At 34.8% G+C, this 72,089-nt stretch overlaps 4 protein-coding genes across 4 annotated transcripts; 2 read left to right on the top strand and 2 right to left on the bottom strand.

Annotated features, from left to right (window-relative positions):
* Nucleotides 1-4,206: 4,206 nt before the first annotated feature.
* Nucleotides 4,207-4,770, bottom strand: LOC124930530 (zinc finger MYM-type protein 5-like). Its single transcript, XM_047470865.1, has one exon. The coding sequence runs from the start codon at nucleotides 4,768-4,770 to the stop codon at nucleotides 4,207-4,209; it is 564 nt and encodes a 187-aa protein (XP_047326821.1).
* A 19,271-nt stretch (nucleotides 4,771-24,041) lies between these two features.
* Nucleotides 24,042-30,405, top strand: LOC124928777. The gene is made up of 6 exons (XM_047469025.1): nucleotides 24,042-24,682; nucleotides 27,029-27,403; nucleotides 28,816-29,190; nucleotides 29,281-29,955; nucleotides 30,062-30,141; nucleotides 30,229-30,405. The coding sequence occupies exons 1-5, from the start codon at nucleotides 24,083-24,085 to the stop codon at nucleotides 30,122-30,124; spliced, it is 2,088 nt and encodes a 695-aa protein (XP_047324981.1). The 5' UTR covers nucleotides 24,042-24,082; the 3' UTR covers nucleotides 30,125-30,141; nucleotides 30,229-30,405.
* Nucleotides 30,406-36,409: 6,004 nt separating this feature from the next.
* LOC124930529 (phosphoribulokinase, chloroplastic-like) lies at nucleotides 36,410-60,605 on the bottom strand. Its single transcript, XM_047470864.1, has 6 exons — nucleotides 60,555-60,605; nucleotides 60,371-60,445; nucleotides 60,213-60,297; nucleotides 59,954-60,134; nucleotides 36,919-36,982; nucleotides 36,410-36,849 (listed from the first exon to the last, which is right to left on the bottom strand). Exons 1-6 carry the CDS (start codon nucleotides 60,603-60,605, stop codon nucleotides 36,601-36,603), a joined length of 705 nt encoding a protein of 234 aa, XP_047326820.1. The 3' UTR covers nucleotides 36,410-36,600.
* Nucleotides 60,606-61,541: 936 nt separating this feature from the next.
* LOC124930528 (F-box/kelch-repeat protein At3g23880-like) lies at nucleotides 61,542-62,714 on the top strand. The gene has a single exon (XM_047470863.1). It carries the CDS (start codon nucleotides 61,557-61,559, stop codon nucleotides 62,712-62,714), a length of 1,158 nt encoding a protein of 385 aa, XP_047326819.1. The 5' UTR covers nucleotides 61,542-61,556.
* The last annotated feature ends 9,375 nt before the right edge of the window (nucleotides 62,715-72,089 follow it).

Genomic DNA, 72,089 nt, shown 5'->3' with positions numbered 1-72,089 from the left:
TAGCTACATCTCATGTAAACAAAAGTTTGATTCTAATAGTGTGTTTTATTTGTATCTCCTTTTCTTTTGATCTCGTGGATAGAGTAGAGAATTTTGTTGTTGAATAGTCTTTGTTCGATGTTGTGGAATGGTTAAGGAATAAAAATGAAGATGTGAATCATTGAAGTTGACATTTGCCTTAAGTCTTTCAATTCATACAAAATGTGTTTGGTTAAATATGTTTTTGATTATATAATAATGCTTATTATAAAGTTATCAATCAACTCACTAACAAAAAAAATCGCAAAATGAATTAGTGTCTAGTTAAGAAAACATCTAATTTAAACACACGATAAAATAAGATATAAAAATAAAAGGGTAAAGAATAATAAAGAACACAAGATATAACGAGGTTCGACCAACATAATCCTCGGGAAGTACATCAAAAGTCAAAAATACTAAACTACTAAAGACTTATTGTCCATTACAGTATATAGACTCTAATAAAATATGAGTCAAACTCAATAATCTCCACCTTGGGCGAATACCGTGCTTACAGAGATGAGATGAATAAATTACAATTTTAACAATCCCCACCTTGACGAATTTTATGTGCCTTAGAAAATACACAAGTCTTACCCTTCAATTTCCACTTTGACAAAAGTCAATCCATAAAGAAATAAGTGAGTTCAACACTTCAATCTTCACATTTGCTCGATCCATTAATGAGATAACTTTTCGTACATCCACTTCCACTCAAGAGCCCTTAGAAAAATAACAATCTCCACCATCACATATATCGTGCCATCAAAAGGTTATGAGTCACACATTAATCTTCACTCCTCGAGTCATTTACGAGATAAATCATTATACCTCCACTTCCGTTCAAAAGCCTTTAGAAGATAAAATCATAAAGTTTATAACACCGGTAAGTAAATTTGGGTAACCATGTTATTTTAATGACGAAAGACATTCAACAACTCTTCCCAATCTTTGTTCATACTCGTTGATATATGCGGAACTAGAATTAACAATTCTTTATTATGTCAAAATAATCTTTACATTTGTTTGCCACAAACTGAGTGTCTTATTTTTCAAGTCCAACAATCGACAGAAACCAAAATACTGATTAGACCCACGATGAACTTGTATCATCTACTTTTTCAAAATCAAATATTTATCAAAAACTATTTACACCTAAAACGAACTTTCATCGTCTACTTTCTCAAAATAAGATATCGATCGAAAGCGATAAGACCTAACACAAACTTTTATCATCTACTTCATAACAAATCAATTAGGTTATCTCAACATCTTTTTTCTCAAGCTCAAGATCTGACAAAGCATATGTCACTCATCTTGTCTTAAACGTTGCATACTCAACCAACTTGAATCTCATACTTCTCCTTGAACAAATTAACTAGCAAACTGCTAGTTTTTTAATCCAAAAACGATTAGCAATTCAAGAATATCCTTTCAAGATTCACTATCTTTCTTCAATTGTCTTCACCAATGTTTCAAATAATAATCTATAGTTTCTCCAAAAGAAATCACGTATATCCTTCCATTTGAATTGATCGAACTTCCCATCTAGACATTTTTCATGATTAAGAATCTCATTCAATGTCTCAATATTCTCATCAATAAGATGACAAATTAATTATCTCATTCATCTAAACTATGATCCACAATGCATAAACAATTAAGATAGAAAAAAGAGTAACAAAATCATCACCTTCGAATTAACCGAGTCTCCCATCTAGCTTCCTTTTTATGACTATGATCACTCAAGGTTTTTTTTATCTTCTCACATTAGAAGATAATGCAATGATTTCTTCTTGACTCTCTCAAGATATCTCCACCTCAACTTATAAGTGTTTTTCATTAGTCTTATTCTTCCTGGTATTTTATTCATATTGTGTGTTAACATGAATTGTGTCAATCCTTAATCATCCGTCAACTCAATGCAATGTTGCAATTTGACCCGAAGTATTGCCCTATCAACATGTCGATAATATTGTTATCGGCAAACACTATTTTGATAACTTTTCATACTCGATCATGTTTTTGTCAAGTGTAAAACACATAATCTCACCACCGTCTTCATCTTCATTAGCTCTACAAATATATTCTTCAAAAAGATAAAAGGTCATAACCAAAAAGATACAAACTTTTTGTTCCCAAACAAGTCAAATAAAATACAAACTAGGCAGAAACTTTAAACCCCATAAAATCAAATTTTGAGACATCAAAATCTTAATCCGACCATTGAATATATAGAGAAATGAGTTACCAACCTCTCGACAAAATCTCAGCTCAATCGGACTCCATTTGAATCTCCGATAATCTGTTTGATGAGCCCTGCGCAACTATAGACGAAAATCTTCTCTTAGATTTTGTCTCTCTTCCTCTCTTTTAATTTTGACTTTTTCAATAACTTTTCCAAAAAAATCTCTCCAAACTCATTTTAGCCGAGAATTTCTTCAATTCAAAGCCCTCGACATAGTGCAATTTATTTTTTTGCTACTTTTTTGACTATCTCTAAGCAGTGTCGGACCTGTGATTTCGAGGCCTGAGGCGATCACAAAACTTGGTGCCCTTAAAGCTTAATATACATATATATTTTTTATCGATTTAAATATAATAGTATTTGTAACATGAATTCTAGAAATAAAATATCATCAAAACAATATGTCATAAGTAAATACTAAAAAAACAAAGAAGATCCAAACAAAATATAAAATTCATGTTCCGAACTAGTACATAGTCACTTGAATATTACTCGTCTCGCATTTTTTGAAACTAAAGTATTGATCAAGTTTGCATAATCAACTTTCAATAATTTTTTTCACGATAGATAACATAGCTAACCCATTTAGTCTTTCTTGCGACATAGCTGATCGAAGATAAGTTTTAATTAACTTCAATTTAGAAAAACTCATTTCCACGGATGCAACAGTAACTAGTATAGTTAGCAAAACTCGATATGCGATATAGGAATTTGGATAACAACCATCCATTGTTTTCAAATAATTCAACACATCAATCGCTCTTTTTACTTCTTTGGGTAATGAATGTCTTAACAACTTTAGTTCTAGAAATAAATCGGATCCATCAACATCGGAGTGTCCATCATGTGTTAAAGAATTTTGAAGATTGACACATGAGCTCAAGAGACCATCATCATCAATAGACTTCAACTTCTCCAAATTAAATAAAAATCCAAAGGTTTCTTCGTACTTTTGAAATTGCTCAAACTGAGTTTGAAGTGAAGAAAGAGCTTGATCAATTATAAATAAGAAGTAATTAACTCGAAAAGATTCTTTAGGAGATTGAGTTACCTCTTCACTGTTGATATCACCAAATTGTCTCTTTCTCCGAATGATGCGTTTTTCTTGGAAAATAGGTTCAATTCCCATTTCACTTGGAATATGTTTGGCTTTAACCAAGGCTTGATCAAATCCAAATTCTCTAAACTCTTGGAGAAAAGAAATAAGCCTCTTTAACTGTCCGATAGCAACATCAATATCTATTTTTTCTGAATGGAGAAACTTACTGACAATGTTAATCTCATATAATAACTTGTACCAAATAATTATTCCGGTTGGGAATTCAAAATTCTCAAGTTCAAATGATGTCAAGCCCTCAGCTTCACTCTTCATTTTTGAGTCATAAGAAGTGTTTGCCAAATCAATTAAAGCATCTCGTATTTTTGAAGTCTGGTCTTTTATGGACTTCACACTTTCAACATGGCTTTCCCATCGTGTTTGTGATAATGGCTTGACCGTAAGACCTTGTACATGATCTTTGAAGATTTTTCATCGCTTGGTAGAAGAAGAGAATAATGAATATATGCGTTGTATAACACCAAAAAAGGACATCGCTTTAGGACAACAATTTACCATAACACATAGTGTGAGATTAAGACTGTGGCATCCACATGGAGTGTAGAAAGCTTTGTTCCTCGCGACTTACATCTGGAGTGCAATCAAGTATCATAGTGAAATACTTTACATGCTTAATTTTTGCAACAATTAAACTTCTTACTCCAGCTGCCAACATTTGTATCAATTCATTTTGGATTTTGGTCCCAAGATAAGTGTAATGAATCTATCGTTCTTGAATACGTCGAAGATGTTCCACCATTATTGGATAAAATTCGGCAATCATTTCAATTAACTGCAAAAAGATTCCATTATTCTCAACATAAAGCTTTTCACAATCTCCTCAAAGTGCCAAGTTATTTTTCGCAATCCTTTGCACAACTGCAATTATTCTCTTCAATACTTGTTTCCAATCTTCTCTCTCTTTGTTAATTGCTACTTGCACACTTTCATCAATTGTCTTTTTCTTTTGAAGTCTTCTTTCTAATTCAATCCAACTAGTCATACAATCAATATGATCTTTACTAGTTTCATGAAGATTGAGGCATCGGCTGATATTCTTCCAATCTTTGTATCTTTCGTCAGCTAGATAACCAAGTTTCTCCATGGTTCTTTGGGTTTTGCATAAATTGCAACAAAAACAGAAAATCTTGTCCATAGAAATAGAGTACATTAACCATCTTCTATCACTTTTCTCACCATTTGTCAATTGTCTCTTATAATGTGATGGATTGAAATGTCTTCCAATGTTATCAAGAGGAAACAAAATATCATCATATCTTTTAGGATCTCTTTCAACCAAAAAGTCCCTAATATTTTGCAATTTATCCCAATTTCCTAGATCATCAACATTTAAAGGAAACAAAATCTTTTGATTTATAACTCCATCAGTGTCACTTTTAGGCATACTTACATCGTTCTCATTTTCAGACTGTTTTGGGTCTTCATTGCGAAGTTCATTCAATTCACCATGTTATCGATCATTCAACTTATCATCGATGTCATTATGAATGTTTGGGTTTGGGGGAAGTGTTTCCTTTTTTCTTTTTCCAGAATACTTGTTCTTTTTTTTCCTTGATTTTGTTGATAAATGGGAATCGTGCCATGCTTTTCTCCAAGTAAGATAGTGTTTTTTATTTTTATTTTTTTGGATACAAATTAAGTTAGGCTTATCATTGATAGGTTATCAATTATTATTTATAGGCTTTTTAAAAATAAGTCCATGAACATATCATTATAAGATTTTTTTGAAGATTTTGGTGTCCCAAAAATATTTGGGCCTGAGACAATTGCCTCACTTATTACACAGCAGGTTCGGGCCTGTCTCTAAGAGTATGTCAATAAGAGAGCTTCAAATAAAGTCACTCATGTATGTTAAGACAACAATTAGTTATAATAAAACCTCAAACTAATTTTCAACAAGCATGAAAATGTTACGTTTATTCTTCACATTCTTCTAGTCAAATCCTACATATAAAAAATTTAACAAACCATTTATATGATTAGTGCACCCTCAACTCATACCTTAGAAATTATCATTCTTAGTAGAAACCTTGAGTCATCAACACCCACTTGACAACTTAGCAGCAGCACTTACAAAACATACTCATAAGGTTTGATGCAAATCCAAATTCGGCCTTTATACACACATATCAAAACCACACTCTTACAAACAAACTAGGCTTTACTAATGAAAATTGGAATCAAATAGTCCTTAAAAATATTTTGTGAAATCAAACGAGACTTAAAGAAAAAATGTCTTAGTTGAAAAAGTCTTAATTGTTGACCGCTTCATAGATTATTGGTTCCTTCTCTCTATATATATTATATTTTATCATAATATAATATATATATATATATATAATTATATATTTGTTCCGTTTTTATATTTTAATAAAACATACTCATAAGGTTTGATGCAAATTCAAATTCGGCCTTTATACACACATATCAAAACCACACTCTTACAAACAAACTTTAGGCTTTACTGATGAAAATTGGAATCAAACTAGACTTTACTGATGAAAATTGGAATCAAATAGTCCTTAAAAATATTTTGTGAAATTAAACGAGACTTAAAGAAAATGTCTTAGTTGAAAAAGTCTTAATTGTTGACCGCTTCATAGATTATTGGTTCCTTCTCTCTATATATATTATATTGTATCATAATATAATATATATATATATAAATATATATTTGTTCCGTTTTTATATTTTAATAAACCATATGTCCGAAATTAAAATAAGTCAAAAGTATATATACCCCCATCTTCTTCATTCTGGTGTCGCTGTCTACATGACGACTTTTCGTCACCTGCACCCATTGGCGCCTTCGAGAAGAACAAAAGACCCATTGTCTTCTTTTCTCTTCTTCTCAAGACATCGTTACCCAAAATTAAGAAATATTTTAATGATCGTTAACATCTTCTTAACAACTGAAGATTTTGACTCAAATATTCACAACGGTTAATTATTCTGCAACCAATATCGTATTCTTTAACATACAACAATATTCAATAAAAAACATAAATATGCAACAACTTCTTTAATGGTGGTTAGAGTTTCCATCATATCTTCATAAATAGATTAGGTTAAATATTCTAAAAAATGATTTAATACCATTTGTTGAGAAAAAATTAATTTAAACACACGATAAAAAAATCTATAAAAATAAAGAGAAAAATAATAAAGAACAAACGAGGTTCGGCAAAAAATGCCTAAATACTCGGGGAGTCGTCAATTCTATTAATTTTCCATGGAATAATGGTCCAAATAACCTTATGGTACAATATATCTATTTATAGGAGTACATCAAAAGCGAAAAAAACTAAACTATTACTCTTAATCCCAATAAAGACTTAAAACTCATTACAATATTTAAACTCTAATAAAATATGAGCTCAAAACTCAACCTTTATGTTGGGTGCGATGACTAGTAACTTAATAATTTATATATATATATATATATATATATAGACTTTTAGAATTAATAATTAGGCTAAAGACCATGTAGTTAGGGGTGAGCATAATATGGGTTTACCCAAACCCAACCCTAACCCAAACCCATATTATTAATTTGGGTTGGTTAATATGGGTTGGGTTGAGTATGGGTTGGGTTGAGTATGTGTTGAGTTTAATTTGGGTTAGGTTAGGGTTACCCAAATTACCCAAATTATATAAATTTAGTTTAATTCTATATTATTAATCCAATATAAACTAATAATCTTCCAACTTTAAGTCGAACACGTTTTTGACATGTTTAACATATTTTTCATACGTTTAACACGTTTTCCACACATCTAACACGTTTTTAATATTTTTAACACGTTTCACTTATAACATGTTTTTCACATGTTTAACATGTTTTTCACACGTTTAACACGTTTTTCATACGTTTAACACGTTTTCACATTTTTGACACGTTTTCACGTTTTTGACACGTTTTTGACGTTTTTGTCACGTTGAACACGTTTTTGACATGTTTAATACGTTTAACGCGTTTTTGACAAGTTTAACACGTTTTTAACATATCTAACACGTTAACACGTTTTTGGCATGTTTAATACATTTTAAACATATTTAACACGTTTTTGATAAGTTTAACACGATTTTCACGTTTTTGGCACGTTTAACACGTTTTTGACACGTTTAACACGTTTTTGACATTTTAACACGTTTTTAATATGTTTAACACGTTTTTACGTTTTTGGCACGTTTAACAAGTTTTGACATGTTTAACACGTTTTCATACTAATAACACGTTTTTGTCACGTTTAACACGTTTTTGACATGTTTAATACGTTTAACGTGTTTTTGACAAACTAAACACGTTTTTTTTTACGTTTTTAGCACGTTTAACACGTTTTTAACATAACTAACACGTTAACATGTTTCTGATAAGTTTAATACGATTTTCACATTTTTGGCACATTTAACACGTTTTTAACATTTTAACATGTTTTTGATATGTTTAACACGTTTTCACACGTTTAACACGTGTTTCACACATTTAATATGATTTTCACGTTTTTGGCATATTTAACATGTTATTGACATATTTGACACGTTTTTCACACATTAACACGTTTTTCACATTTTGGTACGTTTAATACGTTTTTGATATGTTGAACATGTTTTTCACGTTTTTCACATTCTTATCACGTTTAACATGTTTATAACATGTTTAATACGTTTGTAAGATTTTTAACACGTTTTTCACGTTTTTGGCACGTTTAACACGTTTTTGACATTTTAACACGTTTTACACATTTAACATATTTTTGACATGTTTAACATATTTTTTTGCACGTTAACACGTTTTAATAAGTTTTAACATGTTTTTGGCGTTTTTGACACGTTTAATATATTTCTGACACGTTTGACATTAAACATGTGAAAATGTATTAAACGTGTCAAAAATGTGGAAAACATGTTAAACGTGTCAAAAACGTGTTAAACGTATCAAAAACGTGAAAAACGTGTTAAACGTGCCAAAAACGTGCAATATGTGTCAAAATGTGTTAAACGTGCCAAAAATATGAAAAACGTGTGAAAACATATTAAACATGTTACAAACGTATTAAACGTGTTAATAATGTGAAAAACGTGAAAAACATGTTAAACATGTCAAAACGTGTTAAACGTGCCAAAAACGTGAAAAATGTGTCCAAATGTGTTAAATGCGTCGTAGTCGTGAAAAATGTGTCAAACGTGTTAAAAACGTGTTAAACATGTCAAAACATGAAAATAGTGTCCAACGTGTCAATTGTGTTAAACGTGTCGAAGGTGTGAAAAACGTATTAAACGTTTCGAAAACGAATTAAACGTGTTGAAAACGTGAAAAACGTATCAAAAACGTGTTAAACGTCTCAAAACGTGGAAAACGTGTTAAACGTGTCAAAACGTGTTAAATGTGCCAAAAATGTGAAAAATGTGTGAAACGTGTCAATAATGTGAAAAACGTATTAAACGTGTCGAAAACGTGAAAAACGTATCAAAAACGTGTTAAACGTCTCAAAACGTGGAAAACGTGTTAAACGTGTTAAATGTGCCAAAAATGTGAAAAACGTGTGAAACGTGTCAATAATGTGAAAAACGTATTAAACGTGTCGAAAACGTGTTAAACGTGTCAAAACGTGTTAAACGTGTCAAAACGTGCCAAAAACGTGAAAAACGTGTGAAACATGTCAAAAATGTGAAAAACATGTTAAACGTGTCAAAACGTGTTAAAATGTGTTAAACGTGCCAAAAATATGTCAAAATGTGTCAAAATGTGTTAAACGTGTCAAAAACGTGTCAAAACGTGAAAAAACGTGTCAAACGTGTCAAAAACGTGTTAAAAACGTGTTAAACATGCCAAAAATATGAAAAACGTGTTAAACGTATCAAAAACGTGTGAAAAACGTATTAAAAATGTTAAAAACGTGAAAAAACGTGAAAAACGTGTTGAACGAATAATAATGTGTTAAATGAGTCAAATACATGTTAAATAAAAAAATAAAAATAAAATAATTTGGGTTACCCAACCCATACTCAACCCAACCCATACCCAACCCATATTAGTAAATAATATGGGTTGAATTATGGGTTGGGTAAATTTAATTTGGGTTGAATATGGGTTGAATAATACGGGTTGGGTTTACCCGTTTGCTCACCCCTACATGTAGTATTTTTTGACATCTCCACCATGATATGATCTCGTGACGATTTAGTTGACATTTCCATAATAATATGTTTTTTTTGATATTTTCACCATTATTTGATTTCATTTATTTTTTAATCCAAAAAATAATCGCACATATCTTCCTTCCTTTTTTTTTGTATCTAACATTGAGGCACGTCAAATTAGGCCTCAAAACCCTAGGCTGAATTTCACAAAAAAATGATATAATATATATATTCAATTATATATATATATATTAAATTTAAATATTACAAATTCATATAATACTTAATATAAATAATTCAAATATCAAATTATAGCTCATTATTTAAGGCTAATTGTAATTTGAGACCTTTTTTTTTATTAATTTTACAATACAGAACTTCTTATTAAGAGTCAATTGCAATTTAAGAGCTCCTCTTTTGAATCTCACAATTTAGGATTCCTTATTGGAAGTCGAACTTCACAATTTGTGGTTTCGCATTGTCAGGTTGGTACAAAATGAGGTTTTGACCTAACTGACATGGACGTCCGTTAAAAAAATGTATTACGTGGTCTTTATAATTAAAAATTTAATAGTGATACGTATTTTTAAGTTAGTGAAATTAATCTTTAATTTATTTGTTTATAAATGACACGTATATAATAAATTAACAGGATTTGAAACCGTTAAGATAAAACCTTATTTTATATAACTTTAACCCTAAAAAGTTATAGAAAATTCAATTTGTCCCGAAGACTCAATTACACCATACACCTTATTTAATTTAATAATTAAATTTTTTTACTTGCAACATATCAAAATATATTATAATTGAGACAAACTAATATTTTTATTTTGTTGAGTATAATTTGTTACATACAATCTAGCCTAATAAAAGGGGAAATTTGACGAAATGACCATAAAGAATGACTTATTTGTATTCGTAGTCACCTGATAATTTTTATTTCTCTGGTGACCACTTTTTTTTTGGACGAAAATACCCTTATCGCGTAACGCGAAGTGAAAATTTTCTTTATATAAATACTCAATTTGTTTCATTTCCTTAATTTCCTTTCTCTCTCTACTCCTTGTTCTCTCTTAGACGGCGACAATGACGGCGACGACGACGGAACACATCATAAAGATCGATACCAAAACCCCCGTTCTAATATCATGTGTTCATCAGATAGATTTATGTTATTATTTCAATTATCTTCATTTCAAAACCCTAAATCGATTTATGTTATTATTTCCATTATCTTCATTTAAACCCTAAATCGATTTATGTTCTTATTTCCATTATCTTCATTTCAAACCCTAAATCGGTTTCTGTTCTTATTTCCATTATCTTCATTTCAAACCCTGAATCGATTTATGTCTTATTTCCATTATATTCATTTCAAAACCCTAAATCAATTTACGTTCTTATTTCCATTATCTTCATTTCAAACTCTAAATCGATTTATGTTCTTATTGTTCATATTGGTTCATATTTGGTTCATATTGGTTTTCATATTCTTTTTTCATATTGTCGATGATGATATTCGCAGATAATCTTGTCAATAATCATATGGGTTTCGTTTCAGGGAAGATTCACTTTTCGCTAAGGACTTCGCGTTTCGCTAAGGGTCAAGATTTTTTTATTATATATAGTTAATCATGACTTCATCTGACAAGGTATCTACATCACTCATGGTTTTGAAGAGAATCTGTCTTAGAAAAATAAACCTTAATAATACCTACATGGAAACATTTAGATTATTTAGAAAATGTCTTTGAAGAAGCGATCATTGAACTCCAGGTAAGAGAAGATGGTTTGAAATCGATTTCGTAAGTCCATCTTAATCAACTTACGAAATCGATTTCAAACCATCTTCTCTTACCTGGAACTCAATAATCGCTTCTTCAAAGGCCTTTTCTGAAGAATTTAAATGTTTCGATGTAAGAATATTAAGATTTATTTTGCTAACACGTAAAGTTTCTCTTCAAGACCATGAATTTGTTGTTGATACATTGTCAAACGAGAGATATTACCTATAAATAAATAAATAAATAAATAAATAAATAAAAATTGTATTTAATGTCTAATTAAGGACTTTGCGTTTCTCTAAGGACTTCACGTCTCGCTAAGGACTTCGCGTCATGCTAAGGAAGTTGAAGAGGCGCGCATTTCTACACGCGCTATACCTTATTTATAATTCTTTTTGGCGCACGCGAAGAACATTTCATTTCTTCTCTCCCTCGTGAAGGCCTCGTCTCTCTTTATCCTATGTTATCTTAACTGTTCCCTTCCTTGACGATTATTCCTGCTCGTCTTCTTGTCCGTCATTAATTAGGTTTGTTTAGTTTTTGGTTTAAACTGTCTTATGTTAAGGTTTTGGTTTTTGCTCATCTTATGTTAATTTTTTATGTTCATGGTTTCTCAATGGGCATTCCCTCGCTATGGGTTTAGGGTTTTGCTAAGGACTTCGCGTTTATCTTAGGGTTTCGCTTAAGGTTTCTCGATGGTATTTATATTTGTTCTTACATTTTTGTTGCTGTTCCTTTTGTAGATGGAAGAAACCACATTTACTAAGTTTCCTGGTAGGATTTCTTGGAAAAGCACCCTCTACCTCAAGAAGATTGCTAGCAAGTTCGATACAATGGCTCTTTTGAAGAGGGTTTATAATACCCAATTCAGATATTTATTCACAGTCTCAGTCTTGCAGTTCTTAGGAACTATTGTACATCATATGTTGCTTAGGAGGGAGATAACATTCATGGTCAATGGGCAATAACTTGTTTTGGTATGAAGGAGTATGCTTTGGTGACAAGCCTAAACTTCGACAGATTTCCTATGGTGAATGAAGATGAATGTCGAGGTTGTCCACCTCTCTCAGTGAAATATTTTAAAGGGAAAACGAGTGTACGAATGAACGAGTTGGAGACTACTTTTATGAAATGCAATGATAAGGAAAATGCATGTAAGATGGGGCTGGTATGCGTGATTTACCAGCACCTATTTGCATTTGACACAAGGATGGTTGTGTTTGGAAAAATCCTCCACATGGTGGAAGACAAGGAAACTTTCCTCCGATTTCCATGGAGGAATGTCACCTTTAGAGCCACCCTCAAGGGTTTGAACAAGAACATGAAACGTCTCAGTTCCTTATATTTTAACAAGAAGAAAATGATTAATGATCCTTATGCTCCTTTTGCTTATAACTTTTATGAGTTCGTATTGGCATTTTAAGTGTGGACATATGAGGTCATCAAAAGCTTTATCCCTAAATTCGCCAAAATGAATGAGCTTAATGAGCCTCTACGCCCAAGGTTGTTAGTCTATCATTCCAATAGGAAGAACACCTTGAACGAGACAAAATTTTCCCTTGAGACCACGAATCTGATTGAGATGGAAGAGTCCTCCATGGAGAAGAGGTTATATAGTGGTGTGGACTTTGAACAAATAGACGAGTTAGCTGATGAATTTTTTGAGGGATTTACAAATGGGAAGATATGCAAAGATGAAGTCGAAGATGAAGATGAAGTCGAGATGAAGATGAAGAACCTACTCCCAAACCTGCCACCAGGAAGAGAAAAACTAAAGTTACTCTCAAAGAAGTAGCCAACCTGAAGAGAAAGCTTGTTTATGATGTAAGTCCCCCGACATTATTCCAAACCTGCCAATGCCATTCATAGTCCCCCCCATCGTGACGTCAAGTCCTGCATCACCTCCAACACCTTCTATAGGATGTAAATGTGATTGTTGAGTTATGGAGCATACACTAATAATAAACTCTACATTGTTAATTAGAGTTTATTGAGTTTGTATTTAGTTTTGGGCTTAGGCCTGACCAAGAGTTACTTCTTCATAGTGAAATATGGTGGCGGTAGAATTGGACGTAGCTCAATTTGAGTGAACCACTATAAATATGTGTCTTGTTGTGTTCTTCTTTCTTGCGTTTTTACAGAAAGTTTCAAGCAGGTCGGATTTGGGAAATACAAATCCTAAGAACTGGTATCAGAGCAGCTAGGCTAGATTTTGAGCATCAGAAATGATGGCAAGCGAGAACAGTATAGGACATGGGATTGGAAGATTCGATGGGACAGAGTATGTCTTCTGGAAAATGCAGATTGAAGATTATCTCTATGGAAAGAAGCTTCATGTTTCTTTGATTGAGAAACTAGAGAAGATGGATGAAGCTGAATGGAAACTCCTTAATAGACAAGCTTTGGAAGTTTTCGATTGACGCTAGCCAAGACGGTTGCTCACAATGTCACAAAGGAGAAGACCACCATGGGTCTGATGAAAGCTCTTTCTGATATATAAGAGAAACCATCTGCTAACAATAAAGTACATCTAATGAAAAGACTCTTTTACTTAAGAATGGTTGATGATACTTATGTCACTACTCATTTAAACGAATTCAATACAATATTGAATCAACTATTATATGTTGAGATTGATTTTGGGGACGAAGTTAGTGCCCTGATTTTGTTAGCATCTCTACCAAATAGCTGGGAACCTGTGAGGGAAGCAATTATTAATTCAGTTGAAAATGCTAAACTGAAATTTGTTGAAGTTAGAGATCGTATTCTTGTTGAAGAGGTTCGTAAAATTGATTCTGGTGAAACGTTTAAAGGTTCTGCTCTGAATGTAGAAAACAGTGGCAAAGGTAATAATAGAAATTTCAACCGAGGTAAGAGAAGATCTAGGTTGAGGGGCAAGAGGAGTCAGTCAATGTTTGGGCGGACATTTGAGTGTTGGAATTGTGGTAAACATGGTCATTTAAAAAGGAACTACAAATCACCGAAGAGAAACAATGATGATAAAAATGATTCAGCCAACGTTGTTACAGAAACTGTCACTAATGCGTTACTTATGTTTGTTGATAGCACGATAGATTCATGAGTTTTGGACTCGGGAATGTCTTTCCACACCACTGCCCACAAAGAATTAATGGAGAATTATGTGGCTGGAAACTGTGGGAAAGTTTAACTCGCAGATGTTGAGCCACTAGATATTGTTGGCATGGGGGACATCAAATTGAAGATGGCAAATGTTTTTGTTTAGAAGATTAATAAGGTGAGACACATTCCAAGTTTAATGCGCAATCTGATTTCTGTTACACAACTTGATGAAGAAGGTCATAATTTCAGTTGTGGAAATGGTGCATGGAAGGTGACTAAAGGAGCAATAGTTGTTGCTCGAGGTCACAAAATTGGAACGTTATACACGACTTAAACTTGCAGAGAAATAGTTACGGTTGTAGTTGATGACTCGAAAAACAGTGAGTTGTGGCATTGCGGGTTGGGCCATATGAGCGATAAAGGGATGAAATTTTTTTTGAAGAATGGACAGATTTCAGAATTGAAGTCTGTTAAACATCAGTTATGTGAAAACTGTATTCTTGGAAAACAGAAACGGGTGAGTTTCTTAAAGATTGGGAAGGAGCTCAAGAAAGAAAGGGTAGAGTTGGTACACACTGATTTGTGGGGACCTGCACCTATTTCTTCTATTGGCGGATCACAATACTACGTGACGTTTATAGATGATTCGACAAGAAAGACATGGGTATATTTTATGAAGCACAAGTCTGAAATATTTTCTATTTTCAAGAAACGGAAGGCTTTGGTTGAAAATGAAACAAATCAGAAAGTTAAGTACTGGAGATCCGACAACGGAGGTAAATATATCAATTCAGATTTCAAATAGTTTTGTGATGTGAATGAGATCGGTATGGTGAAGACTGTTCCCCGAATGTCTCAAGAGAATTGAGTAGCTGAATGAATGAATCGAACATTGAACGAGCGTGCTAGAAGTATGAGATTGCATGCAGGGTTGCCTAAAACCTTCTAGACAGAAGCTATCATATTATTGCCTATTTGATAAATAGGGGACCCTCTGTTCCTCTTGAATTTAGAATTCTTGAAGAAACCTGGAGCAATAAAAAGGTAAACATTTCTTATTTGAAAGTGTTTGGTTGTTTATCATATGTTCATATTAATGAATGTGATAGGAGAAAATTTGATCCAAAGTCTAATAAATGTTTTTTCATTGGTTATGGTGATAGCGAGTTTGGTTATCGTTTTTGGGATAATCAAAATAGGAAGATCATTCATAGCAGAAATGTTATCTTCAATGAATATGTTCTCTACAAAGATTATGTTGGAAAGACATCACATGGTGATTCCAAGTTGGAAGAAACTGATACAGTCGATTTGAGAGAATTTTAAGCTAAATATATACCAACTGTCGAAGAAGAACAATGTGTTGTTAAAGATTAAATCATTGAGAATGTGAACCTAGAGGTAAATCAGCAAACACTAGTTATACAGTTGAGAAGATCGTCAAAGAATCGAAAACTAGTTGAGAGGTGGTCTCCATCTTTAAACTATATCTTGTTGACAGATAGAGGTGAACCTGAATGCTATAAGGAAGTTATACAATCTGATGAATCGGTTAAGTGGGAGTCTGCGATGAAAGATGAGATGGACTTTTTAACGTTGAATCATACTTAGGAGCTCACTGAGCTACCAAAGGGAAATAAAGCACTTCACAACAAATGGATCTTCAGAATTAAAGAAGAACATGATAAAACCATGAGGTACAAGGAAAGGTTGGTTGTGAAAGGATTTCAACAGAAATAATGTATTATTGACTACAATGAGATCTTCTCTACAGTAGTTAAATTGATGACAATCAGAACTATTTTGAGTTTGATTGTAAAAGAAGACCTTCATCTTTAACAAATAGATGTCAAAACTTATTTTCTTCATGGTGATTTAGATGAAGAGATTTATATACGACAACCAGAAGGATTTGAAATCAAAGGAAAATTAGTTGAAAACGGGAAAATGTTATTCATCTCCATCCTATATGTTAAATGACCACAGGCTTCATTTTCTGTTAGCAGCCCACACATTTAAACTATTCATGCTTGTAACTCACCAACTGCAGCCTTCTTACAACATTGTTCTCCCAATCGTCGATGGCGTTGAGCTCGTAAAGTAGAAGGCTCAAGAAATTGCTAATCGCATTTACAGCAACATCGACCAGAAGCATCCCAGGGTTTAGAATGGCGGCGATTTTGATGTTTACGGTGAAGCAGAAATTGTATGGTAACTTGATTAAGTTACAAAGATTTTCTTGTTTGTGTATGTGGTAGTAGGTAAAATGTATGTATAAAAGACTTTCTTGTTAAAGAAATAAAATTATAAAAAAAATAATTAATTGAGATGCGGAATGGGAGGGATCGGAAAGACCACTCTCGCTAAGCAAGCTCTCCAAAAGGTACAAGACTTCCATAAGCCTTTATTTACTATTCAAGTTATTACTACTGTCTCTCGTAGTCCCAATTTCAATAATATCCAACAAGAAGTCGCAGAGATGTTAGGGTTTTCCCTTAAGGACGTTGATAGTGAGATTGTAAGAGCAGAATGATTAGAAATTAGATATCATGAAAGATTTCAACTCTGTTAGATGGGAACCCATTCGGGATTTTCTGGTTGTATCTTCTTTTCTATGATTTTTATTGATTGGATTATGTAATCGTTTCTTCATCATGTTTTGTTGTTAGCGTCAATGGAGTCCACTAAGGCTACTTCAAGGGTGAAAACGGGGTAAGGCAAAGGAACCCCCTCTCTTCTTACCTTTTCGTAACTATCATGGAAATCTTTGAGAGCATCTTTGCGATGTTCCGAAAGAATCGTCTATACATCTTTCACCCTTTCTGTGAGGTAGAGGAGGTAACCCATTTATGCTTTGCTGATGAATTGTTCATTCTAGCGCATGCAGACGTCGATTCCATTAAAACTATTAGGGCTACACTAACATTTTTCTCTGAGGTTACAGGTCTTACAATTAATAAAAGCAAAAGTGTGGCATTTTATGGAGGAGTGAAGGACGAAAAAAAGTATGACATATTCAACATCATGGGCATTACGGAATGCAGCTTTCCCGTAAGGTACTTGGGGATTCCGTTAACTGCGAAACAGATCGAGATCTCACACTATAAGACACTAATTGAAAAGGTAAAAAGCACAATATCTGGTTGGGCAGCGAAGAAACTTTCTTATGTAGGAAGCATCGAGCTTATCAAAACCGTAGTCATGGGCATAATTGGATACCGAGCGCAGTAGATGGTCATTTCGAAGAAGGTAATGAAGGAGTTAAACACGCTAATGAGGAACTTCATCTGGGGCAGTAGCGGGAGAGGAAAGAAAATCAAATGGACTGATCTTTGTAAGCTGAAAGAGGAGGGAGATATTAGCCTGAAGAAATGTGTCGAGTGGAACAAGACTTTAACCTTCAAGCATTTGTGGGCATTGGAACGCAACCAAGAATCATTATAGATCAAATGGGTACACACGTGATTTATGAAGCAGGAAACCAGTATCTAGACGTGTAAAATCAATGAAGGTATGAACTGGTCACTAAAGAAAATTCTTAAATTGAGAAGTGATATTGCAGACCTTTATGACATTTGGCTAGGGAACGGGAAATGCACTCTATTCTGGCACGATCTCTGGATCGAAAACCAACCAATCATTCACAAAGAGGAGTTCAAAATTACACGTATCAGAAGGTACTACATAGTGGCGAAAATCAGAGACGTAAAAGACGGGGACTGAGAATCTCTTTTGAGAAGAAATCCAGAAGGACAGGGGATACTAGATCACATCAGTAACATACAACTCCGAGACAGACTCGACATTCATAAATGGAATGCAGAAGACAATGGGAACTTGGTCTCAAAGAGAATATGGAAGGTAATCCGAGAAAAAAAGCAGAAAGTAGAATGGGCTCCTCTCGTAAGGTCAACCAAGATCATCCTTCAACACCAGTTCATCCTATGGCTTGCCTTCTGGGAAAGACTCAGCACTCGTGACCGTATCAACAAGTATATGAGCATCCCAGACGTGAGATGTCTTCTATGCAACGGAAGTGAAGAAACCATTGATCACTTGTTTGGGAGTTGCAATATAGCATTGGAAATTTGGGACATATTTTCTAAAAGTCGGGAGCTTATCAGTTTCCCGAAGGAATGAAAAGAAATCAAAGAAGAAGCAATACTCAAGGCCAAAGGAAATAGATTCACAACAAACGTATTCAAGTGCGGCTGTGGAGCGGTAGTTTACAACATTTTGCGGGAACGTGGAGAAAAGTTCCAAGTACGGAGCAGAATTGGAATATCAGTAGGAATTGGATTTACCGTTTACTAAAATCATTATAAACGAAAACATTGTAATCAGATAGTTCATTTATTTTTTTGTTTTTATTTAAAATGATACGACTTCAAAATTATTCTAGGTCTTTTTAGAATAATCTCTTAAACTCGCGGTTTTTTTTCGCTTTGGGGAATTTTTAATGAAATGACGGTAAGTTGTTTTTAAAAAAAAAAACATTCAGTCGATCAGTTTCTCTTTTGGAATTTTTCAGAATATTCAGATTCCAATTTGAGAGATTTTTAACGTTTGCAATCCAGCCATTGAGATGATTTATTTTCTGCCAGGAATTTTTGACAACTGGTCTGCACTCATCTTCATTCATCCAAAACATCTCAAAAAGAAAAGTTCCTTTTCATTTTAAAATGGCTTAACTTGTATCCAAATAATTCCGGATGTGATATGATCTTATCGGGGCCAAAGATTGAGAATAACATTTGAGACCAAATCCTTCTAACTGTTATTAAAAAGAATTTTTTGACTTGTGGGTAAATTGATAAACTATAGTAATTATTTTTGGATGGGTTGACCCCTGTGGTTGGTCTTCCCTAGCCCATGCCCTTACCCTAGGGTCAGCTGTATTCATTAAAGGTCGAAATTTTGGCAATTCAAATGTTTCCAAATGAGGGTTCATTCGATCTTGCGTGTATAGGTACAGCTGCGCCACCCGTAGAAAATGCTTCCCTTTGTATACAGGTGGTGTTGTCGGAGTGGCTTCAGGCCGTGACTGTAAAGGTAGATCAAACTAACCCTATCCCAGTGTTGCATGTTCTATAAGGAAGATTATTTGAGTTAAGAAATGATCGTTAGAAGTTCATCGAATACCAAAGTGACAATGAGAAGGACACATGCTTCTGGTTAGACCACTAGAAACTGGACCCATTTTCAATATTACTAATTAGCTTAAGGAATTAAACTTATAGACTTTGAATTTAAAAAGTTACAATTGAGGATATTTGGCCAGTGTTGTGGAATGATGAGTTAAAAAAGACTACATAAGGACAAATCATTCTTAAAAAGCCTTAAACTTGAATTTGAGATTAAAAAAAAAATCAAGAGGATAAACAACAATGGGAAAAACATTACAAATACTTGAATTTGAAAGTGAATGAAATATGATAATTATTTAAGCATATACAACCGAAACAAAACGTGATTAATTTTTTGAGAGCAATAATTAAAACATAAGTCAGAAAAATTAACCAACAAAATAACACGACATAAAATATAACGTTAACGAGCTCGTAGATCCTCAAGAAATAAATAATTTCACCAACCACTGCAACCATTTTTTCAGAAAAAAATATCTCTTATATCGTCATAATAACAGCATTGTAGAGTAAACGCATCGGTTGACCGGGATCACTGAATATCCTATTGTTTATTTCGAAACAAATAATTCACAAGAAAGTAATCGGGTTAGGAGTCCATCGACTCAATTGAACCGAGCTCGCGATTTCTATCCAAAAAACTTTGTATCATGTATTCTCTATTTGTTCATTTCTAACAGAAACTGGAATAATTTTCTTACTAGATTGAGCGATGATCTTTGGAAAGGTGCCAACAGATTGACACAAAATCAAAGACTAAGTTGTAAGGAAGCTCAAAAAGTCAATTTTAGAGCTGCTGTTTTCATGTGTGCTTTTTAGCATATTTTATGGAATTTGAAAAGAAAGAAACTAGATCATTTGGATGAGGGAAAAGATGTTTGTAAGACAGTAAGAAGCCTTGAAGGAAACTAACACAGAGATCATTCAAGATGGCTGCCTAAGAACTTGCAGTGGCAAAGACAATTCATCTTCTACCATTCAATAATTTAGACAAATGGTATAAGAAAAAGTGATAATTAACTTTTGAGTTGTTTATTATTATTCAATGGGAATGCCAATGCTAAACCACACAATATCTTATCTCTTCTTTAGTACAGTACTGTTCCATATATATTGGGAACATATTCTTATGTTTGTAGGGTATTATGTATATACTTAAATATCATGTATGTTTTGATGTACCGATATTAATGACTTAAATAGATTAATGCATTTCATATTAAAACATGTTCCAAAGATAGTTTACGACTTCATGCTAATACTATATATGGACCTTACATTGAAAATCATTAATAAACACACAATATATGCTGTACATGTTCACATAAAAAATGCACTAAGTTTTTTAATGTTTTTTTAGGGTAAAACTCATTTTAATTATTCATTTCATTTTTAAGGCCAAAATCATATAGTGAAGTTTTGTGGGATGTTCCTTCTAAGATCTCATTTTCTCATTGTAGTGGTATCCATTGTAGTAGCATCCCGACAACAGATGTATGAGTAAGGGGTTCGTTTTGGATAGTATGTATTGTAAGAAGGTACGTAGAGTCTGGTCGCGACCTTTTGCTCAATTTCCAGACATAAATTGTATTTGGATCTTCCATTGGAAATTGGTCATCATTATTAGTTGGATATTTATGCCCGGAACCATTGTGGCCTACTAGTTATGAGGCATGGATCTCCGTGAAATTGTGTGGCATCGTGAAATATTGGTTCATTTTCATATTATTTTTTGGTGTATTATATGGCTTTTAAGGAATTCAATAAAGTAGCTCAAAGTGTCTAGACTCGTTCTTAAGAGAACAAAAATCATGAGTTTGATTTCCACTTCAAACGTTTTAAGTTAAAATGAAGATCATGGCAATAGGAATCAAGCTAGATTCCTATATTAAAAAAAATCAATGGTATCACCGACCTAATAATTTTATCAATAGCGCCATATACCAATGAACTTTGAGGCTTGATTGAGAGTGTGGGTGCATCGTTAATTGAGGCTTGATTGAGAGTGTGAGTGCATCTGTTAGCGATCTCATCGCATTACATAAAACTTAAGTATTCGGTAATTCTTGTATTTTCTTTTTTTTAGTTCATATTTTACTTCTGCACCCATATTTTTTTAGTTTGAATTGTCAAATTGGGAATTATCAATTGAGATTTCGGACATTTTCTTTTAATTCTTACAATTTGGACTCATTATTGTTAAATTTATATGATGATGTTTTGTTTTAACAATTTAAAATGTTGTTAATTTATTATGTACGTGAAATTTATAAATAAATAAATAAAATATTCATTTCACTAATTTAATTATCGAATTTGAAAACGTGTTTGACTACCGATTCTCTAAAATTTGGTATTCAAAATCCTTAATTCGTAAAAAATTCGATAGTTAAATTAATTGTAATAAAATTTATTTATAAATGTCATGTAATTTAGATTAAAGACGTTTAAAATCGCTAAAATAAAACATCTGTTTGTATAACTTTAACATTAAAATGCCCCCAGAGGTTTAAAAAAAATCAAAATCCAATTGACCCCAATAAAAACCTCCAATTTGTTGGGAGAGAAAAAGAAATATAGACATTTTCAACCCGAAATTTCCGGGTTAAATTTTTGGATGAATATTCCGGTTGGATCTTGGCCGATTAGAAAGTTAGACGTATTGAAGTCAAAATCCGAAGAGGTTATTCACCTGATACGATCCGACCAGTATTTTACGACCTTGGCTAATTGTCGTGGTTACATGTAGACTCATTTATAATGCAAAAGAAAAGAATGCTATGACATTTGTCTATACATAAAATAAAATAAAAAAAGTTCACTTAGACGTATATACTTGTACAATTAGCTCATTTAGACGTATGTACTAATAAAATGTCATTTAAACATATTTATTATCAAAAAATTGTTCATTTAACCTCTTTTAATAAACATGATTAATTTTTATTTTTAAATTTATATATTTATTAATTAAATATTAATATATTTTCTCTCTCCTTCTTTTTCATTAATTAAACTAGGTAATTTATTTTATTTTTAAATTTTTTATTATTTTAATATTAATTTCTCTTTTATATTTCATCTTCTTTTTTTATTAGTTTTTATTTCTCATATTTCTTAAATTCTCATTTTATAAAAAAAATTTAAAAACTTATTTATGAATTTTATGTTTTACTGTAATATTTTTTTTAAGGGTTTTTTCTTATTTAATTTAATATAATAAAAATGAAAAAGGATTTTTTTTATTTAGTTTAATATAAATAAAAATAAAAATAATAATTTTTTATTTTATTTTTATTCACAACTTATATTAGTAGTGAAGGAATTGTTTTGTCTAATATTTGATTATTACTCTTTTGGTGTTTGATGAATGAGTTTTTATTATTATCTAATTCTTAATTATTAATTAATTTATTTTTGTGTTGATAAATTTTTATTGTTGAAAGAATTTTCATTGTTATATTTAATTATTGGGATCAAAACAATTTTAAAATAATTAATAATTAATGTGAATATAAAAAAATATATATATAAAAAAGAAGAAATATAGAGTTAAAATAATTAATGATAAATGCTCATATATATATATATATATATAATAAAATTAAAATAATCAATCATAAATACTCCTATAGAAATAATAAAAAATTATAAAAAAGATAAAAATAGAGAGTTTATTTATTTGTATTAAATAAAATAATAAATAGAAATAATAAAAAATTATAAAAAAGATAAAAATAGAGAGTTTATTTATTTGTATTAAATGAAATAATAAATAAAAAAGAAAGAGAAAGAAAATATATTAATATTTAATTAATAAATATATAAATTTAAAAATAAAAGTTAACCATGGTTCTTAAAAGAGGCTAAATGGGCCGATTTTTTGATAGTAAGTACGTTTAAATGACCTTTTATTAGTACATACGTTTAAGTGAGTTAATTGTATAAGTACATACATCTAAGTAAGTTTTTTTCCTAAAAAAAATCCTTTCTTTTTTTCAACAATAATTCTTATTAATTCCCCATAAATAAATTTATAAAATATTTTTCCTTTTTTTCGATAGTAATATTTAAGGCCCCACAAATATATTCATAAAATATTTTTCTCTACTTTTTCCAATAATTCCTATTCGATGTCCCCGCAAATATATTCATAAAATCTTTTTCTCTCTTTTTTTTATCAAATAATTCATATTCCAAGGCCTCGACATATAAAGATAAGGTGATGATGAAATTTATGATGAATAATTGAATACCCATATTTTCTTTAGGGATTAGGAATTGGGACAAGAATGATCTGAATAAATTCAATTATTAGAATTTCATATTTTGAAAAGAAAAAGCTAAAGCAAACGAATCATATTACTTTAATGACAATCGAATCATTCATCTTTAATTGATGTTACATAACTTTATGTTTTTAATAATAATTTTTAATATTGCTTGCTTGGTATATCATTTCTAGATCTTCTGTATTATGTGCATTCTTTTTTTAAGAAACAAGAACACAGAAAGAAAGAAAGAACAAGGCATACAAATGGCAGCAGAGGTTGGTTTGAGTGTACTAGGAAAGATCGCAGAGTTGCTGATTGAGCCAATTCAACGAGAACTTGGCTATCTCTTATGCTTCAACAATAACTTTCAAGAGCTCCAAACTCAACTAGAAAAACTAATAGCAATGAAAAACGATGTACAAGCAAGGGAAGATGCAGAAATAAGGAAGCGGAACACCCTGGGTGAATCCGTCAAGTTGTGGATTGTGAATGCAGACGGAATAGTTGTAGAAGCAGAGAGCCTTCTCAATGAGAAGGCCAAGGTTCAGAAAGGGTGTTTCTCCATCAAATGGTGTCCTAATATAAGTTTGCGCTTTTCTTTAGGCAGGAAGGGGAAGAAGTTATCTCTCGTTCTCATCGAGCTTCTTCAATCCGGTGGTGAGTTGCCACACACGGGTCACGTCTTAACCATGCCACCCATAAATATGCACGATTACAATGGAGATGCTCGTGATTTCAACAGCCGAAGTCAGATTGTGGAAGACATCATTGAGAAGTTAAGGGATGAAAAGACAATGTTAATTGGGATATGCGGGATGGGAGGCATTGGAAAGACTACATTGGCCAAGCAAGTCCTCCAAAAGGTACAAGACTTCCATAAGCCTTTATTTACTATTCAAGTTATTACTACTGTCTCTAGTAGTCCCAATTTCAATACTATCCAACAAGAAGTCGCGGAGATGTTAGGGTTTTCCCTTAAGGACGTTGATAGTGAGATTGTAAGAGCAGAACGTTTACGAAATGCTTTTAGTAACAAGAGAGTTGTTGTCTTGTTGGATGATGTTTGGGAAGAGTTTGATTTAAATGCGTTTGGTTTTCCATTAACAAAATCAGATTTTGTTGGGTGTTGCTGCAAAATTATTTACACATCTAGAAACAAAGGTTTATGGTTAGGTGAACGAAGCATCAAACAAGAATTCCCTCTTGAATTATTGTCACCTGAAGAAGCCTTGAATTTGTTTCAGAAAAAAGTTGATCTAAAGATTGTTGATAGTGATTTCCAAGAAAAGAATAAAATAGCGACAAAAATTGTTGATGAATGTAAAGGACTTCCCCTGGCGCTTAATGTTGCAGGAGGCGCTCTCATCGAAAAAAGCACACATCAATGGGATAATATGCTAAACCGGTTGAAGAAACACCATGAACATGACCATGTGATATATGAGATTTTGAAGACAAGTTACGACTTCTTAGAAGGACACAATGAAAGGTTCTTGTTTTTACTCTGCTGCTTGTTCCAAGAAGATGCAAATATTCTTGTTGAAACGCTGTATCGTTATGCAATGGGATTGAATCTCTTCAAAGATACGAGTGATCCAAAAGAAATAATTTCTGGTGTGCACACTGTTGTTGACAACTTAATATTGAAAAATTTGCTGATAAAGGTTGAAGATGGCGACGACAAAGAAAGTGTAGTGAAGATGCATGACGTGGTGAGAGATGTGGGAATTTCAATTGCTAAACAAGAACAGAACGGTTTTAGTTTTCTAGAGTGCCATGGTGTGCATGAACAAGAGATTGTCTTCGGCCCACACATTAAGATTATTTCTATATTATTGCAGGAGAGAGATGTGAAAAGCCCTGATAGAATGGAACTTGGAGGCTCAAAATTGGAACTACTACGGTTGGATGCTTCACATTTTCACGGATCAAATATTAAAATGTCAGGAAATTTATTTCAAGGAGGGGATAATCTCAAAGTTCTGGATATAATTGGCACTCTCAGCCAGATTAGTGAGTTTCCATTATTTTCTTCTTTAGCCAAGTTGAAGATGTTATCTCTAGAGGGATTGAATTTGAATATAACAACCAATGTATCTACCATTGGACATATTAAGTGTTTGGAGATCCTTAGCCTTCGAGGTTCAACCATGAAAGATTTGCCAAACGAAATAAGTGAGTTAACAAACTTAAGATTGTTGGATTTGACTCGGTGCAAATGTTTCATAAACAATGGTGTTCTTTCGAAGCTTACTAATCTGCAAGAGTTGTACATGTGGGATAGCTTTAAAGATTGGAGGATACACAAAGAAGACGTTAATGGTGGAGACAGTCATGCAGGAGGACTAGATGAGTTAAATTGTTTACCAAAATTATGGAAATTGGAACTGGAGATATCCAACATTGAATCAGTGCCGAGAGGTGTTAGGCTATTTTCTTCTTCAACATTATTGGAACATTTCAAGATAAGAATAGGAGGAAAATATAAGGAAAATACTCGATTTGAAAATGGGAAAAGACAACTGTGGTTGGAGAACGTTAGAGACAGTACCACCAGTTTCTTAAATGAACTTGGGGATTTAATAAAAAAGGGCATTACCAATTTATGTATAAGCAATGATCTTGGCACGTGGGAGAAAATGCCTTTAAACAGTTTTCTATCATTGAGAAGAGTTGTTCTTACAAATTGTGGATCAATAATTACTCTTTTTCCACCGTCACAATCATCGATGGAAATAGAAGAGATCAATGGACTTGGGCGTTATTTGTGGCGTATCGAAATATATAAATGCAATAAAATGAGGTATTTATGTTCTACATCAATATCAAAGAATCTCACAAATCTTAAAATTCTTGTCCTCCAAGACTGTGAAATGATCGAAGAAGTTGTTAATTTTTGCGATAAGACTGAACAACTCAATAAAGTTGAGTTCAATGCTTTGGAAACTCTTGTGCTACGTGACTTGTCTAGGCTGGAAAGTTTTTGCAAAGGAATAAATGAAAGTTATTTTCATAAACTAAAAACATTGCAGCTAACAGGACTGAAGAATTTTATATTTCATACAAAGGTACGCGCACATATAAATTTCATTATTACTATGTACAACTTTTAGTTATAAAATAAAATGATCTACTAATTAATTCAAGAAGAAAACAATTACATATTCTATCCATATGAGTAAATTTTTATTATATTTAATATTTTGTAGGTGGAAATACCTTGCTTGGAGTTTCTGAATATCTTATTTATTCCAAATATTGAAACTTTGCCTATAGTGGCTCCATCCCTAAGAATCTTGCACATTGATAGTTGCGGAAGCTTAAGATATGTCTTCTCGGAGATTTTCTTGATGAGTATTTCTCATCTTGAAAATTTATCCATTAAAAACTGCAAAATGTTGAAGGGACTAATAGGAGTGTCGAAGGGTGTAGAAGAGGAGTCGAAAATATCAATTGAATTCCCCAATTTGAAGAGATTGGATCTCGCATCCTTAGACAAATTAACAAGTTTTGTCATGGACATTAACAATTTGGACGTTGAAGAGAAAAAGTCGCAGCAAAAAACACTATTTGATCATGATGAGGTAATAGTAAGTGGAAATTTGTTCTTTGTTATTTTATAGTAGTATAATTAAATTGGGAATAACTTTATTAATAAAAATTACTGGATGAATAAGTATAATATAATATATAGGATTATATATGTGTATAGGAAAAGACTTAACAAAAATCTTCAAATTCTTGTTCTAAAAAAATGTGAAACAATGGAAGAGATTATTAATATTTGTGATGAGGATAAACAAATTAAGAAAATTGAGTTCAATGTTTTGAAAACTCTAAAACTCTAGAGATTCCTGACTTGTCTTGGCCTAAATATTTTTGCAAAAGAATAAACAAGATTTATTTTCATAATTAAAAACATTGAAGCTAAAGGATTTATACAATTTATCTTTCCTATCAAGGTAGGAACATATATAAATTTTATGATTACAATGTACACAACTTTTAGTTATGCAAGAGAATGATCAATTAATTAATTCAAGAAGAAAACAATTATATATTTATGAGTAATTTTTTATTATATTTATTATTTTGTAGGTGAAAATACCTTGCTTGGAGATTCTGGATATCTTATCTATTCCAAATATTGAAACTTTGCACATCGTGGCTCCATCCCTAAACAATTTGTACATTAATAGTTGTGACAGCTTAAGATATGTCTTCTCAGAGAGCTTATTGATAAGTATTTCTCATCTTGAAAGTTTATCCATTAAAAAATGCAAAATTTTGAAGGGATTAATAGGAGTGTCGAAGGGTGTAGAAGATGAGTCGAAAAAATCAATTGAATTCCCTAATTTGAAGAGATTGGATCTCGAATCCTTAGACAAATTAACGAGTTTTGTCATGGACATCAACAATTTGGATGATGAAGAGAAAAAGTCGCAGCAAAAAACAGTATTTGGTCATGATGAGGTAATAGTAAGTGGAAATTTGTTCTTTGTTAATTTTATGGTAGTATAATTAAATTGGGAATAACTTTATTAATAAAAAGTACTGGATGAATAAATATAATATATTATAATTTATAGGATTATATATGTGTATAGGAAAAGGCATCTCAAAAATCTTCAAATTATTGTTCTTAAAAAATGTGAAGTGATGGAAGAGATAGTTAATATTTGTGATGAGACTAACAAATCAAGAAAATTGAGTTCAATGTTTTGGAAACTCTAGAAATTCGTGACTTATCTAGACTAAAATGTTTTGGCAAGGAATAAACGAGATTTATTTTTATAACTACAAACATTGAAGATAAAAAGATTGAAACAATTTATCTTTCTAATAAGGTAGTAACATATATAAATTTCATGATTACAACGTACCCAACTTTTACCTTTACTTATAAAAGAAAATGATCAACTAATTAATTCAAGAAGAAAACAATTACATATTCTATCAATATGAGTAATTTTTTATTATATTTATTATTTTGTAGGTGAAAATACTTTGCTTGGAGGTTCTGAATATCTCATCTCTTCTAAATATTGAATCTTTGCACATCATGGCTCCATCCCTAAACAAGTTGGATATTGATGGTTGTGACAGCTTAAGATACGTCTTCACGGAAAGCTTCTTGATGAGTATTTCTCATCTTGAAAAATTATCCATTAAAAAATGCAAAATGTTGAAGGGACTAATAGGAGTGTCGAAGTGTGTAGAAGAGGAGTCAAAAAAATCAATTGAATTCTCTAATTTGAAGAGATTGGATCTCGCATCCTTAGACAAATTAACAAGTTTTGTCATGGAGATTAACAATTTGGACGATGAAGAGGAAAAGTTGCAGCAAAGAACACTATTTGATCATGATGAGGTAATAGTAAATGGATAATTGTTCTTAGTTAATTTTAGGGTAGTTTAATTAAATTGTTCTTAGTATAATTCTTAGTTATATTGTATGCAGGTATCGTTTCCTTGCTTAGATGTGTTGTATATATTTGAATTGCCAAAGATAAATTATATAGTAGGATGGAAAGAGGGAGGGAGACAGGGTGAAGGACAACATCATCATGCTGATAAGATATTTCATGTATTAAGTTCATTGATGTTGTATAAATTAAGAAATTTAATACATGTGTATGAAATCAACCAGCCAGACCTAGGAGTGCTTTTATTTCAAAACTTGACATACCTGAGAGTTGGTGGATGTGGGAAATTGAGATATTTGTTTTCGGAGAATATAGGTAGAGTCGCTGCCAAGCACCTTGATTTTCTAGAAATCTGTAAATGTGGGATGATGGAAGTGGTGATGAAGAATATTAAGGAGGAATTAATAATTGAGGATCATGATGATGATGATGATAAAGCTGGAGGAAGTAATTTTCCACTCCTTGAGACATTGTACCTCGGGGAACTATCAGGTTTGAGGAGCTTTAGTGAGGTTGCTTATACTTGGGCCTTGCCATTACTAAGAAACCTAGCAGTGTATCAATGCCCCAAGCTAGAGGCACTCTCTCCCGACTATTTGGATTCTCCAATGCTGGACGATCTCCAATATGATATTGTTAGAGAAAAAGTAAATGTAAAGAATACTTGGAAAGGTGACATTAACGCTGCATTGCGTCATTTATTTATCAAGGTACCCTCTCCCTCTCTATTTCTATTTTATTTTGTGTTGGTTTCTTTCTTATAAATTAAGCTTTTTAAGTTAAGTTTACTGCATTATTATTAATTTGTACACACAGAAAGAAACACAAGAAAAGAGACTAGATAACATGAATGAAGAAGATGAAGAATCAGAAGATTGAGGAATATTAATGAGGAAGTATGATTTGTTCTGTTATGATTACTAATGATAAAAGTATATATGGCTGATTTCTCATCTTACTGTGTAAGTGTTCCTCCTTTTCAGGGCTGCTTAATCTGCAACACATTATAGTTTTCGTGCCAGATACCATCAAATAAGTTGCAGCTTCGATCGTGTCTATTAAATAATACTAATGTCTTTACATCCTTACAATTAATAGCTAGAGACATAATCATCATAATTAGTAATGCTCTCTGCTACAAGAACTTATATAAATATATGCATAAATCCTGTAATTATGTTTGTTCCTTTTAAAGCATATTTTTTTGTTTATGTTTCACTGCTTCTGTTCTCTTAACGTTTAATTTTGTTATGTTTGGTGATAGTTTTGATACTCTGTGTTCGCAATATTCTTGTCGTTATGTTTATTTGATAAAATCCGGAGGATGAGAAAGAACTATTTCTCTCGGGAATAGTCATTTCTTTCCATTCTCAGTAAACTTTTAACTTGACCTTCATTGTTGTCTAAACTATGGTTTTTAGCTCGAAATGACAAAAATTGTTTGGTTTTTGAGTCTTGCAAAACAGAGCCTACCCAGAAACAGAAAATGAACTGCAGCCTACTGTTTTGTTCGTTTTTCAGTGTGATTTCAAATTAAAATGCAAACAATCCCTTTTTAAAACAAAGCTCATCAAATAATTGCCTACCATCAAGTTCAACACAAATGTTAAAATTTTAATCAAAACATTAAGTCATTTGGTTTTTGTATATATATATATTTATTGTTATTTTTCAATTTTTAGATACGATTGAATTTCAAAAGACACATTACCTTGTCATAATCCCAATTTAACAAATGGATATATTTTTGTAAGAGAATCAAATCATAAAGATAACATAAATATGATGTTTTTATTATGGAAAATGATAGTAAATGGAGTACACACAATATATCAATCCATATTTTCATCATGCCAAATTAAAGAGAAATATCAAGTCAAATAATTCCATATTAACTATTATGGATTTGTACTTGAGGCTTTCAATATTTATCTCTTCACTAACATTGCAATGATTTAGGATGAGTGAGTCCGTCTTTGAAGGTCAGAAGGATCCGCCATGGAAGAGGTCGGTATCCTCTGTTTTTTGTTTCTTCCAAGTTCACAAAAGCTTAACAATTTAATGGTTAATTTTCCTAGACGAAGCTTGTTAGAGTAAAATAATAGTAATTGATTGGAAAATAGTTGCTTATTTTTCGTTTTATTGTTAGGTAAGTGCAGATGAAACATTCAAATGGGACGTTGAAAAAGAAAGTAACATCATTGCTCCTTAATCAGATTATGAGTTTATTGATTTGGGATGTGGAATGTGTTAGGCTTATATTTATCTAAAGAAAATGTAAATAAATTATGAGTTTGTGAGAAATTGTCAAAATTATTCAATTTCATTTAATTAGATTATGAGTATTTTTTATTAGTTTTCATCTTTTGAAATAGACAAAAGGTTGTTTTCTAGGTTTTACTAAACCATCCTATTGGAAAGTAAAAAATAAATTATGAAGCTTTAAAAAAATGCTGAATCAATTCTTGGATTTGATTAAATAAAATTCTAAAATAAAAAAGATTTGGCGACAATTAATTTAAATTTACCGATGACGCATAATTAAGCGTCGCTAAAAATTACATCAACTATTGACGCAAAATACACGTCGGAAAATCACTAGCGACGGTTTTATGCGTCGATAAAAATCTTTTTATTCGTCGCCGAATATATAATTTGTTGTAATGGATGTTTGCGGCATTCGTCATTTTACTTGTCATAAGTTAATTTTTATTCTTTCTACAGTTATAAAGGATATATGTATTATTTTTTTAAATCATTTGTCTTAATGAAATGAGAAGATTAATTGATAGTTTGCATTATTAATATAATCTGTTTAATTTAATGATTATAAAAGTTTTTACTAGAACTAGAATGTAGTTTTTTGTGTTGTGAATGTAGGCTTTAGTACTAGCTGTTACAACCTTAAATATATGGCATCGGTCTTGGCTTGATTGTGGATGGCCAGGACCGAGAGGTGCCTAAAAAGAGTCGCGGATGTGCGACATGGCACTGGTAATGAGAAGTGCAAAAGCAACCAGCCTTCTGTCGTGGCATGATTGCGGAAGGTCATGACCAAAGGAATGCCTAGGAGAAGTCGTGTGCGTGCGACGTGGGCATAAGAGTGACAATGTCTAGTGCATTGAGAGAATGCGTGCATAGAGTGCGGAAAAGACGGAGTCGGCTGGTGATGGTTAAATGAGGACCGGTGGCGACCAGATGAGGGACCCGGAAATGTCGGCATGATGTTGAGAACCCGAAAATATCAGCATGATGGGTTGAGGACCGGAAAAGTCGGCATAATAGGCAGATGTGGTGGAAAAAGTCAGCAGCGGTTGAACCGAGGGAGAACGTGGGTATAGTGGATGGTTACAGCCCACTATTTGCAGTTATACCGACGTCCATCAGTTTGAGGCGCAACTAAACCGAGGAAGAACGTGGGACTGGAGTAGTGGGCAGTTAAAGACCCACTACTGGCAGTTAGGAACCACGATTCAGCAGCAACCGCCTAGCAGTTATTCCCCACACCCTGAGTTCGTTATTTTCTTAGACAGATTGTTATTCTTTAGCTATAAATATAACTCTTGAACTGCACAAGACGACTAGGAGAGACTTTGATAGATAAATACCGCCCAGCTAGTGAGTGTTTATTTTGTGTGCATCCTTGAGCATTTAGAGCCCTTTATATTGTCTTGAGTGAGATTTAATACAAGTATAAAGTTGGGTGCGGCCCGTAATTGTGTGTTCTATTTCTTGCATACTTATTGATTATTGTGAGTTAGTTGTTTATTTCTGTGCAAGAAATAAACCTCGGTAGTTGGCTGATTGTTTTGGTGCGCGAAACAAGCCGTGCAAGGGTTAAAAAATTAAGCAAATATCCTTTGCGCTATATTTTCTCTTGTAACACTAGCCATGCCAAAATTCACATGTGGCGATATGTTTTTCTTGCTATATTTATTCAATAAGCTCTACATGAGTGGGATGTTATAGGAAATAGAGCGTTTATGAATAAATGTCATTGCCCTAATCCTACAAGCTTATCAATAACTATTTTCAAACGTTGCAAAAGAATTTTTTAAAGAATTTTGTAAATAACATTGCAGTATGAAATAAGACGAAAGTCCTGAATTTTTTCCGGAATTGAATTCTTAGGAATCAAATTCAACACTGTGACGTTCCATTGCTTCAATATTTTCCTGTTTTGGAAGAATTCCAAAATCCTTTCGCTTACATCTTTACCCACTATTTCTCAGTTTTCTTTGAAGAAGTTCGCGTTGAAACCATTTGGCATGGCTTTTATTCTCTTTAATCGAAAACACTACTTTTCTACGGATTCGTATCAGCGAAGCTTTTAACAACTTTACAGTACACATAGGTTTGAAATTTGTAAAATTTCAAGGAAATTGATTTTCTAATATACTCTAGTCTTGACCGAGAATGGTATCAATTGTCAATCGAGAGAGATCAACGAAGAGATTAGTAAATTTCTGCGAAAAGACGACTCTTCCGACCGAGAGATGAAATCGTGACGCACACGGCACACGTATCACACAGATGGCATAGTTCGCACGACAACGAATGGTGTGTGATTTTTTTGTGACTGGGACCGAGGGTTTCTTCAACGACGATTACGACCGCGACAATATTGTCGGCATATCGCGGCGCACACGGCACACTGATCGCACAGTTCGCACTTTAGTTAGGGTTTTTAAGATGTCATTTCTCCCCATACCAAAATTGAAGATGTCATTTTTCTACAATAATAGTTTAAAGTATAAGAATATAGTTGTTTCATGTGTGTTCGTTGTTTTCATTGTAAGATTATGAATTTGGTCTATTATTACTATATATTATTTATATAGTGATTATGTTACTTAGAAGATAATCAATGCTCTACATATTTATGTTAAGATAAAAAAATTTGATTATTATTATTTTTATGTTGATACCACCACTAACCTTTGACTATACTAACCCATCAAATGTTTTATTATCCGGTTCCGCAAATATATCAATCTTCAACTTTTTTTTTCTCAAAAGAATCACGTTACTACATTTGTGTTCACGTGTGTTTGGACAACAATGTTATCATTATTAGACTTTAGTTATCAAATGCTCTATTGCCGGCTTGTTGCTGCATGTATGCAGAAAAGGTTAGAAACAATTTTTTTTTTTATATTTTCAGAAGTTCTCAGCTAAGGAAAGGAAATAATAAAATTATAAAAGATTTTAAAATGGATAGATAGAATTTGTTTCTCTTGTTTTTCTAAATAACTATCGTATATCCCGTGCATTTGTACGAGTAATAATATAAATAATCGTGAAAAAATATTACGGTAAAAATGTTTATGGACGGGTTAACCCACAATCCGACTCAAGTATTCATTTACTCTCACATATATATCCAAATCAACCACAGTTCTCGATCCGGCAATCCGAACACTTTAAAAATTAAACATCATTATATATATATATATAGATAACTCAACAAATTCTAAATTCATAATATTTGACACTATTTGTTAATTATTTGGAATCAAAGAGAAAGTAAATGACACAATTTATTTAATTTTTAGAATTTTAGATTTATCACCTCAATACGTTGTTTAGGTCATTAACCGTTCATGTCGAAGAAATAAGATTAGAAGACAAAAGATAATGAGAAATAACGGGTTAATGATCCATTAAACAAAAAGGACCATCACACTCAAGTCAACATTTCCCTAAAGACTACTTAAGCAATGATATGCATAAGAGGGTGATTGAATTCTTTATTTTTCCTAAAAGTATGTGGGGGTAATAAACCTGCCAGAGGAAAAAGAAACATATAAATTTAGTCAAGTTTTCAACCTTTCATTTTAGCAATCTACTTAATTTGATGATTATTGTTTTATTTTCATGCGAGGCCGAGTACATCGCAGCGGGAATAACGGCATGTCAAGGTGTCTGACTTAGTCGTCTTATCAGCGAGCTAATTGGGTGTAAAGAATTGAAATTCAAATTATTGGTTGATAACAAGTCAGTCATTTTTCTCTGCAAAAATCAAGTTCATCATAAAAGAAGTAAACACATTGCAACGAAGTTTCATTACATCCGAGAATGCATTGAAGCAAGAAAGATGGACATTGACCACGTTGACACTGATGGTCAGCTAGCTGATATCCTAACAAAGGCGTTAGGGATAAACAAGTTCATCGAGATGCGTTTAAAGCTCGGTAGGTATCAAGAAAGTTGAAGTCGTATAACGAGATTAAGGGGATGATTTGTTGGATAATATCGTTAAGCCCAATAAATCAGACCCTAAATAATATCAACCTAAGAATTTTATCTTAGAAAATATGTTAAAAACATAATTTAGGAATATGCTAAAACATACCCTTATATTATTTTATTTTATTAAATTATATTTTATTCCATTATTTATTTCCTTTTCAATTAAATATTGTAAGTATAAATAGGCGATGCCTAGAACTTAATAAAATACATCAAAAAAATTTCTCTTTTATACTTTTCTTTTTTGCAATAACATTCTCGCAACCTCCTATTAAACAACCTCCTATTAAACGCTAGACAATGGAAAATGTTAGTAGGGGCAAAAATGTAAATTTTTTATAAAAAGGTTAAAAATCAAAATGGTTTTTTTTGGAGGTTAAATATGAAAATAACCCACTTTTGAGGGTCATATTATCAAATTTCCCTTGTACTAGAGCATAAACATTGACAGACGCAAAAGATAGTCTGAAATCTCAACTCATTGTACTAGATGGTGTATGAGGATATGGTTATTTCATGTGTATCTTGTTTTCATTGAAATTAGTCCATTCTTCATTTAGATGTGTATATAGTTGCTAGGCTTGTTGCAAGAAGATCCATGTTCTAGAACTTTATATTGCTGCATAGAAATGTTTTCGGTTATTATTAATTTTATGCCTAAATATTTAGACTATCATTTTGTCGAAACTTTATATTAAAAAAGTTATCATGCTTCGGTTTCACTTACAGACTATGACGCGAGAAAATTGAGCAAGATCGTCGTGTTTAATATCCATTAATTCTCCATTGAAATTCAACTTTAAGTGGACATATTATGCTTGTAAGTTTTTTTTAGTATAAGAAACTAATCCCACTTAATTTAAGGTAGTATTATTTTTGTAAGTACATAAGAAAAACAAAATAAATGAATAAAAATAGAAGAAAAATAGGAATTATTATTTTTTGTATTCTCATATATTACATTATGTCTTAATAACAACAGCAAATAGATACAAGCTGATCAAAGAGTTTCTATGAAAAGATGAAATTAAGAGAATATAATTCTGAACAAGAAAAAGCAAAAAAAGTGATGGGAAATTCTGCTTTCTTCTCATCCTCCTTCCTCAAGCTTTAGCTTCAACAGGAGCAGAAGCTCTACTAGCAACAATTTGTTCATAAAGATCTCTGATCTTCAAACCAACAATAGTCTGAAAAAATCCAGTTCCATTGTTACTTCCCGGAAAATCAGCATGTTTCAGCATTTGTTGAGTAACTTCTCCATAGAACTTTGATGACAAATTGCTCAAATGACTCTCAACATAGATTAGTTCATCTAATCTATCAAACTGACCATCCATCTCCAACACAGATACCTGAAATGATCATGTATAAATTTATGTTGATAAAGGAGGGGTAATTTGAAGATTGAAAAAAATAGGTACCTCTTGGCCAAAGTAAGTGTCGGGTCCATATGTGAATTTGATGCCTGGGTAAGAACAAGTGAGTTTTTTGTTGGAATTAAATGGTTTAATTAATAAATTAAAGTTTAATAATTAGAATAACTACCCACTAACTAGTAACTACCCATTAAGGTCTCTTTGATGGAAAGAGAGGGATTATAAATATAGTGTTAAGGTCCCTAAGGCCATTATCTCATCTAAGAAAAACACCATCGATAAGAGATAAATGAAGATCGAAACTTTAAAGTATCAAGAAGAATGGCTGGAGGTAAGTTTAAATTATTTTTCCGCATTAGATCTAAATAAAAGAGTTGTTAGATCATTAAGTATATAAATTTTACATTTGGTATCAGAGCCTTAAAAACTTCTGCCTTCTTTGTTAATGAAACTTATTTATAATATTTCTGCACTAATTCAAGAAAGTTTCGTTCATTTAATTATTATGGTTGATTCACGTTATTTATAATTTGAGTATATTTTATAAATGTTATTGTGAATTAAAATGTCAAATGATTCGATTGATTTAGCTAATTAAAGAATAGCCACAGCATCTTTAGTTAGGCTGAAAAATAATTGTTTGGAATCATATTAACATTATTGTAATTAATTTCATTAATATAATAGATTTTATCCCACATGAATTTCTATTATTTGTATGTGATTAATTGGGATGAAATATCATGTTATATATTTTTTTAATTACCCACAGGAGTTAAGAAAATGAATGATTTGATAGTTTTATCATAAGGTTATGAATGTATCTGACTGAATTGAATCTTTAGCCCACAGGCAAGTTTTATGTCATTAGATATATTTTAATTTAAGCATGATTTACATTGGTAAACATGATTTTGTTTATTTGCCTCAACTTATTTTAAACATGTATAATTGAATTTTACAGTTATGATACCTGGTACTGTTACTGATATCAAGTGTGAGATTCCCGAACTTGTGGGTGATAATTATAAGATCTGGAAAGAAAGGATTTTGCTTCATTTGGGATGTTTAGACATTGATGATGCTATAAGGAAAGATGAGCCAATCATTGATGATGAGAGTACTACGGATGATTTACTTCTTCATGAACGATGGGATCGATCTAATCGTCTCAGTATGATGTTCATAAAGACTAAAATATCTGAGAGTATTCGTGGCTCAATTGAAGAGCATAAAAATGTCAAAGCATTACTGAAAGGAGTTGATGAACAGTTTGCAACTTCTGATAAAGCTTTTGCCAGTACTCTTATAATCAAGTTCACAACCACGAGGCTCACTACTATGAGGGGTGTGCGTGAGCATATCATGAAGCTACGGGACATTGCGGCTCAACTAAAAAGACTTGAGGTTGATATGTCAGAGTCTTTCCTGGTGCACTACATACTAGCGACCCTTCCATCTGCGTACGAAGCCTTTAAAGTCTCCTACAACACACATAAGGAGAAATGGTCAATTAATGAACTTATGACCATGTGTGTTCAGGAAGAGAATAGGTTGTCAATGGATTTGGGTGAGAGTGCATTTACAGTTACACATGGAAAAGACCAGAAATCTCATAAGCCAAAAGGGAAAGGAAAATTATCGGCAACCGGAGGGATTAAGAAAGACCCAAAGGATATAAGGTGTTTCTTTTGTAATAAGAGAGGACACGTTAAAAAGGATTGCCTAAAGTATCCGATATGGCTTGAGAAGAAAGGTAATTTAATCTCTTTTGTCTGTTATGAATCTAATATGGTTGATATTAATTATAACACATGGTGGATTGATTCTGGTTCTACAATCCATGTTTCTAATACCTTACAGGGTATGCGAAACCTAAGGAAGCCAACACCAAATGAAGAACGCATCTATTCCGGAAATGGGATGCAATCACGTGTGGAGGCTGTTGGGACATGTTATTTAATTTTAAGTAGTGGTTTTAATTTGTGTTTAGAAAAGACCTTTTATGTTCCTAACTTTACTAGGAATTTAATTTCTATTTCAAAGCTTGTATCTTTGGGATACTCTTTCAACTTTTATGGAATGTCGTTTGCTTTATTCTATAAATCTAGTAATGTTGGAAATGGTACACTGTTGAATGGTCTTTTTTCTATTAATTTACAAAATGACGCTGCTTATAATACTTTACATGATCAATCTGGTGTAAAACGTTGTGTTATAAATGAAGATTCCTCTACTTTATGGCACCGTAGATTGGGACACATTTCTATTGATAGAATTAAAAGATTAGTAAAAGATGGAGTACTTAGTACTTTAGATTTTACTGATTTTAATACATGTGTGGACTACATTAAGGGAAAGCAGACCAATAAATCCAAGAAAGGTGCTACAAGGAGTACAACCATTTTAGAAATTATCCATTCAGATATTTGTTGTCCTGATATGGATATGGTTAGTCCGAAATACTTCATCTCTTTCATTTTCATTGATGATTACTCACGATATATGTATATCTACTTTCTTCATTCTAAAGATGAAGCTTTAGACGCCTTTAAAGTATTCAAGGCGGAAGTAGAAAAACAATGCGATAAGCAAATTAAGATTGTGAGAACAGACAGAGGTGGAGAATATTATGGTAGATACACTGAGAAGGGACAAGTGGCTGGTCCATTTGCTAAGTTTCTTCAAGAACATGGTATTGTGCCCCAATATACTATGCCTGGTTCTCCGGACCAAAATGGGGTTGCAGAAAGAAGAAACCGGACTTTGATAGACATGGTACGAAGTATGATGAGTAACTCCAATTTTCCAAAGTCATTATGGATTGATGCTCTAAAAACGGCTGTGTATATATTAAACCGAGTTCCAACCAAGGCTGTCCCAAAAACACCATTTGAATTATGGAAAGGTTGGAAACCGAGTTTGCAACATATACGCGTTTGGGGATGTCCGTGTGAAGTAAGAGTTTATAATCCGAAAGAAAAGAAACTAGACCCAAGGACTATTAGTGGATATTTTATTGGATATGCCGAAAGATCTAAGGGTTATAGATTCTATTGTCCTACTCACAGCACTAGAATTGTGGAATCGAGAAATGCAAAATTTCTTGAGAATGACTTGATTAGTGGGAGCGACCGATCCTGGAACACCGTTCCAGATAAAGATCATTATGATGTGCAACCATCATGCCCAAGTGATAGATTGATTGTTGTTAACAATAACCCTCCAGTACAATCGGTTATTGTAAGAACAATTACTAAAAATCCACAAGTTGTTGAAAATGAACCAGTAGATCAAATTTCTCAAGAGTTACCTGAGAGAGTTATGCAACCAGTTGATCAACAAGTTTTACAAAATAATGTTGATCCAACATTAAGAAGATCTACTAGAATAAAGAGATCAACAATATCTGATGATTATATTGTGTATCTACAAGAATCGGATTTTAATGTCGGAGCCGAAAATGATCCTGAAACATTTTCACAAGCTATAAGTTGTGCAGAATCAAAATTCTGGCATGACGCCATGAAGGATGAGATGGATTCTATGACTGTCAATGAAGTCTGGGATCTTATCGCGTTGCCTGATGGTGTAAAAGCCATTGGATGTAGATGGGTCTTCAAAACAAAGAAAGACTCAATGGGCAACATTGAAAGATATAAAGCAAGACTTGTTGCTAAGGGATTCACTCAAAGGGAAGGAATTGACTACAAGGATACATTTTCTCCTGTATCAAAGAAAGATTCACTTCGCATAATCATGGCATTAGTTGCATATTTTGATTTAGAATTGCAACAAATGGATGTGAAAACGGCTTTTCTCAATGGAGAACTAGAGGAAGAGGTATACATGAAACAACTTGAAGGATTTTCCTCTAGTAATGGTGAGCATTTAGTATGCAAGCTTAAGAAATCCATATACGGATTGAAACAAGCTTCCCATCAATGGTATTTGAAATTCCATGATGTTGTCTCTTCGTTTGGTTTTGTAGAGAATGTTATGGATCATTGTATATACCAAAAGGTCAGTGGGAGCAAGTTTTGTTTCCTTGTTCTATATGTGGATGATATTCTACTTGCTGCAAATGACAAGGGTTTGTTATATGAGGTGAAACAATTTCTCTCTAAGAACTTTGATATGAAGGATATGGGTGATGCGTCTTATGTCATTGGCATTAAGATACATAGAGACAGAAAAAGAAGAGTTTTGGGTCTGTCTCAAGAAACCTATATCAATAAGCTTTTAGAAAGATTTCGGATGAAAGATTGTTCACCAAGTATAGCTCCCGTTGTTAAGGGTGATAAATTTTGTTTGAACCAATCCCCAAGGAATGATCTCGAAAGAGAACAAATGAAAAACATTCCATATGCTTCTACTGTTGGAAGCCTGATGTATGCTCAAGTTTGTACAAGACCTGACATTGCATTTATTGTTGGGGTATTGGGAAGATATCAAAGTAATCCAGGTTTAGACCACTGGAAAGCTGCAAAGAAAGTGATGAGATACCTTCAAGGAACGAAGGATTACATGCTTACATTTAGACGGACTGATACTCTAGAAGTGGTAGGCTACTCCGATGCAGATTTTGCTGGATGTATTGATTCACGAAAATCAACATCTGGTTATGTTTTTATGCTTGCTGGTGGAGCTGTATCTTGGAGGAGTGCAAAGCAGAGATTGATTGCAACCTCCACTATGGAAGCCGAATTTGTATCGTGTTTTGAGGCTACTTCGCATGGTGTATGGATGAAGAGTTTTATTGATGGGCTTAGAATTATGGATTCTATCTCTAGGCCATTGCAATTGTTTTGTGACAACTCAGCTGCAATCTTTATGGCTAAGAATAATAAGAGTGGTAGTCGAAGTAAACACTGTTGGCTTTGACTATTGGATATTTCTAAGAACAACTATGAAGATATGAAACTCTGGAAAATAGATATTTGCTAAAAAGAAAAAGTCTTGAAAAAACTTGAGTGTTGTATATTCAACCTTTACAACCAATCCTTATATAGGAGTAATTAGCCTAAAAACCTAAATTGCTTATACATACAGGCCCAAGCCCATTAATAATTAAATATACCCTAATGGTATAAAAGACAATATAGTAATATAATATATTATATTGTATAATATAATAATATATCAATATAATATATTATTATATTATATACACTAACATCAATAAAGGCCTACAACTTTATATTTTCTGACAATCAATGCTTAAACTCACAATCTCCCCCGTAAGCTTGATTTGGTTCGAGATACTTCACGCCGAGCATCTCTCGCATCTCTACAAATTTGACTATTGCTAGTGCCTTAGTGAGAATGTCTGCACGCTGCTCTCTAGTGCCTACAAACTCTAAAACGATCTGTTGATTCTTGACGCATTCACGAATGAAGTAGAACCGAATGTCGATGTGTTTTCTGCGTCCATGAAACACCGGGTTCTTCATTAATTCTATTGCAGACTTGTTGTCGACATAGAGGGTTACCGGCCTCAGCTCGCATCCGAGTACCTCGCTCAACAAGTTTCTTAGCCAAAGTCTTTGGCACGACGCTGCAATAGCTGCCATAAACTCCGCCTCACATGAAGATAAAACAACAGTTCGTTGTTTCTGAGATTGCCACGTGATCAGATTCTCGTTGAGATAAAACACCATCCCTCTAGTACTTTTTCTGTCATCTGTGTCACCGGCTAGGTCGCTATCAGTAAAACCAACGAGTTCTTCAACTTCTCGTCCTCTTCTTAACTGAATCCCATAATTCATCATTCCCTTCACGTAACGAAGAATGTCTTTTACTGTCTGTTGGTGCAGAGTGGCAGGCTTCTCCATGTATCGACTCGCTATGTCAACTACATAAGAGATATCCGGTCGAGTGTGTGTCAAGTACCTGAGACACCCGATGATACGCCAATACTCCTTCGGATCCACTAAGCTTCCTTCCACATCCTTTCCGAGCTGCAACTTTGCTTCCATAGGATACTTGCTCGAGTTACAATCCTCCATTGCAAACTGTTTCAACACCTTCTTCACATAATCTTCCTGCTTCACCTCAATGCTATTTTTCTTCTAGTCCATCTCGATACCAAGAATTAACCTGACTGTGTAATGTTTCGTCACCGGTGAAAAGTTCTCCTCAAAATCATTACCTTCCTTATGCACATAGCCTTTTGCTACCAATCTCTCTTGGTGCTTGAGGATGTTGCATTCGCTGTCTCTTTTAAACTTGAAAAACCACTCTAACTCGATGGTCTTGTGATTGGGTGGTAAGTCGGTGAGCTCCCATGTCTTATTCTTCCTAATAGACTCGAGCTCTTTGTTCATGGCTTCATTCCACGACTCTTCGACTACCACCTCGTGATATGTTGTTGGCTCATCGGTGGTGAGCAACAACAATTCATCCGGATCCATCTCTACTAGTGGTGCCTCCGCGTAGACATCTCGTAGGATTCCGAACTCCTTTGAATTTTGTACGAGCTTGTTGTTGTCGTTGAACCACTCCCACTTTTTCTCCTCCTCGAACACGATATCTTTGCTCACATAGTTTTCTCCGCAAACTGGATTAAGAAACTTGTGCGCCTTGCTTCCGTCTTCGAACTTCACATTTCCGGTAATTTTCTCGTCGAGCTCATTGAGCTTCTCTCGATGGCCCTTCATATGGTTGCTTGCTCCATTGTCAAGGTACCACACATCGGTGTGATTACACTCATCGCCACTTGCAAGGAGTTTCTCCATGACTTTCTCTTCACTGAACAACACCACCTCTGGTTCCTCCTTGGACGGTTCTTGCATTAACTCTTCAAGGTTTGTCTTCTCGTCTTCTTCAGCAAACATTAATACTGGCTCCTCGTCATAGAAGCTAGCGAGGTTTGCATCATCTTCTTCGGGCAAAGCTTTTGTCACTACCTCAGTAAACATTAATGTTGGATCCTCATCATAGAAGCTAGTGAGGTTTGCCTCACCGTCAGACCTATTGTTAGGGCACTTAGACGCGTAGTGCCCATACTTTTGACAAGCGTAACACTTCACTGTGCTCTTATCTTTGCGGGGCTTGGTACCTTTTTGTCGAGGTGAGCTTTCTGCACAACCTCGCCCTTGACCTTTCCCTTGCCCTTTGCCACGACCTCGGTTATCTCCACCGTTGCCGCTATGATTCGATGATCCAGAAGAAAAATCGGCTTCTCCGTTTTTCTTCATTCGTGACATCCATTCATCATGTGTGAGCAATAGATGCTCCTCCTCTTGGTCTCCGTATCCGCGAAGTCTCTCCTCGTGGACTTTGAGACGACCGACGATCTCTTCGACGGTCATATTCTTGAGGTCACCAAATTGCTCGATCGCTGTAACGATTTGCATGTATGTTTGTTGTAAGGCTCTAAGGAACTTCTTGACGACGGAGATCTCCTCCACCTTCTCTCCTAACGAGCGGATACCAGTCACAATGGATGTCAATTTCATGGCGAAATCATCCACTGATTCCCCATTCTTCATACGAATCGCCTCAAACTGTGTCTTCAAGGTTTGCACTTTTGCCTCCTTGACTCTCTCCACTCCAGCATGCATTGTCTTTAACGTCTCCCACGCTAGCTTAGCGGAATCCTTCTCAGCCACCATGAGAAGAACGTCCTCAGGGAGTGCTTGATAGATGGCGGCGAGAGCCATTCTATCCATCCGTTCGTCGACATCTTCGAGCATCACGGCTTCCCACACTCCTTGTGCTTGTAAGTTTACCCGCATCTTCAATGCCCAAACCGAGTAGTTACTCTTCGTGAGTAACGGATAGGAGAGCGTCACATTCCCTTCTCTTCCAATCTTCATTGCCGCCGCATCTCTGGTTGATCTTGTCGACGACATGTTCTTCAATCTAGCTCTGATACCAAATGTTGGCTTTGACTATTGGATCTTTCTAAGAACAACTATGAAGATATGAAACTCTGGAAAATAGATATTTCCTAAAAAGAAAAAGTCTTGAAAAAACTTGAGTGTTGTATATTCAATTTTTACAACCAATCCTTATATAGGAGTAATTAGCCTAAAACCTAAATTGCTTATACATACAGGCCCAAGCCCATTAATAATTAAATATACCCTAATGGTATAAAAGACAATATAATAATTGTTAGGATCTAGGTCGCCGCTGGTGGACCGGGGGTTGGACCGGTTGGCGGTTCTCACTCGTAGGGTGGTGGTTAATCCGGTTAGAGATTAACACCGGGGTTTCAATACTACACAACCTGTCACAAACCCTTGAACTAGGTTCAAGCGCGGAAGAGGTTTGCTTTCAAGTTGAAGCGGTACACGTGTATGATAGGCGAAGTAGGTTTCGGATGATGGAGATTTGAAGAATGGTGGGTCGGTTTCGGTTATCTGGATATTCGGTATGGTTAGTAGTGAGTCGGTTTGGAGCGGTATGGTTAAGTTAGTCGGTTATGTAAGGAAGCCAACAGAAAGTAAATAACACAACAGAGTTTTATGGATGTTCGGAGATAAAACTCCTACGTCACCCCTTCCTCTCGAAACCACGAGAAGGATATTCACTAAGGAATACAATTCGATCGAGACTTATTTTCTGCTCGATAACACTCTTACAATTCACACTGAAATTGTAGCACACACACTTAGAATTTAGCACTTAGGCTTTCTTAGGATACCACACTGTTATCACTTGTAGTAAATGCACTTAGCTCTTGTTATCCCAATGTTTGTCCCACTTAATGACTCTTAGTAACTGCTCAAAATCCCGCATTTACTCTTCTGCAACTGCCTCCTTTTATAGGTGAAATATGCCAACGGTCATATTTCAAAGCCTTGAATCTGATTGGCTGATCAGAGATGCAGTGATTCAGTGTCTCAGACCTGCGGTCTTCTCCTCAGACCTAACGGTCAATCTCAGACCTGGCATCCTGTTTCAGACCTGCCGGTCTGTAAAGCAAACCTGCTGGGTTTGTCTTTTACTCAATGTAGGCACTGTCTGCTTGGACAGTTGTCTGTACTTTGAAGATTTCCTTTCTGACTTATCCCGAAGTAGAAGGATCCGGTAGTACTGTTTTCTGCAGCCTACAGTCTTTCCTCAGACTTGCATGGATATGGAAGTATTCAGTCTGTTCCTTTGGTATCATTCTCAACAGATACCCAAAGTGTCTTCTTGTACTAGTCGGCCTCTTGACTTGGCCTAGGTTGTCCACTTGACTTGGCCGAATGTCTTTTGATAGTGAAGTAACCGGACTTCTTCCGGTTATGATTGCCTTGTGGATTGATCGGTTGTATGAAGATTCCGGTTTTTGAGCTTTGGCCGATCCTTCCTCTGTGCGGTCACGTACCGAATACTCTTGATCAGTTCGGTTCGGTTTCTTCAGTTGGTTTTCTCTTGTTCATCCGGTCCGGTTCCTTGTTCCTGCGTAGGAAGTTTGTTTAAGTTAGGTTTATTTGAACCGGTATGAATTTATCTAACAATTTCTCCCTTTTTGATTATTTTATTTAAAATTATCAAAATTATGTAAGTTTGCAACCGTAGGCCGGTTGTTTTGTTTGGCCGGATTTTGACTTGGGAGAATTTTAAAAAAAAAAATTTGGGAGAGAAGTTTTGGAAGAGTCTTTATCTTTTATCTAACAATTTCTCCCTTTTTGATTATTTTATTTAAAATTATCAAAATCATGTAGAAATGCAAAATAAGGCCGGTACTCAAAAATAACTTTATATATTCATAGATAACCGGAAAAGACTAAGCAAAAATACTAAGGTAAGTAAGAAAAAGAAGGATAGTCCCTATTCTGAGTCCGTGAATTCGTATGCACTCTTCATTCTCTTTGGTTGCGGTGGCAGTTGCGGTTGCGGTTGCGTGGAGTGTCGTGGTCTTTTAGATCGGTACCGCAGCTGTTCTTCGAGTTCATCCTCGACTTGGTTGTCTTGCTGCGAAGTACCCGTCTCGACCGGGTCAGAAATTATATTGAGCATCTCCGCAATCCGAACTTTCTTAGGAGCCGGCTTCTTTCTTTTCTTTGGTGCTGAGGCGGAGGCGACCGCCTTCTTCTTTTTCTCATTTTCGGTTGCATAACCCGTCAGCCTTCGTTGCTCCGTTTCTAATCGTTCGGCATCCGCTGCAACCTGTCTTGCCAATTTCTCAGCATATCCTGGATACATGATCTCAGCCCTTCTTATTCTTTCGGCCTCTACTTCGGCTTCGGTCAGCTGAGACGATCGCGGCGCCTCTTTGTCTTTGCTGACTTCGGCGTCCAGCCTTTCCTGGATTCTCTTGGCAACCAGAGCATCGGCCTCTATAGCTGCGGCATCCGCGTTTTCCTTAGCTTTCAGGATTTCGGCCATCTGTGCAGTAAGTGCCTTTACTTCGGCCACGAGATCTTCGTTCTTCTTTTCCAGTACCGAGACTCGTTCAATTGTTGGGTCGACCCGTTCGAAATCCTTCTTTAATTCCGAAGTGAGACCCTCCAGAGCTACAATATGCTGAGCACAGTTTTCTCGCTCACCGGCCTCTTCCCATAGTCCGGTGCTGAGTTGCTCCAGGCGTGTTTGAGTGTGATCCACAACCAGCTTCGTCGCATTGGCGAACTTCATAGCCGTATCGAAAATGTTCTCGCATCTATCCTTGAGCGGTTGAAGCTTGGAGACGTTGTGGTCAAGTATGCGGTCATCAATCTTCTCTGATATTGAAGTGTCAAACTGCCGGAGTCGGTCCTCAATCCGCTTCGAAACAACTACTTCAAATTTTTGAAATAGGTCATCAATCCATTCCTGAGGGGGCGCTGGAGCGGTGACTACCGGTGGTGGTGGAGGCGTTGATTGCTCGGTAGGATCTGGATCGGCTCTTTCGTCAAGATTTATCGGTGCCTCCTCTTCATTTGGAGGTTCTGATTGAGCCGAATTCTCTAAGTTTATTACCTCAATTTCTGAGTTTGGAGCTTCAACTCCCAATGTCGGTATCTCAGCCTCCAGATCTTGAACCGCATCGTCTGGGTTTGGAACCGCATCCTCCAAGTTCGTTACCGCAACTTCCGAGACCGGTACCTCGACATTTTCTAAACTTTGTACCTCAACAGTCTTTGAAGTCGGTACCTCATCATTTTCTGGCAGTGGTGTCTCAATGTCCCTTGGTGTCACAGTGTCCTCTGTTGTCCAGTCTGTTGGAAATTCTTCGATGACTGGAGCGGTATATACCGGTACTTCTTTCTGATTGCATATGACTTCCAGCCGCTCTATTTCCTGCCGAATTTCCAGTTTGCCCTTTTCAAGCTTATCCAATACTCGCGGTGCGACTGTAGACACCGATCCCCCTTCGGCATATTCTTCCTTAATCTTTCTGATACGCCTTCTTATCTGTCGAAGATGACTTCTCGGTATCAGTAGGCAAGTTCGGCATTGTACTTCATGAATGGTATTGGATTTTGTGAGGCTTAAGATCATGGCCTCCACCTCCTCCAACCTGGCGAAGCAATCCTCTTGGTTCAAATCCGTCATGATGTTCTTATAGTTCGTGTTGAAGCGGTGCTCATGCCACTCCAAGTATAAGCTTATAACGTCCTCATCCCGCCTGATGATGCCCTGAAAGATATTCTGGGCTAATCTTTCGGCCTCGGCCTCATCGGCTTCTTCCCTGCTGAGGCCCTCATTATTGGCACCTGTGTCAACCCCGTCCTCACCCTCGGTGGTTTCAGGATTTATGCTATGTTCGGTATTGTTTGGACTTTGAGCCGAGAGATCATCGTCATGGTCCGTTCTATTTTCGGTTCCCTCTGTGTCGGCTTCCTCATCGTCCCACTCCTCATCCTCTGTTTGTTGAGGTAGGTCTTCGAAAATTACTTTTTCTTTTCTCTTTCCTCCGGTGTTTTCTTTTGCCGGGGTATTTTTCTTTGCGGCTTTCTTCTTTCGGCCACCTGTGGAACTGGAGGCCGATTGCTTTCTTGGAAGAAAATGCCTTGATCGGATGATGCTGCGTTTTAGTATTCCAACACCGGGACCGACTTTGATCTTCAGATGTAAGAAGATCTTGCCGAGTTGTACGGCATACCCCCAAGACCTGTCTGAGTCCGGTCTCACCATTTCCATAAGGTTGCTGAAGACCGATCTTGCCCAGTTGATCTCTGTGCCTTCCATTAGACGAAAAATCATTCTGATTTTGTCTTTGGTCAGATTGCTGAAATTTCCTCCCCTTGCCAGTATCGCCCTGGCAAAAACGTCACACGCCGGGATGAGCTCCGGTTTCAGCAGTTGTTTCTTTCCGGATGTGGGAACCGGCTTGTTTGTTGCTGATACACGGCGGCAAGCCATCTTAAAAACGTCATCGTCCATCTCTGCTGTTGCGTCCATACCGGTAGTTGGGAGATGCAGACTTTCGGCCACTACAGCTTCGGTGATTTCTATTTGGGAGCCGCAAACCGTTGCGAGGATCCTGTCGTAGGAAACGGTTGCGGTTTTGAAGAACTCTTCGACCGCGTCCTTGTATATTACGTGGGGACCGTCTAGTAGATATTCCAAACCAGTTTTAATCAGTCGGTCGATTACTTCTTTCGCTTCGGCCGTTCCGTTCTGCCGAATCTCCTCGAAGTCCACTTGAGAGTATAGTTTGAACAACGCCGAATCACGACCCATGTTTGAAGAGTTTGAAAATGAAAGAATTCGGCTTCAAAGGATTTTAGAAGTTTAGAGAGAGAAAGTGAATTTGTGTGAGAATGAAAAATATGACGAAGGCCCCCTTTTATAGGCACGGTTTGGAAGCCAAACCGTCCCATCATGAATGGGCGGGAGTTTTCCCTCCAAAATGAAAGGACATGGTTTCGTGCGAAACGGTGTGCGGTGTCTTTGAGCGGGAGTTTTTCCCTCCAAAACTTTGCCTATGTCATCGGTGACGCAGTCTTTTCTTTGAGACCGAATGGCAGATTGGTTTCTAATAGTGTTTCAGATATTTTGATTGATCGGTGTTGAGCAGTTTTAAGCAGATTTTATGAAACCGGATACGAGCGATATTAAGCCGGTTATGTTAGAAAGATACAGAGAGTAAAGAGAAGCGATCAAAACTGAAACGATATTTTTATTAGAATGGAAACCGATAGGACGAAAGAAAGACATTTAAATAAAGATGCTTAAGCAGTAAGCACCATTTTGGAATATTTTTCCACCACGGCATCTCTATCGAGAATATTTGAGGGGGATGCCGGTGTGCCCGGTCCAAAATCTGGCCGGTGCTTGAGAATCAACCTGCTGATGTGGGGTGCAAAGCCGAGTCCCTTCTTGGTCCGCACCATTTTCCTCAAGATTTGAAACAGGACCGCTGCCCAATTAATGGGCGTGTGGTTGTAGATGTGGGTCATCATATTGTAGGTATTCTTTGAAAACCGCTGATTTACAGATTGGCACAGAATGGACCGAGTGACAATCTCAAGAAGTAGCTGAGTGCTACGACCGAGACGGGTCTTTAACCCATGGGTTTCCACCGTATCGAAGGTTCCTAAGCAGCGGAACACATAGTAGTATTCATCAGTGCCCTCCATGGCCGGAAAATCAGAGAACCCTTCTTTGGGCAGATTGAAGAGGGTGGCAAATTCGGCTTCATCAAGCCCGAAGGTATGATTCCTTACAGTGGTTACAATGCGATCTCCCCAGTTGATGGCATTTCTGAAGAATTCCTTGACATCCTCAGTCAGTATGGGACCGGATTCGTCAAGGAAGGCTTGTAGACCGGTAACGATGAGACTTTCAAACATGTGTTTCTTTGGATGGTCATAGTCCCATTCGGCCAAGCATGAGCCGAAGTCAACGCTTAGAAAATTTCCCAAAGTTTGGCTTGGCATGATTATGATGTAGAGAGAGAGAGAGATTCAAGAGAAAAACTGGTTATTGTGGTTGAGAAAATGAAATGAGGATGGCTCCTTATATAGAATCGATTTTGGAGGGAAAATCTGAGCATTGATTGTTAGTTTTGTTTTATTAAGGGAAAGAATCTTTTCCTTTCCAAAGTGCATTGGGAAGTGGCGGTTTGCGGATCTCGAGGTAAATGGTAGTTGAAAAGTGACCAGATTAGTTGGGAATTAAATATGCGGGTGGTTGGGAGTTATCTCATTAAATTGGATTATCTCATTGAATGCATTTAACACATAATGATATAGATTAGATGGAGACCGAAAACTGTAGAGACAACACCGAAAATGACATATATAAATGATGAAGTTAAAGAAAGCACAAATAAAACCGAAGTGAACATGGGTGAGGCCGATATGGTCAGAGTTGAATAGATTAATGATGCATCCGGTACATGCAGCAAAACGACCGGATGCCAGACGAAGTGACTTAGCGAGGGGGGTTGAAGTTCCTCCTCCTCCATTCTCTTTCAAACCGACTATAGAAAGAGTCGGTCATTTCCCTAGTTAGCACCTGAGCCTGGTTCAGACCTTCGCCAGGACAAGTTGGAACGCCGAGTTCCACCAAAAGGGTGCTCATTTGGGGAATGAGACCGACTGACTGAACGTTAATCATCCAAACTAAGGTGTCGAACAGCACCCGGGACCAGTTTACCGGTGTGCCAGTAATGATGGCAGCCATCATGTTGAAACTTGCCACGCAGTAGGTATTAGTGACATCTCTTCCAAAGATGCCCCTTCCTAGCACGTCATTGAGGAGCTGGTACTCAGCCCTCAAGAGAGATTTAGAACCATGATCATTGACAGGTTCATCCGACCGGGCAAAGGCTAGGGATACCTCAGCCTTAATGTCTGCAGGAGGATTGAGATCTGTGATCCCTTGCTTAGGCAGACTGAAACACCGAGCAAAGTCCTGCTCGGTGAAGTCGAAAATTACACCCCCAACCTTGGATTGGATGTGGGTCTCAAAATGGGGTGTTCCCCGGAATACTCTGGCATTGTAGTAGAATTCCATAACGGATGCAGGGTAGATGATTTGCTTATCATCCAGAAAATACTGGAGACCAGTATCTTCTAACTTCTTAATCATCCGATACACTTCATAGTGTTCGGTACCGGTACAGGATTCAAAATCTACTTGGAGGATGTTTGGGAATTGAGACATGGTTAGTTTGCCTTAGTGAGAGAGTATTCTTGTGACTTGTGAGTTTTGTGGTGAGTGTTTCCCTCTCTTAAATACTAGTTTAGGGGCTAACCTATTGTCCAGGCATTAAATGGAATGACATGTATTAACTGCAGGATAAAAGGTTTTTCACCAAAATGGGTATGTTTGTAGTCTAGGTGTCGGTCATAGGCCTGAACCATGAAAGATATCAAAAGATCTTCACGTCTTTTTAGGCGCGACCAGTTTTCTTTGAAAAGGCAACATTTCAGAACAGACATCTACAAACATTGGTAGTTGTTCCACATCTGTGAAATTCAAATAATCTGGGATGACCTGCTTCCGAGCCGGTCAGTCATCAGTTGTTCATCCCGATGCGGTTAGTTGGTGTTTCCACCAAGTAGCCAGTCGGTTTACTCTGTCTGATGATCTGGGCGGTTCTTCCATAGGCATCTTGAGAATTCAAAGATCAACAGCTTAAGAAGAACTACCTGTTTTATCTGTTGAAGCCGGTTTTCCTTTTAAGTATCCTTAGGAAGGATCTGACTGATGTCGGTTAAACCGAGAGTAAGTCTAAATTGAGAGAACTTAGCTTCCTGTAGAGGCTTTGTGAAGATATCGGCTACTTGTTGGTCGGTGGGTACGTATTCCAGCCGGATATGCTTCAGCGTGACATGCTCTCGAATGAAATGATGCCTTATGTCGATGTGCTTGGTTCTGGAATGGAGAACCGGGTTGTATGTAATCGCAATGGCACTTGTGTTGTCACAGAAAATTGGGGACTCTTCGGCTGTAATACCGAAGTCCTTCAGCTGCTGTTGGATCCAGAGAAGTTGAGAACAGCAACTTCCGGCCGCCAAGTATTCAGCTTCTGCGGTTGATGTAGCCACAGATGCCTGCTTCTTGCTATGCCATGATACCAGTCGGTCACCAAGGAACTGACATGTTCCGCTGGTGCTCTTTCTGTCAATCTTGCAGCCTGCATAGTCTGCGTCTGAGTAGCTCGTTAGATTGAATGATGAGTCCTTTGGGTACCACAGACCGACATCAAGTGTGCCCTTTAGATACTTCAGTATCCTCTTTGCGGCTGTGTAATGGGATTGCTTTGGATTTGCTTGAAATCTCCCACATACACCAACTGCAAACAGGATGTCCGGTCTACTTGCTGTCAGATATAGCAGGGAGCCGATCATGCCCCGGTATGCAATCTGATCTACTGATTGCCCTTCATCATCTCTGTCCAATTTAATAGATGAACTCATTGGAGTAGCCGCCGAGGAGCAGGTGTCCATACCGAATTTCTTTAGAAGCTCCTTGGTATATTTAGGTTGACTGATGAATGTTCCTTCCTTGAGTTGCTTAACCTGAAGACCTAGGAAGAAACTTAATTCTCCCATCATACTCATTTCAAATTTGTCAGTCATCATTTTTGAAAATTTATCACAAAGCTTTGGATCGGTGGAACCAAAGATAATATCATCTACATAGATTTGAACAAGTAGGATATGTTCCTTCTTTTCAAATTTGAACAAGGTCTTATCCACCGAACCGATGGTGAAATCATGCTCTAATAGGAATGCGGTTAGTGTATCATACCAGGCTCTTGGTGCTTGCTTTAGACCGTATAAGGCTTTGTTTAGCCGGTATACATGGTTTGGAAGTGCAGCATTTTTGAAGCCGGGTGGCTGTTCAACGTACACTTCTTCACGTATATCACCGTTCAGAAATGCACTTTTAACATCCATTTGAAAAACTTTGAAATTTTTGAAAGCCGCAAAGGCTAGAAAAATCCTGATAGCTTCTATTCTGGCTACAGGAGCAAATGACTCTTCAAAGTCAATGCCTTCTTCCTGTTTGTAGCCTTGAGCCACTAATCTGGCTTTGTTCCTCGTGACCAGACCGTCCTCATTGAGTTTATTTCTAAATACCCATCTTGTTCCTATGACCGATTTATCTTTCGGTCTGGGAACTAAGTACCAGACTTTACTACTCTCGAACTGGTTTAGTTCTTCTTGCATTCCCAAGATCCAGTCCGGATCTGACAATGCTTCATCTATTCTTTTCGGTTCAATCTGGGATATAAAAGCAGAGTTAAAATATCCTTCCAGAAGTTGACTCCTAGTTCGAACAGGTTCTGAAGGGTCACCTATAATTTGCTCAGGAGGATGTTTACTGTTTCTTCTGAGATTCAGCTCAAGGGTGTCTACCAAGTTACCGTTTATTTGATCAAGGCTAGACATGTCGGTAGGCTGACCAAGATTGTCAGACCGACCGGCTTCCTCGGGTTGGACCGAAGTGTCAGCTTCCTGCTGTGAAACAGCTTGATCCGGCTGGGTATCAATATTACCCATTAGGTCATGGACAAATCCCCTGAAGACCGGGGTCTCATCTTCGCTATCAGAATGAATATCGTTATTTTCCAGTCTGTTATGTAGATCAAAGCATGAAGCAGTGTTGCTTTCAACCGATTCATCGAAAACAACGTGAATTGTTTCCTCCATGGTTGCAGTTCTATTGTTATATACTCTATATGCTTTACTTACCGACGAATATCCTAGCATAATGCCGGTGTCGGTCTTTGCATCAAAAGCAGTGAGTTGAGTTTTACCATTATTATGAATATAACATTTACAACCGAAAATCCTGAGGTATTTAAGTTTGGGAACTCTGTTAAAATAAACCTCATATGGTGTTTTGTTGTGAAATCTGTTAATCAAGGACCGGTTTTGTGTATGGCATGCAGTGTTGATAGCTTCAGCCCAATATTTCTGAGCAATGCCGGAGTCGGCTATCATGGACCGTGCGGCTTCCTTGAGAGTCCGGTTTCTTCTCTCGGCCAGGCCATTTTGTTGAGGAGTCCTAGCACTAGACAACTCGTGTCTAATGCCGGATTCATCAAGATATGCAGTTAATGTGCTATTAGTAAATTCGGTACCTCTATCGCTTCGAATGCAATTTATACGAGTTGATTTTTCATTTTGCAAACGCTTAAGGAGGTTGATTAGGTTTGATACCGTTTCACGTTTAGATGGTAAAAATATTACCCATGTATATCTAGAGTAATCATCAATAACCACCATGGTGTAAAGCATACCTCCTAGGCTTATGACCTGAATTGGTCCAAATAAATCCATGTGAAGAAGATCTAGACATCGGCTAGATTGGAGATTTCCTTTGCTCTTAAACGATGACCTAGTTTGTTTACCCATCTGGCATGCTGAACAAACCTTATCCTGGTTAAATACTATATCTGGGATGCCTTCAACTAATTTCTTACCACGAATGTAGTTTAATGTTTTCATGTTTAGATGGTTTAGTCTTTTGTGCCATAGCCAGGTTTGATCAGTCTTAGCTATCATGCATATAGGGTGTTCTACTCTAGTTTTCCAGTCTACCTTGTAGATGTTACCTATCCTATTTCCGGTTAGTAGCACTATCCCTTGAGAGTTCTTAACTAAGCATGCATGTTTAAGGAATTCTACTGTGTATCCGGCATCACACATCTGACTAATGCTAAGTAGATTAAAACGTAGGTTTTCAACTAGAAGTACATTGTCAATAGTTAGGTTACCATGGACAATCTTACCCTTGCCCACGGTTTTACCTTTAGAGTTGTCACCGAAAGTGATAGGAGCACCGGTTACTGATCTAATGTCGGTTAGCAGATTGCTATTTCCGGTCATGTGTCTGGAGCAACCGCTGTCCAAGAACCATTCGGAGTTTCCTAGCCGTTTCTTTGGATCCTGCAAAAAGTACATATTTACAACTATTTGGTACCCACATTTACTTGGGTCCACATGAGATTAGTCCCTTAGGTACCCAAACCTTGATAAATCGAACGGTCTTCTTTGCTAAAGTTTCAACTGTTCTCCTCACACTTGGTCTGGTGTATTTCGGTTTCCCTACAGATGACCTAAATGATGATGGTCTTTGGTTTGATGATCTATAGTTTGATCTACGTGGTTCAGGGAAGTCTTTCTTATATTTGAGGATTTCTGCTTTCCTTTTCTCAAGGTCAAGCCATGAATCGGTTGGGCCAACATAGTCATACTTTGTCTTTTCTTCCCTATAATACGCGGTCTCCTCTTCTTCAGCTGTACAGGTGCTCTTAAGGAATTTTATAAAGGGAAGGTTTCCTTTTGTAAGCTTTGCTTTCCATATGGATTTTCGGTTTTTAGATCTGTTCTCTGTGTATCCTAGGCCATTCTTACAACGTGGATGCCTGTATTCTTTATTCAGGTTCTTTACTATATCGCTAGATCTCCTATAGGCGGCCATCGTATACTGAAATCTGGCATTCTCTTTCTCGGTTAGTTCTCTAGTCGACTCACTAGGTTGTTCGATCTTAGGGTCTAATTCGGTTTCTAGGGTATGAGTATCATCAGATTGTATGACCTCCGGTTCGGTTGTGATGGGTACCTCTGGTTCTACTGGGATAGGTACTATGGGATCGGTTTTGATGTTGAGGTGCTTAGGTAACATGATCAATAGGTTCTTATATTCTTCTACCATGTCATTCAAAGCATTATATAACTCATCTTTAGTAAATTCTTCACAGGGAGAGTCAAATACCTGTTCCTCATTTGCCATGAGACATGTGAGGTCATCGTCACTGTCACTGTGAGCCCATAGGCTTCCTCCATCATCGGCTATCAGTGCTTTCGGTACTTCACTTCCTTCACCGGTTTGTTGATAGTTGTTCCGGTTATTTTGGTAGTCTGGTTTTTGTGTATCTCTCCTTGGTTTCCTGCATTCCCACTTAAAATGTCCCATACAGTTACAGTTATAGCATCTTATATTGGATTTGTCACCATAGTAGTTGTTTGTCGGTTGGCTCCTTTTCATGAACCTCCCAAACTTCTGTGCAAGCATTGCCATGGCGTCCTCAGTAAACTGTTCGGCGGTTCTGATCGGTGCAGGTGCAGGAATCGGTACCGGTGCAGATGTAGATATAGGAGCAGGAACAGGTGCAGCCGGTTCCGTAGATGTGAACAGTGCTCTGGTTGACGTTGAGGCCGAGACTTCCTCTTCAGTTCTGGAATTCATCTCGAACTCATATGCCTTAAGATCTTCGAATACATCGTATAATTTCATCTTACGTAGGCTCTTTGATTCTCTCATGACCATCGTCTTTATATCCCAAGCACTTGGAAGAGATCTCAAAACCTTCATAATGACCTCTTTGTTGTCGTACTTCTTGCCCAGATTTGCTAACTCATCTAATACACCAGTGAACCGGTCACTGTATTCCTTCATAGTTTCCCCTGGTTTCATTTTGATGCTTTCAAATCTCTGTGTGGCCACCATTATTTTGTTCTCCTTTGTTCTTTCATTTCCCTCAAAGATCTGGACGACCGTGTTCCAAGTCTCCTTCGCGGTTTTGCAATCTCTGATCTTGCAGTATGTATTTCTATCTACGCTGTTGGAGATCCGGTTTCTTGCATGGTTGTCCAGATTGTTCCTTCTCCTATCTTCAGCCGTCCATTCTTTTCTATCTTTATCAATGACTATCGGTCCTTCGGTCAGAATAGACTCCATTTCATCATCCAAGGTGACTAGATGTAGGTGCATGCGTGCCTTCCAGTTGGCAAAGTCATCACCTTCTAGCATTGGAGGCCTATCTTGATACATGTTTGCTTGAGTATTGAAACTAACTGCTCTGATACCAATTGTTAGGATCTAGGTCGCCGCTGGTGGACCGGGGGTTGGACCGGTTGGCGGTTCTCACTCGTAGGGTGGTGGTTAATCCGGTTAGAGATTAACACCGGGGTTTCAATACTACACAACCTGTCACAAACCCTTGAACTAGGTTCAAGCGCGGAAGAGGTTTGCTTTTAAGTTGAAGCGGTACACGTGTATGATAGGCGAAGTAGGTTTCGGATGATGGAGATTTGAAGAATGGTGGGTCGGTTTCGGTTATCTGGATATTCGGTATGGTTAGTAGTGAGTCGGTTTGGAGCGGTATGGTTAAGTTAGTCGGTTATGTAAGGAAGCCAACAGAAAGTAAATAACACAACAGAGTTTTATGGATGTTCGGAGATAAAACTCCTACGTCACCCCTTCCTCTCGAAACCGCGAGAAGGATATTCACTAAGGAATACAATTCGATCGAGACTTATTTTCTGCTCGATAACACTCTTACAATTCACACTGAAATTGTAGCACACACACTTAGAATTTAGCACTTAGGCTTTCTTAGGATACCACACTGTTATCACTTGTAGTAAATGCACTTAGCTCTTGTTATCCCAATGTTTGTCCCACTTAATGACTCTTAGTAACTGCTCAAAATCCCGCATTTACTCTTCTGCAACTGCCTCCTTTTATAGGTGAAATATGCCAACGGTCATATTTCAAAGCCTTGAATCTGATTGGCTGATCAGAGATGCAGTGATTCAGTGTCTCAGACCTGCGGTCTTCTCCTCAGACCTGACGGTCAATCTCAGACCTGGCATCCTGTTTCAGACCTGCCGGTCTGTAAAGCAAACCTGCTGGGTTTGTCTTTTACTCAATGTAGGCACTGTCTGCTTGGACAGTTGTCTGTACTTTGAAGATTTCCTTTCTGACTTATCCCGAAGTAGAAGGATCCGGTAGTACTGTTTTCTGCAGCCTACAGTCTTTCCTCAGACTTGCATGGATATGGAAGTATTCAGTCTGTTCCTTTGGTATCATTCTCAGCAGATACCCAAAGTGTCTTCTTGTACTAGTCGGCCTCTTGACTTGGCCTAGGTTGTCCACTTGACTTGGCCGAATGTCTTTTGATAGTGAAGTAACCGGACTTCTTCCGGTTATGATTGCCTTGTGGATTGATCGGTTGTATGAAGATTCCGGTTTTTGAGCTTTGGCCGATCCTTCCTCTGTGCGGTCACGTACCGAATACTCTTGATCGGTTCGGTTCGGTTTCTTCAGTTGGTTTTCTCTTGTTCATCCGGTCCGGTTCCTTGTTCCTGCGTAGGAAGTTTGTTTAAGTTAGGTTTATTTGAACCGGTATGAATTTATCTAACAATTTCTCCCTTTTTGATTATTTTATTTAAAATTATCAAAATTATGTAAGTTTGCAACCGTAGGCCGGTTGTTTTGTTTGGCCGGATTTTGACTTGGGAGAATTTTAAAAAAAAAAATTTGGGAGAGAAGTTTTGGAAGAGTCTTTATCTTTTATCTAACAATAATATAATATATTATATTGTATAATATAATAATATATCAATATAATATATTATTATATTATATACACTAACATCAATAAAGGCCTACAACTTTATATTTTCTGACAATCAATGCTTAAACTCACAAACACATCGACATTGAATACTTAGCCATTAGAGAACGTGTTAAGGAAAAGAAAGTGGTCATTGAACACATTAGCACTAAGTTGATGATTGCTGATCCTTTGACTAAAGGCATGCCACCAAAGAATTTCAAGGATCATGTAGAACGAATGGGACTTAGTTCTGTTTTATGATTTTATTTATTGTAAGAACAATGTTTTAAGTGAAACTCTAATAAGTAATGATTTCTCATATTTGATTTACGTTATGCGCATATTGATCGTTTTTGAGAAATAATAAAGTTCGGACCTAGAATAAACATATGGTTTATTCATTGAGTTTTATGGGTTGTTATTGAGAAATGTGATGCATTGTGATACATAGAAGATGATTCTCAATTTTAGATGATTTATCGCTATGATTCATGTATCAATTTCTTATTGTGATATGATTTTATTTATTAAACCAAGTGGGAGAATGTTGGAATTAAATGGTTTAATTAATAAATTAAAGTTTAATAATTGGAATAACTACCCACTAACTAGTAACTACCCATTAAGGTCTCTTTGATGGAAAGAGAGGGATTATAAATATAGTGTTAAGGTCCCTAAGGCCATTATCTCATCTAAGAAAAACACCATCGATAAAAGATAAATCGGTTTTAGAAGATCGAAACTTTAAAGTATCAAGAAGAATGGCTGGAGGTAAGTTTAAATTATTTTTCCGCATTAGATCTAAATAAAAGAGTTGTTAGATCATTAAGTATATAAATTTTACATTTTCTTCCACATGGAATCCATGAAATGGTGGAGCCTTCATCAAAGAGATAGACTGGATTGAAATTCTTTATGCCTTCTTTCATTATAAGTCTAACTCTTAAAACTTTTCCCCCATTGTCATCTGGGATTAGTTGGGTAGGTAATACTTCTATAACTGCATCTGCATATTGCTTTTGTGGGTCTGCAAAATTTTATGTTAAACTAGGGGATCAATTTAATGAGAGTCTTTTAAACACAACGATAGTCGACACATACTTACCAATGTAAGCATCGAAGTCGGGTTTTCGAGCTTCAATACTTGCTTTGATACTTTCAAGACTGTGTCCTCTCTCGGCCATGTCTCTCTGCAAGTAAATTGTTCATGTTCTAATATTTCATAAATTATATTGAACTAAATTATTTATTTTATTTTTTTACCTGAATCTTCCAAGCAAATTTAACATCATTGCTTATGTCCAAAGGATCGTGGTTAGCCTCCAAGATCGCAAAAACCTGATGTTAGTCGAGGTGTGAACCCAACTCGGTCATAGCTAGGTGGAGAATAGGAGTCAGCCTCGGTCATGGTCCTCCTCTCTATCATAAGATGTGTCCTCAGTCGAACAACGCACAACATGTCAGTCCTTTGTCCCCATGTACAACCAGCATCGATCATCGATCATCGGTCTCCAACAGGGCCTTGGTCTCCAACAACAGCCAACATCGGTCTTCGGTCTCCAACATTAGACAACATCCCTCGGTCTCCAACAATAACAAGCATCGATCCTAGACTCATCGAGTGCAACAGACGTCTATCGGGTGCACAAGGAAGGGTGCAAGGACTCTCGATTGTGGTCTCCTATGACCTATCGGGTGCAGGAAACAACCAGCAACATGTGTACTTTCTCAGTCCTAGGTTATCCTCGGGTGTAGAAAATGCAACCAGCGACATATCCCCGAGTGCAAAAATATAGCTCTAAAAGGATGGTGCAGAAAACAATAATTTTAAATATACAAATATCGGTCTAACACGCAAGGAACTTAACCTAGGGTTTTCATCCCTCAGTCAGATGGAAACCTGACTCAGCCGCCCTCAAGTGAATTCTTGAGGGATCAAATATCACACAAATGAACTATATTGTTTATATTTTCGCTAGTAAGTTCATTATACGGGTTTATCAAATATTTTATTTTTTATTTTTAAATTTTTAAAACAATTTTCAATTTTGTATGATATTTGATATAATGATTAGTTTTAGATAAATAATAAATTATTTTAACATTATAATCTAAACATATTTAATACAATACATGTCACACAATTTTGTATGATTACCTAAATTTTGAATAAATACTCTCAATAATTGTTTAACAAACAATCTTGATGTCAACCTTATTGAGAAATAGTAAAACTTAGCAACAACAACTACCAATTTTTCTTTTTATAAACTTAACATTTTGTCATCTGTATTATAAGAGCCTATATGATCAATTAGATTCCATTGAATAAATAAGAGGGGATACAATTCCCTTAAATAACCCTGATTTGTTACTTTACTTTCTCGTCTCTCACTTTCTGTCTCTCCTCCAAACCCTAGCCGCTTTCAATCAGTTGACAGCTCTATCCATGAATATAGAGAGTGAAGATCCTACAACAGACCACTTCCATTCCGACCATCTCGATGCCTCCCTGCCAACAGAAATCATTATAGAAATCCTAATCAAACTACCCGTCAAATTCCTCCTAAAATTCATGTGTGTTTGCAGATCCTGGCGTGCTTTGATCTCTGATCCCATATTTGTCAAGAAGCATTTGAAAGCTTCCACCAAAAACGAAGATTATGCACATCATAAAATCATTATAAATTCTCGTTCTTCTGCTTATCTAGAACGGTGTTCTCTAGAATGGTGTTCTCTCTCGTCTGTTCTGCATGAAGAATCTCATATTGATACGCATGTCCTCGATTATCCATTGAAGAACCCAAAGCTCTGGGTTGGCTTAGTTGGTTCCTTGAATGGGTTAGTTTGTATTGTTATAGAAAACTCTGTTGTATTTTTATGGAACCCATCTACAAAGATATCAAAGAGGCTTCCTCATTCTGGCATTATACAACGTCCAAGTCAAGATGTAAGTTATGGGTTTGGCTATGATGAAGGTAGTTCCGAGTATAAGGTGGTTGTTATTTACACTGAATTAAAAGTTCCTGAATATTCATTTGAAACTGAAGTTAAAATTTATGGGTTAAAGAGTGATTCATGGAAGACAGTTGAGGATTACCCTAATTGCACTACTATTACTTCTATGGGTGTGTTTGTTAGTGGGTCACTTCACTGGGATTCAGATATGAATATGGGGTTTAATAAATATCAGAGTATCATCTCTTTAGATTTATCGAAAGAAACCTATTCTGAAATATCAGTACCCTGTTCTAGGCAGGAGGTTATGGGTTCAAATATAGGGGTTTTAAGTGGATGCCTCTCTTTGTTATGTAACTTTGGTGGGAATGAGATGAAAATTGATGTATGGGTGATGAAGGAGCATGGAAAAATAGAGTCTTGGTCTAAATTGTTTTCATTACCCACTCTACATGTTCCAATGTATAGCTGTATTGAGACACCCTTTTGTTTTTCCAAGAGAAATGAAGTGTTTTTGGTTAATGAACCGCATTTGGTGGTGTATAATGTGGAGAGTAAAACGGTCCGGCATTCCCTCATTGACAAGTTCTACGATGTCCTAGAAGTAGTCACTCATACTGAGAGTCTAGTCACACCTTTTCCTGAATGATGCTCCCTACGGATCCGAATAGGTGATTCATCATTAATGAAATGGTAAAAATTTACTTTTATTTTGATTCTTTGTTATTTCATTTTCATGTTATTGCTGGTTTAAATGTTAATTTGGCAAATGTGATTAGAATGTGGTAGGGAATTTCTTTGAATGAAAAGTTTCTATTAAAGAGAAATGAATCATGTGGATCTTAGAAACTTTATCATAAACAAAGAGACATCATCTCAGAACTCTATTCATATGTTCATTCATTGATTTTTTTTTCAGCTACTCACAAAATGGTTTGCCTCATATTTCTTATAAATTGTATTTTACAAATGATTTCATTCACTTACTTTGGGTAGTTCGCTCAGATGAAAAAAATCTCATTCTATGTTTTTTTCTCGGTTTTATAGCTCATATATATCAGTTGATTTAATTAAAGTTTGATTGGTTTGTTGTTGTGTACATCTATTCATTAATAGTGATTTGTTTGAGTTAAATAATGTGATTTATCAAAATTCTTTTTAGTTTTCATATTTTTATAATTGATGAAAAATTATTTACCTACAAGTAATGATGATTGATTTACTTTCTATCTTTTGATCACACAGAGGAGTGAATTTTGCAGTCAGAATAGTCTCCATTCTTGAATGAAGAAGACAAGTGATGATGATGAAATGATGGTAATAAACAATCATTTTTATTTGGATTATTTTATAACTAATTGTATTATGCTAGAAGACTTGGCTTATGTCAGAAAGATGACACTCCTTTTCTTTTGTTCATGAGCTCTCCATCTTTGCATTTCACGAGTTACAGATTAGCTTAAAAGAAACTGATTTGTTTGTTGTAGTCTAAATCTAGTTATCTTGATTCTCATCATGAATATTGTTTGTGATTCTTAAGTTACTTAAAAATATCATGTTTTATATTCATTTTTTTTAGTATATGCTTGTTTTATCTTAATTAAATTATAAATTGATTTAAGGTAAATCTAAAGTAATTTGAATTTATGATTTTTCTTAGAACATCTCAGATTGTATATCTGGACAATATATTTTTAAATTAAGACTTATTACCGTCTTTCTAAAGGTTGAAACCACTATTTACCTTTACGATAATTTGTTTGTTTTTAAAGCCGGAAAAACTAATTTGACAATTTTTTTACATAAATACATTTACATCCAAACATGCCGCCGCTCTCAATTGATTACCCATTGTTCTACAATTGACATGAAGAGTGATCCTTCTAAGGTTGGAGAGATTATGAGAAGTGGGGGCTGGACTATTCAATAAAATGTTTTGCTGCATATTTCTCAATCAAGTGTGTTTCATATTGTAAATGATTTCATTTTCACTGCTTTCTATAAAAAAAAAGGGGATATTCTAAGGTTTTGGCTACATCTCATGTAAAAAAAGGTTTGATTTTAATAGTGTGTTTTATTAGTATCTCCTTTTCTTTTGATCCCGTGGATAGAGTAGTGAAGTTAAGGAGTAAAAGTGAAGATTAGGGCTGCAAATGAGCCGAGTCGAGCTCGAATTTGCTTGAGCTCGAACTCGACTCGATTTAGTATTTATTAGCCCGACTCGAACTTGAGCTTGAACGAGTTTATAAATTTGAACTCGAGCTTGACTCGACTATTTACCTATAAGCTCGGCTCGACTCGAAAAGCTCGAACTCAAGCTCGAATTCAAGATTGAGTTCGAGCTCAAACTCAAGCTCGAGCTCGAATTCAAGCTCGAACTCAAACTAAAATTTATTTTCAAAATGAAATATCAAACTTTCATACATATTAAACATTTAAAACATAATATTTAAAATTGAAAATATTAAAAAATTATAACTATTTAAAATTCCAAAATCATAATAATCCAAAAAGCATTCCACCACAATTACTAGTCAAAATTCTAAAATATAAAATTCTAAAATTAAAGTACAATACTATATAAATTATTTGAACACTCAATATATTAATATTTTTTAAGTCACGTTCTTCAAGCATAGCACAAATACACCTACCTGCATTTAAGCTTAAAAATAATTAATATAAAAAATACATGTTAAAACAAATAACTAAAATTTAACTTACTTTAAGATTTAAGGGAGATACGGACAAAAACAAATTCAACCTATTTTTTATTAAATATTATTATATATAATTAAATTATTTGGGTAAATATATAACAAGAATTTATTGACTTATTTATAGAAAGAATCTATTAATTTATTTATATATTACAATATATTATTAATATTATAAATGCATTTTTTCTATATATAATATATACTAACCTTTTTTATCTCTTCATAATATATATAAAATATATACTAACATTTTTTTTTTATCTTTTATTATATATAATATATTAATATTTCAATATTATATATAATATAATATAATATTCTTTATCATAATAGTGTTTTTCTATATAGATCTATGATCAATATATATTAAAAATATTTTTCTATATATATCTATGAACACTATTAATATATATAATAGTGTTTTTCCATATAGATCTATGAACAATTACTATATATAATAGTGTTTTTTCATATAAATCTATGAACGATCTATATAAGCACAAATTTCTCATAATACAAAAAAATTAAAGTTATTTAAAAGTATGAGCAATAACTATAGTAGAAATGAAAATATATTTTAATTTATCTGTAGGTTTCTTTTGAATGAATGATAGAAATAGTGTAGATGAGAGATAACATAAAAAAATGTATTAATCTATTATGAATGAGTGAAAGTAATGATGAAGACGAAAGAAGAAGAAATAGTGAAGAAGGAAGAAGAAGAAAAAGAAATGGTGAAGATAGAGGAAGACCAAGAAGAAAGAAGAAATGTTGAAGACGAGGAAGAAGAAGAAACGATGAAAAGACGGAAGAAAGAAGAAGAAAAAGAGATGAAGAGTCATTTATGATTGATACATTAAAAATTAGGGTTTTGTTTTATAACAATATAATATAATAATGTGGATTATGGGCCCTATATACGGGCTTTGAAAATAGAGAGAAAAAAATTTGTTTTAAATTTTATGTTTTTTTATATTAAATAAATAAATGTATTGTATATTATCAAGTTCGAAAAAGCTCGACAAGCCTTCGAGCAAGCATTATATGAGCTCGAGTTCGGCTCGAATATTAAACGAGCCGGCTCGAACTCGATCAAAGTCAAGCTCAAGCCGAACTTTGATCGAGCGGCTCGCGAGCAGCTCACGAGCGGCTTGACTCATTTGCAGCCCTAGTGAAGATGATGAATCATTGAAGTTGACATTTGCCTTCCACAATTCAAAAGTCCAAATTAATATATATATATATATATATATATATATATATAAATTTCTAATAATTGATACTATAAATTCTAAGTGTTGGGATGGGAGTATTTGCAAAGTTTTTTCAAAAACCCTCGGTTTTGACTCTTACCAAAAAAATAGAAAAAATTATAAGTGTTGGGATGAGAATATTTGCGAAGGTTTTCAAAAAACCCTCAGTTTTAACATATCAAAATCGAAATATATTATATATATATATATATATATATCAGTATTTAACTTATTTATTTGTTAATGTAAATAATGTTTTATATATTCAAGTGTGTTATTTTTGAAATATAGGGATTGTTATTGATTTTATAAATATATATGATTGTGTTTGATTATATAAAGAATTTTATATGTTTGTGTTTGATGATAATAAGGATGTGTGTAGAGTTTGATTATAAGAAAGTGTTGGAATTGTGTAATGTATTAAGGATTAAGGGTGAGCATTGGGTGGGTAAATCTGAAATCCAATCCGATCCGAATTCGAAATGCTAATTCGGATTGGATATTTCAGATTGGGTTGAGATCGGATTGGATTGAGTTTGGATTGATCAAATTTGGATTGAATTAGGATTATCCAAACTATCTAAATAAAAATATAATTTTAATTTTTTTTGTAAATTTTAATTTAATATAATATATTTTTGACTTATTTTCGCATCATTTAGTCAACATTTATTTTTAGATTCGAATTTTTTAATTATAACATTAATAAAAAAATTAAATTAATCAAAATTAAGCAATTAAATAAGAAAATAAGACAATATTAAATGAGATTATCTTAGATGTGAGCATTTGACAGATTAATCCGAACCGAATCCGAATTATAAAATTTGATTTTTTATTTCAGTTTGAATTAAATTTGAATTGAATTAAATTTAAATTTAGTTTAATTAGGATTGAATTTAAATAATTTAATTAATTAAAAATAATTTGAATTAAAATATATAATATACTTAATTCATTTTTTTATTTTTTAATTAAATAAAAATATAATAAATAAATTAATTATAAAAAAACGTGTTAAATAATTTTAAGTTCACATTAAAAAAACAATAAAAATAATATATATATATATATATTAGTTTGGATTGTCCAAACCATATTCAATCTAATCCATATCCAATCTGTATTACTTAGTAAAATGGTTTGGATTACGGATTGGACTATTTTAGTTTGGATTTAATTCGGATTGGACAAAACGGTTCGGTTTTACCCGTTTGCTCATCCCTATTAAGGATATGAAATGTGTTAAATGAATGTTGTTCAAACTAATTAGAAAATGAAACACAAATTAAATATAAATGAAGAAGTGAAATACGGAAATATTTCTAAGTATCTTTCAGTATTGATAGGTAATACCGAAAGATATATGCATATCTCTCTGTATTGACATCTAAAAACTAAAAGATATTTAGAAATTTTTTGGTATTGCACTTCTTCGTTTGTTAATTTAATTGGTGTTTCACTTTCTAATTAGCTTATCTAAACTCCTAACTAAGCTAATAAAGTGTGTTATTTTTGAAGTATAGAGATTGTGATTAATTATAAAAAATGTATATGATTGTGTATGATTATATAAAGAAGTGTATGTTTTTGTTTGATTATATTAAGTATGTGTTTAGAGTTTGATTATTAGATGTGTGGGGATTGTGTAATGTTTTAAATATATGAAATTTGTTAAATTAATGTTGTTCAATCTAATTTGAAAGTTAAACACCAATTAAATTTTAAAAAAATGAAGAAGTGAAATACCGAAAGATATCCAAACATCTTTCGGTTTTAAATGGTAATACTGAGAGATATAGGTATATCTCTCGATATTTGACCTCTCAAAACCGAAATATTTCTAAATATCTTTTGGTATTTCACTTCTTCGTTTTTTAATTAAATTGATGTTTCACTTTCTAATTAGCTTGTCTAAACTCCTACCTAAGCTAATCAAGTGTGTGTTATTTTTAAAGTATATGGATTGCGATTTATTATATAAATGTATATGATTGTGTATGATTATATAAAAAAATGTATGTTTGTGTTTGATTGTATTAAGGATGTGTGTAGAGTTTGATTATAAAAAGGATGTGTTTTATGATAATTAGGTTGTGTTTAAAATAGATGAATGTGTGTTGTTGATGTTTTAAGTTAAAAAATCTAAGGTTAAAACCGAGAGTTTTAAGTATATCTTTCGATAATAAAGGTCAAAACTGAGATATATACACAATTCTCTCGATTTTCCCTTTTTAAAATTTGTTAGAAATATATCAAAATCGAGAGATTTACGCATATCTCTCGATAATATTATTAATCAAACCGAGAGTTATACCTAAAACTCTCGGAAATATTAAAAACCAAACCCGAGATTTATGCCTAAAACTCTCAGAAATATGAAAGGGTCAAAATAGAGAGTTTTATGTATAACTCTCGGTAAAACCCCTTTTAAATTAAAAAAGTATTTCCTTTCCCGATCTCATGCGCCCGCTTCTTCCCTTTCCTCGACCACCTCTCTCGATCGTCGTCACCTCCGTTTGAAGACGTCGATTGACGACGCCACCAATTGAAGACCCCGCCTATTGAAGACCCTAATTGCCGATTGAAGACGCCGCTGTCGGAACTACGGACCAGCCGTTGCTCCTCTCGTCGTCGCGCCTCTGCCTGCAGTCGCTGCTCCTCTCGTCGTCGCACCTCCACCTGCAACTGCTGCTCCACTCGTCGTTGCGCCTCCGCTTGCAGCCGCTGCTCCTCTCGACGTCGGATCTACGGACCAGCCGTCGTCGCCGCTTCCGCCTGCCGCCTCTACAACAAGGTTAGTTTTTTAGGTTTTTTTATTAGGTTAGAATTATATTAATATTATTAGCAGTTATATATATATATATGTTAGTTACATTTAGGTTAGAATTAGGTTAGATTATGTTTGATTTAAGTTAGATTTGGTTTAATTTAGGTTTGATTTGAATTGGTAATTTGATTTAATGAATATGTTTGAATTGTTGGTTAGATTTGAATTGGTATATTGATTTTGTTATAAATTAGTTAATTTATGTTAGATTTTGAATAGACAATTTGATTGGATGAATATGTTTGAATTGTTGGTTATATTTGAATTGGTAATTTGATTTTGTTATAAATTAGTATATTTATGTTAGATTTTAAATTGGTATAATTTGATTTGACGAATATGTTTGAATTGGTAATTTGATTTTGTTATAAATTAGTATATTTATGTTAGATTTTGAATTGGTATAATTTGATTTTATGAATATGTTTGAATTGTTGGTTAGATTTGAATTGGTAATTTGATTTTGTTATAAATCAGTATATTTATGTTAGATTTTGAATTGGTATAATTTGATTTGATGATGTTTGAAGAATGTGTGGTTTTTTATATCATGTTAAGTAAATAAGAAAATATAAGAGAAATGTTAAGCCAAATTTAGATCATGTTAAATAAATATGTTTGAAGATGTTTCTTTTTAGATAAAAAATTATGAAGAAACGAGAAATGTAAGCCTAATTTAGATCATGTTAAGTAAATAATATTGTAGGTTGTTTGTCATCTTATTAGAAAGATGGAAGTACCCGATAAAATATAGATGACCTTACGTCGAGATCATCTAGATTACGAGGAAGGGGGTGACAAATTCCTCGAGTTTGCAGTGAGTAGTACAAGACGACAAACATTGAAATGTCCTTGTGTGAAATGCTTGAACAATACTTCTATGGAAATAGTTGATGTGAAGACCCATCTCATCATTTATAGAATAAATCTTCATTATCAATTCTGGTATTTTCATGGAGAAAAGAGACTTACTACTAACGTGTTTAAGGATGATGATAATGTCGATGACTTGGATGATGATGATGATGGTCAATCGGAGGATGGCGTGCCGAAATTCAACAATCATAGAACGAAGATTAATAATACAGTCAATGAAGAGGTCAATGAAGAACGTTATATGTAAGATTTTATAAACGATATGTTCTCCAACATTAGTGATGACCCGAACAACTATGAATCAGTTGAAGATGCGCAGAGATTCTATAAATTACTTGATGATTCTAAACATTCATTGTATGAAGGTTCTCGAATAATGAAATTATCAGCACTACTGAAACTCCTTCACATAAAAAATGTCGGTCAATGGACAAACGCTTTGTTCGATATGTTGTTACGTCTACTTAAAGATGACATATTACCGATGGACGCTCAATTGCCAAACTCATACTACGAATGTAAAAAATTCATTACAGATATCGGGCTTAAGTATGAGAAAACATGCATATAAGAACAATTGTATGTTATTTTGGAAGGATGACAAAAATTTGGAGTCTTGCAGAGTTTGCGGCCTTTCTAGATGGAATGTCGACCAAACAAGTGGGGCAGTTCGAAAGAAGCAAAATGGTAAATTCATACCCACTAAGGTGTTAAAATATTTCTCTCTAATACCAAGACTACATAGACTATAAATGTCCTAAAAACCACTCCAATGATGAGATGTCATAAGGAATGAAGAGTTGATAGTGATACGTTGATACATTTGACTGATTCATTAATTTGGAAAACGTTTAATGAAAATTATAAAGATTTCGCGCCGTACTCTTGAAGCGCGAGACAAGGTCTATCAAGCGATGGGTTTCAACCCTTTGCAAATGGAAAAAGTCATACAGTGTATGGATAGTTATTCTCGTTCCTTATAATGTGTCATCCACTATTTGCATGGATTATAACAATTTCATTCTATCTATGTTAATTCCAAACCCAAAGAGTCCAGGAGATGCAATTGACATATTTCTCTAGTCATTGATTGATGAGTTGACTGAACTGTGACATAGTGGTGTGAGAATGTTTGATGCACACGCCTCACAATACTTTAACATGCGAGCGACGTTGCTATGGACCATTAACGACTTTCCAATGTATGCGAATTTGTAAAGGTGGAGTACGGAAGGAAAATTTGTTTGTCCTTGTTGTAACAACGACTCTATATCTCTTCGATTAATTAATGGTCAGAAACATTGTTACATGGGTCACAGACGCATCCTTCCACCAAAACATAAATACAGAAGGGATAAAGAGTCGTTTGATGGTCAAACAAATTATAGAGAGCCCTCGAAATTTTTAAAGGGCAAGAAATTTACGAGCAAGCACGAGACATAGAAGACACAGTTCTTACTACAGATCAGAGTAAGAAAACCAAGATATATCATGAAACACGGGGAGCAATTAGAACAAACTTAGCATTTTCTTTCGTTTGCCTTATTAAAGATCACTATTATTGAGACATAACTTAGATGTGATGCATATTGAGAAAAATATTTGTGATGGCGTGTTAGGAATAATAATGAATGTGAAAGAGAATACTAAGGATGGTTCTAAAGCCCGTAAATATTTACAACTTTTAGGCATAAAACAATGGTTACATCTTGTAAATGAGGAGGAATGGTTCATTATCTAGAAGAGTCTTTCACTTTATCCTTTGATCATAAAAAATGTGCTTGTAATTTCTTGAAAGATTTTAAGTTTCCTGGTGATTTTTGCTCAAATATTGGAGGTTGTGTAAATTTGGAAGAGAAGAAGATTACGAGATTAAAGAGTCATTATTGTCACATTTTATTGGAATATCTTATTCCTTTAGCAATTCGTGGATTACTTTCAGATCATGTGTATGATGCTATAGTAAATTTGTCCTAATTCTTTCATTTATTGTGCTCCAAAGAGTTGATTGCAGTGGACCTCAAACAATTGTACTTGGATATTATAACGACACTTTACAAATTTGAAATGATTTTCCCAGCATCAATCTTCGACATCATGATGCATCTCATGGTTCACTTGTCATGTGAGGCTTTTCTTGGGGGGGCTGTCCAGTATCAATGGATGTATCCGATAGAACATTACATCGGTACAATGAAAAAATATTTGCAGAATAAAAACTACCCCGAAGCCTCAATAAGCGAGGGTTATCTTGTAAATGAGAGTATTGGCTTTTGTGCTAAGTATATCGAGGAGGAATACCAAGAACATGCACAAACTTCAATCTCGGGCCTTTCAATATT

The sequence above is a fragment of the Impatiens glandulifera genome, chromosome 3 (assembly GCF_907164915.1).
Source record: "Impatiens glandulifera chromosome 3, dImpGla2.1, whole genome shotgun sequence".
Taxonomy (NCBI): Eukaryota; Viridiplantae; Streptophyta; class Magnoliopsida; order Ericales; family Balsaminaceae; genus Impatiens; species Impatiens glandulifera.
This window is presented reverse-complemented; position numbering and strand designations above follow the sequence as displayed.

Coding starts and splice junctions, on each gene's coding strand:
- LOC124930530 (XM_047470865.1), bottom strand. CDS start 4,770: ATGCCTAAAAGTGACACTGATGGAGTTATAAATCAAAAGATTTTGTTT.
- LOC124928777 (XM_047469025.1), top strand. CDS start 24,083: ATGGCAGCAGAGGTTGGTTTGAGTGTACTAGGAAAGATCGCAGAGTTG. Junction 24,683..27,028: donor CCAAGCAAGTCCTCCAAAAG/GTACAAGACTTC, acceptor AATATTTTGTAG/GTGGAAATACCTTGCTTGGA. Junction 29,956..30,061: donor TGCGTCATTTATTTATCAAG/GTACCCTCTCCC, acceptor TTGTACACACAG/AAAGAAACACAAGAAAAGAG.
- LOC124930529 (XM_047470864.1), bottom strand. CDS start 60,605: ATGATCGATGCTGGTTGTACATGGGGACAAAGGACTGACATGTTGTGC. Junction 60,446..60,554: donor GGACTGACATGTTGTGCGTT/GTTCGACTGAGG, acceptor GACTAACATCAG/GTTTTTGCGATCTTGGAGGC. Junction 36,983..59,953: donor TGGATTCCATGTGGAAGAAA/ATGTAAAATTTA, acceptor TTCCAACAAAAA/ACTCACTTGTTCTTACCCAG.
- LOC124930528 (XM_047470863.1), top strand. CDS start 61,557: ATGAATATAGAGAGTGAAGATCCTACAACAGACCACTTCCATTCCGAC.